Raw genomic sequence first — 71,142 nt, 5'->3', positions numbered from 1 at the left:
GAAGATCCCACGAAGCCCCGAAATTAAATCGCTCGATTTTCGGCCAAAGCGATTTGATGTAAGACAAGAATCCATGATGGTACATGTAGAAGATTTTTGCACGACGTATCTATGCACGATAAAATATATGTGGAGCTTTGACGAGAAAAAAAAAGGTGGGGCTTGGTTTTTTGCTTGAATGAAAATCCTCGAAAATCGCGACATCATTGAAGTGGTCCATTACGTTCTTTTAACAATCAGGAACTGTTTGGATGTACAAATTGTTTTAGCGAATTAAATTTCCTTTGATTGGACACAAACCACTGAAATCCTTTCGATAAATAAATCTAATCGTTGTAAACAATGGCAGTTCAATGGCTTAACGAGTCCTTAAGGTGGTATGGTACCCTAAAATATGGCGATGTTCATGAAAAATTCAATTTCTTGGAAATACAAGACTTAAGACCCTTGAGGACTTGTCAAAAACATTTTGAAACGATCTTGCCGAATTTCCTTCCAGATGAGTGTGAAATTTAAGGAAAGTACACAGTGGTATAAGTTTTTTCACGTGGCAATGGCCATAGCAACGACTGTTTACTATAAGAACGTGACCAAAAATAGAGATTATTTTTAACTTATATGAACGAAACTATTTAGAAAAAACTTTTAAGACATGCACAACTCGATTGGTATAATTATTTGTGAAAAGCTTTGCCTCAAATTGCCATCACAGGCTCATTCATTTCTCTTATGACAAGGAATATTTCCCACAACTGCGGTAACTTTTTACAAAATAGAACAACCATTGCACCCCCTCCCCCGAGATCCAATCTGCAACCCCCCCCCCCCCACTATTTGTGGCTCGTTAAATGCTTAATACTTCGTGTAAAAAACTTTGTAAAAAAAAGCTTCGTGTAAAAAAGTGCATTTTTCTCAAAAGTTTACTTTTGTACCGACTGACTTCGCGCCAACATTTCCACTTTGCAAGGTTTTTAAGTAGAATTTCTGAGACTTGGGCTCATCAAAGACCAATAGTGTCGTGATGATATAAACCAAAAAAATCGTAACATTTTAAGGTCTGTCACGTGAAATGGGATGATTTGTCCACTGGGTGTGGTAAAAAATAAGGTTATTTCCAAATAAAGCTGTAAAAAGCACCGAAAATGAGTTAGCTGTCAAAACTTAGGTTCATATCACAGAACAAAACAGAAACTTACATGATATGCTTATTTCACAGTCAATTCTTATTTTGTAAAAGAGCAGGAAGTGTTGGCGTCAATACTATAAAACACTACTTCAAAAGGCTGTGGCTGGTTTCCATAGCAACCATTTTGAGTAAAACTCTAGAAATTTAATTTCTCTTCTTGAGTGCAATAGCACACAATTGATCTTTCTTCATCATATTTAAACAAACTTTTTGGTCCATATTGAGGGTACCATACCACCTTAACCCATCTCCCCCTCCAAAGACTAAACGTCCAGACTAAAGGACGTTCGCGCTAATTGTTCTTGCGCATCCTTACTGCGCACGTAAATTCACACACCACGTCATGCATGAGTGCGCGCGCTAAGTACTACTGATGAACAATGACAGGGCAGATGGCCATTGCTATAGCTTTGCCTGGATTTAACGATCTTGGACGTTCAGTGACTCCTATTTTTCTTTCCAGAAACAGATTTTATTTACAATTATCTCCACATTGTCCAAAAATGAACAAAAAATCAATGTGGGAAGTAAAAAATTTTCAAGATTTCTGTCCTCGCGACATCGAATCCTGCCATCTGAATGCGAACTTGTTCTTTAAGGAACCCAGGGCCGGGGCAGAAGACTCCTGAAATTTTCGTATAGGCATCATCCAACAAAAAATGACGTCACATCCGGTTTAAACTGCGCTTCGCGGCTCGCTTCACAAAGCGAGAAAATGGCGTTTCGATTACTCATGATTTCCCTCTATTTGTAAACCATCAGTTTCGTTTCATTTTATATTGAGTATGGAAGGATGTTGCAGACACATTACTTCGACTTTTGAAGCAAAAATTTCGGGAAAAGAGAAAAGTTTATTATTGTTTTGAAGCAAAATAACGGAGAGCCTTCCGTCATCGTCGGGCGAATTTTACACATTTGCAAAATTGGTGTTGTTCCGACTTTTGGTTCTTGTTGTTCGTGATTTAGTGATAACAATAAGTGCAATAGCCTATAATGTTAACAACAACCTGGATGAAGTATTGCTGGCCTTAGTTTGCACTGTGTACTACGGGAACATAATTAACAGAAGCCGTTTAGCTCCGAAAGTCGCTGTCACCAGAGCTTTTGTTGCTCTTAGCTCACGTGTATTGGTAGAAGAGACAAGCTGGATCGCATGCTGAAGGTCAGTATCCCACATTCCTACATCTCTCGTTGAAGATTGTTGTTTTCAGTAAGATACAGTACATATGTATCGGTAGTTTGGGGTCATCAGTCTCTTTCTCTTTGGTGAGTGCTTTTAAAACGCCCAGTAAAAACTTGATTCACGGCATGGAAACTTATGCCTCGCTGGATCGAAATTCGAGCAAGATTTTTAAGTTCTAGTCCTCTTTAAAAGTAATTAAATCAATTCAAATCCAAGCCATCAGAGGGAATCTGCCATTGAAGCTGCCCTAAGTTAAGGTCCTGTTTATGGACCTTCCCCTTTGAAAATCGTGGGGGTGTTCTTTGAGGCAACACAGGTCCCATTTGTATGGTCCCGGGTACCCGGGATAACCCTCCCCCTGAGGCAACTTTATCAAGTGCTTGTATGAGAAAATGTAGCCCATGTAGGCCGAGTAAAAGTTGACCCTGCATGATTATTCGTTACTCTTATTGAATAATCAAATGTGCAACTATCCGTCTTTGTTTAAGTTTCCCTCGCTCATTTGATCAGAGTGGGTTTTGCTGAGTTAATTTTCTCTTCTTTGATACAAATTGCTGCTTTAAATCTTAAATCTAGGCATTACGTGACACTCGCCATGCCGAGAGTCGTTCCAGTTAGGCGAGCCAAAGTGTTTATGTATACTCAAAGAAAAGTTGTCGGTTACTTTAGCTGCCAAGGCGAGTCAACTTGCCCACCTGAATTGTCTCACCCCCCAAGTCTGGTTCGTCATCCTTGTGTAAACGGTTGGTTGAATTTTGCAAAGAAATAAGTGAAAAGTTAGCTCCACCAGGGTAACTCGGGGAAAGGGTTGTCTCTGGTACACAAGAGCCATTCTATTTTATTTCCATTTTCCCTCTTCCTCTTCCAACTGATTATGCAAAATATACTGTCCAAACTCTTTATGGGTACTGGTGTTTGAGAGTGTCATCTTTATCACTACTGTGGAATGTACCTCACCATACAGCCACCCCCGTTAACACAGCCACCTAGTTATTATGGCCACTCTATTCTGGCTCAAACAAAAGCTCAGTCGCTCATTTTCTTATTTATTAATTATACAGTCAGATTTTTGTGACCTGTTGGTGACCAGATTAACAGAATTCTGGCACATTGTAGGAGTAATTTATATACAATTTACAGCAAGCAACAGGCATCATTTTGTTAATGAAGTCCCATGCATATATGTAACTCTTGATTATTTTGAGATTTTATCTTTATTATGTTATCAAGGCAATAATAGTTTGATTCCTGCCCCAGCGGTAAGGGAGGGGGGGGGGGGGGAACTCTCCTCCATGTGCTATATACAGCTGTGCAGCCCCAAAGGGTATGGTTATTCAGCTGTTTTGGTCATAAATACTCTAGGGTAAGGCTTTTGCCCTCTAGTCTTTAATTTGTTATGTTTTTTAGAATAAGCTACCTCAATTTTCATCATTATTGATAAGACCATCAACAAAAGTCCTTCAAAACTTATGTTTAGGGCAACTGTAGCAGTTGCAACAGTCATAAATGGGGTAGGGAAAATCACAGATTTTGGTCATAAATAGGTTAAGAGTTTAACTTTTGTGAAGAGGGCTGCACTGACCCCCACCCAAGTTTTCTGGGATGTACAAAACACATTTTCTTAGCAGTTACTACAGTCTTGCTTTAGTAAATCAAAATAGTACTTGCTGCCGGGTACTTTATAAAAGTATAACCCCTCCAGAAGCCTTCACAAAGTACATGTAATATCTGGTGCTAACAATGTTTTTCTGCGGCTGATTAAAATTTGGTATTAAATTGTACTGAACTGGTGCAGATTTAATATACATTATATTTTGTCAAACTTAGTTCACTTATTTTAAGACTACTCAGCAGCAACTAGTACCTCTTGTATGACCATGCAGTAACAGTATATTCCAAACAAAAAAAAAGGTACATGTATATGTATTACTATCCTGCCTGGAAGAGTGTGTAGAGAGAGCACACAGTGCAGTGCCCTACTGTATGTCTTTTGTTAGGTATAATAATCTTAAATTTAGAAGACTCATATTGATCTTAGAATTCACAAAAAAGTTGATTTCTTGACAACTCTCCTTTAGCTGTGTCACTTCATAATAAATTAGCAGTTTGGTATGTTGTAGCATAGAACTTTAATTAATTAAGTTATCACACCGGTATCACAGAGGTCATGGGTTAGAATCCAGTTCACACCTAATTTTTTTTTCAGGCTATAATTTCACCTTTGCTTAAGTTGTGTATAGTATGTTGCAATGATCAATCATGTCTTTATAAGTTGATCAATGTATATATGTCCCACTGACTTATACTCCAACATTTTATCTTAAAGTTTGTTTATTTGTTTTATTGTGTGGTTCTAGAAAATGTCCATACCCACCCCAAGGAGATTATTGGAAATTCCAGGGATGGGGAGGGTCTCAAAAGCCAAACTTTTTAAAGAAAAGTATTAATAAAAATTGGAATTTCCATAGGGATGGGATGGGGAGATCTCTGTTTAATAAATACATAAATAATATGTACAGACCCATTATCTGATGTGAAGACTGTGCAATATATCCTGGCCAACGAGTTGCCAAGGTGTAGCTTCCTTGTTATCAATTTCAAGTACCAAATTAAAGAAGATCAGCATGTTAGATGGGAGAGGGGAATTTTTCAAAATATCATAAACTAAAAATATATATATTTTCCAAACTCAATCATGTTAGTAGTGTTAGTGGCTATTTATTTATTTATTTATTTATTTATTTATTTATTTATTTATTGATGAATACCTGTGAAGAGATAGTCATACATTCTTGCAAATATTCTGGGAGTCTCCCACATACCATTTAGATCATCCAGTCCCCCAGGAAAGTTATGAAATTTATTGTCCAAGTAAACTACTGAACCATGGGCTCCAGTGGGGACAGTGCTATTATGATGCAATTTGCAGATGTGCTACATAATATGAGCTTAACAGTTTTGTTACCATGGCAACAGACTGCATTTCAGACCTTCCCTGATATTCTAGGCTTTTCTGGCCACCTCATGGCCTTGATTAATGTTTTTCAAGCTGAAAATCACTGCATTATTGAAATTGGTTTAGAGCGGACTGGAAAAGATTGAGTTGCCAATTGGGAACATATTTTTATAGCCATATTAGTGTGTTGCCTGTAGAACTATAAGGCTACCAAGTTTCAATGATCTCTGCTGTATATATGGTCTGCATTTGATGTAATATTGGGTTTGGTGTATGACATCATCAGTCCTCTCATTTACATATATTTTACACATTTTAAACTTAAATATCTCCAGAATTAATGCAAATATTTGTTAAGGTAAACAGCATTTGTAATCTATAGTGGAATTCTATTTGATACTCCTAAAAATTCTGAATCAAGGGGTAAACATTTGATGATAGTAGCATGCCAAATCATTGAGTTGAATTTATGCTGCTGACATTTACATGTACTGTAAGGTGTTGAAGAGAATTTTGCAGGGGAATTTGGTGTGTTTATTGAATTGCCAGAGGTTGGTTGGCTGGTTTTGTTATTGCTTTGTCATTATCTTCCATGTATTTTTTTTTAAAAGCAGAGTGGTTGGTGGCAAAAGCAAAACTGGCAATATTCTCACTTACCTGTGTTTCTAAAGTCATGTTTTTAGGTTTTTGTGGTCAATCTATTAGTAGCTGCACTGTCTTAAATTACAATAGAAAAGATGTGATATTAATTATGTAAGTTATACTTTGGTATCGTTCATACCAAAATTATAGTATTTTCTGGTTCAATGTTTGCCTTTGCATTAATTTGATTAAACTACTGTAGTTTATTTTTTAATGGAATTTAATTCTGTCAAAAGGGAGGTGGGAATCTGAGAACAATAGTGAACTAGACCAACAAATATACAGAAATCTACCACCATTGCTTTCATGGCTGAGTGGAGATGAATCTAAGTCAGACCAAAATTAGAAAAAAAATTACTGATTTATTGGAGGGTTGAAATGGGATCCTGGCTATGGGAGAGTAGGAATTGGGGCAGAGGGGGGTGGGTGGTGTGCTTGTGAATTTAAGAACCTCTCTGAAAGTGAAAACAAACTGTAGGTTTGAAAAGTTTAAAGCAGAGTTAAAAATTATACTTTAATATATCTTGTTTATTAAGGTGGTAATGAGCATAATACCCACTTAGGGTGAGTCATTGAAACAATGACATAATTTATGTTTGTCTTTTCTTAGGTGGTTACCTCCTGGCATATACACCCCACACAGGCATACAATGTTATGATTAGATGATGCAACCTGCTTTCCCATGTTTAACATACACGTAAGAGTATTGATCAGTGGACCAGTGTACAAGTGTGATTTCTCTACTGATAATGAGAATTATAATAAAGATACAAAGCCACTCTGGTGTGATTTATTTAATTATTCCTTAACAGTAAAGTGAACCAGTTAAACCAAAGGTTGCACTCTGTAAGATCAGATGTACAAGAATTAAATAGAAAATTTCACTACATCAATTTTATTAATTAAGTATACTTCTTTGCAAAATATAGTTGGTATTTTGTTGTACTGGTAAGAATATAATTTGGAAATTTTTTATGGGAAATGTTTCCATTTAAAAATGTAGCACAGATGCCACAACTATAGTTCTCCTTTCTGTGGTGTTTTCTTTTGTGGTAAATTGTGAAAACAAATTATGTTGACCTACATGTAAGTTAAAAAAATATACAAGTAGTAGCTCTTCTGAAAAAAAAAGTTAATTTGTTGTTGTTTCTTCCTGTTCATTTTTTCCTTGAACATTTTTATTTTCCTAATAAGTAGTTTAGCTAGCCATAAAAATGTTTTGTTGTCTCTGAGACCATTTTCAGGATAAAAAAGTGATTTGTATATAAAATTTGAATTTTTTTTTTGGGGGGGGGGGGTGGGGGGGGAGTGGGGACCTTTTCAGAATTTCCCTACAAAGATCACAAGGTACAAGGGAAGAAGCAAAAATAGAATTTTAAGTGTTAAAACATATGTTTTCATCATCAGTTTGGGCCTCTCTGTGAAGCTGCATAGTATACTTGAGGATCATGTTATACCCATTTTAATTCAAAATACAAATGGAAACTTGCATTGACAATCACTTAATCTCTTGGCACTGTTTTGTTTTTTAATAGTTGCCTTTTTTCACAAAACAATAATTTGAACATCTTTGTTTCACAAGCTGGGAGGGGGGGAGGGGTATTCTACAGAGTTTTAAATGGAAAGGTCTTATCTCAAGGTCCATTACCCCTTACCCTTTTGTATACATTTGTACCATTTTAATAGAAATGGCACCTCTTTTGTCGACCTTACATTGCAAAAGGGTAAATGTACCCCTTTAACAAACCTATTTAAGAATACTGCATCCCTTTTCTATTCCCTTGGGAAGAAGTTAATAAATAATATTATAGAATCTCTTCATTCTGGCTGAGGAGAGTAAATGAGAGCTTTTCAACAACATTTTAGAACCAGAAGAATGGAATCCCTAAATGACAGATTTTCCTACCCTTTCATACACCTCAACTTGTGAAATCCCTATCATTAAGTTTATACCTGAAGCCTGAAAAAGGTACTCATCGTGAGCTGAGCCTCCCCATATAGGTCATTACAGAGAGCCTTCCCACATACACAAGTCAGGAACTCTTGACAAGTACTGTAAGTAGATGCTGGCTTTAAGACTGGTCTGAGCCAGCTTCTTCAGTTTTTTAGCACAAACTTGTTGCTCTCTGTCAATTTCTAGTACAAAACCTTTTCTTTGCTGATCTGGTCCAAGTTCACAGACACTAGCATCACTCTCACGACACTGACTCTATCACTGTCACTCACAGTCTGATTCTTCAGTTTCACTGCACCATGCTTCATCATCACCCATCATTGTTAGACATGAGTTCATTAGCTTGTAAAATTCACCAGCCTGACAGTGTCACTGTTACTATTGCCTGTTCCCAGACTTCCTTTTATGGCTAGGTGTAGGGGCATGAAATTTCACTACTGTTTACGAACAATTTGTTTAGATGGCATATTGAAAGTGATGAATTACTGAAAATTGTCAGTATTGCTAGTGTTCTCTTGTTTCCTTAGGGATTGAAATATCTTGACGTAAGATTACAAAGAGAAAGCACACTGAAATATAATGCACAATTTTTTACTAACCTTTCAAAATGGGTTGCCAATATGACAGGGATTAATAGATGAGGAACTTGGTCTGCAAACAGGGCAAATGAGAGGGTTTGAAGAAATTAAAGGTGCATGCTTGACCTCGGGGGGGGGGGGGGGTATTGGAACTTAGCGCTGCTGACGTCAAACACTGTTGAAACGGAAAAATAAATTTGATTATAAATGAGAGACAACCACGACATGTCCAAATTACTTAATCGCCGTTAAAACTAATCCTCTTACTTTTTTTTAAGGGGTTCACGGCCTGCCTGTAACGAAGCGTTTATCAATTAAGGGATTGCTAAGGGAAAACATATCTTGTTTAAGGTTCTTAACCAATCGTAACATATTTTATGGCATCAGTTTGAGTCATGAGCAAACACACGAGTTTGTGGTAGTGTCGATCGGCAAGAAAGTTCTGCAAAGCGCGTTATGTGTGTGGGTCTATTCTTGCAGTGATACGATTAACAGCACTCAAGTACTCTCGAGTGTTTGGCAACAGTAAATTTTAAAAAAGGCGCTACTGTTAATAAGGTTCCCCCATGTCTAGAAACCTGTCATTGTGCATTTTTCTTAGTGTAATGCCTACCTAAGAGAATAGGATATTTGAATTGAGTGCAACTTACCTAGAATTCATTATCTCCACACAAACGATGACTCCTGTGGAATTCAGCGAGGAAGAAATGGCGACATTTCGTAAAAAACACGCCTTCAAAACAGCGTGTTTTTGAATAAATAATTACCCTGTCCTTCAAACAAACTGATATGACGAGGAAGAAGACAAAATTTTGTTTATCGTGGCCAAATAAAACGTTAAAAATATCCGGCCGATTGCAAAATATTACCATTTTACTTACTGAGAGAACGATTATGCCATGTTCAAATTTGATTTTGCCGCTCAGCGCTCTTTTTTACCGGATGTGACGTCATTTTTTGTTGGATGATTCAGATACACAAAAAGTGCCAGGCGTCGCAGAGTGTTCTCTCCCGCCCCTGACTAAATTCACTTAATTAATAGGTCCCCTTAAACAATATTTTTGGGCTTACAAACTCTGTGCCTTATTCGTTAACGAAGCCCAATTTTTTCAGATTTAGGGTGTTCTTCCGGGCATGTTCTCTCTAAAACGAAGACCCCCCATTTTTCTTTTTTACACTATATTTAACTCATCATCTCACTGTGGTAAAAGTCCCAGAAAAAATTCAATGTAGGAAAATTTTCGCGCGAACGTCCATAAATCAGGGTTGTACGTTTCTGTCAACCTTTCAGGTGGAGTATGGCCGCCATCTTGCGCGACTGCATCGTCATCGTCGTCGTCACCGTTCGTCCTGCGTACGCTCTCACGAGTAATACCGCTAGCCATGATAACCATGAGAAAATCAATTCCTTTTCTTTTCTATATGGGTATGGGACTCCGCTTGGGGGCCCTTCGGAGCGCCAGAGCTCCGCTATAAATCAGTAGTGTCGTTTCAGCCTGAGTTTGTCGTCTTTGTCGGGTCACTCGGGAAATAACATAATGTTTCCTGATTCAGGTCCCGCACATGGTGATGGAGCAGCTCAGGGCAAGAGCTTAAGGGCCGGATACATGGTACTCCCTTTTATGGGTATGTGCGGCCCCAATTTTGGTCTGAAAAAAGGTCAGACTTTTGACCATTTTGGCCTGAAATAGGAAATGTTTTCACTCTGGCTCAGCACTGGGTATTGGGCAAATTTGTAGCTCTTCCCATGTTTACACACGAAATGGAGGCCAGGTCTGGCTGGCTCCATTTCATATCATGTGGAGCCGTGTACTAAATTTTCGAGGCCTGAAAAGGCCGGGATACATCAACGTTAAGTCTAAAATAGGGTATGCAGAGATTTCTGGTCTGAAACAAGGTACAAGTTTTAAGGAGTCAAGGTTGGGCCGCAAAATCCCACCAAAAACTTTAGAGTATCCCCCCACGGGAACATAGGAGGAAAGCCGAGCCCACTTTCATGGTCTGTTCAACCTCGTTCCCAGGATCCCTGGGATCGGGAGCGAGGTTGGAAACCCTGATCCGGATCGCTGGAAACGCAACCAAAGCGCCCAAAGTGCTCACAAGTTAAGAGCATTTTCAGAATAGAGAAGTATATCGAAAATTTCAAATTCTCAGCAATAGCAGTGAAAACAAAAATACTAAAGCAGCTGCATCGTGCATCGTGCGTCGTGCATCGTAAAATCGGAAATTGTTGACATCAGTGAAGTTGATTGGCTCTCTAACAAAAGCTTTTATTGGGGAGCCTTTGTTCCAACACAAACACCCAAACAAAGCCTCTCTCAAGCTTTATCGCCGCAAGCATGAAATAATATTCTTAGGGCTATCTGTGCCCGGTCCATAAAGTTAAACTCAATGCGAGAGGAAGATGAATCATTCCAGTCTACTTTTATTTCTATTACTCTTGCTTCTGGTCGTCCTGAGAGCCTCATGTTCACTCAATTTGTACATAAATCGCACTGAATCCAAGAAAATTCTCGGTGGGTTGCCTCGTTACCTTGATCCAAGATCGATCGATCGATCGATCAAGAAACGCTTCAAAACGATACAGATTTTATTAACATCGCTGTTATGTTTCTCTATCGCAGGGATCGAGGGTGACATATACTACATACGAGACGGGCAAGTTAAACTCAACGCCGTCAACTTTAACATGACGGTGCCTTCGCGAGTGGATTGTTTGCGATTTATTTGGTACTCTAAACGCATACCGTCCAAGCCCATGGTAAGTAACTTGGCTGCGTAGAATCCTAAACGAGTGGATTTATGTATGTGCAGCATTCGATAACCTTATTTCAGGGCTATAAAGTTAATAGAGCTTGTCGGCTTGCGGCACACTTCATTCTGCACGACAGCAACAGCGCGAGTTTGTTTATTTCATCGGTCTTCATTAATTTTGCCCGTCGATTCGCTTGAAACTAAACCCGTGTTCTTCGTAATCCTAGATCTTTCACGTTTCATAAGGAACTTCAGTCACTAAGTGTATAAAATGAATGAGAACGACGAAACTGTACACTTTGTAACTTGTTCGTTTTATTGCCATGTTTACAATAGCCCTGTATTACCCTTAGCGGAATTGTTTTCTTTGTTGGAAATCAGTGATGACCTTTTCTCTCCTAGGGATACTACTACACTTTAAAACTGAGATCATTTACTCCCGATCTTCTGGTTGAACCAAAGGTGAACATAGAACGACTTGGTCCTGTTCCAGAAACCAAGAAAGGTACAATGTTAGTTTTCGATTACCCGATCAAACGTTCCAAGCGTGCGAGAAAGTTAGCCCACGGCACGAAGTACATTTGGGGCTAAATTACTCGATCGAGGCTTCAGATTTCTCGTAAATATAGAAATTCATTGACAACGTGAGGTTTCAATCGAAAAGAATTCACCCAATGCCCTTAAACGTATACTGTTTCCTCATTTTCGTCGATAAGTATGAAGGCGTGCGGAAAAGGAACTGCGCACAGATTAATGTAATGTAATTTACACTCAAACGAGCAAACTCCACGAGAACGTATGATCAAAAATCTGTTAAGACATTGCATCTTCTCTTAAAATTTTAAAAGCTCCTAAGATCACTTTTGCAGAAAAACATCATTCGGGAAAACACGCGCTGTCTTGCATCACCCGCGCTGTCTTGCATCGCTCCAAAACCTCAATTTGTAAAACACATTTTGGCTTATCAAACTGATCACATAGTTGTACTGGATATCTGGCACCACAACTTTCGATGTTTCCCGTAGCCGTGTGTTTCTTTTCCGGATATTCCGGCATGGACAAGAGAAGATAAATTTAAAAGTGGAGAAAAAATGTGTGTCATTTCGAATGTTGAAACTTGAGTTTTATTTGTTGTTATCAAGTGCTGTTTACTTTGGAGATACAGAACATATTTGCAGCGTAAAAAACGATTGCTAATGACACCTTGAAGAGCAATAATAACACTGAAAAACAATTAAAATCGTTGGAACATTACGCTCTCTCTGAAACTTCCTTCCTGGGCATATTTTAGCTTGTTTTGGTTGTCTGTCACATAGTGTTCAAGCATTATTTGGAACTGACTTAAATGTATGTGCTAATATAATTTTGTCTTGATGGACCACACAGGATAATTATCCTGCCTAAAACGGTCTGGTGATTTTTTTATCTGATATCACAAGGTTTGCTTTCTAATCAACTAACTTAACTTCCCCACTTACCCCCCCCCCCCCCCCATTCTCCCTAACCCCCCTTTGTGTTATTTTCAGCCACTAACTGGACAGTGTTTGTTTAGAAAAAAGTAAATTACATAATTTAACTGAACTAAAACTTACCCAATTAGCCAACCAGAAGCCTTGTCTACTGAACTGATATCCTGAAATATTTATCACCGAATTTGGATACAGTAAATAACTCATCGTTTTTGGTATGATTTGGCAACATACATTTATCAATCAGGTTCATCTAGTCTCACCATTGGTATTTTGGCTTAACTGCATTTGCCTAAATACAACTATGGCTTGACCAAATTCAGCTGATACACGTTATGCCACCAAAGCGTGCCAGAAAAGTATGATGAAGAATAACAATCCTTAACCTTTGATTTTGCCCTTGGAATTCCCAGTCGAAAGAATCAAAATTTAAGACAATAAGGCAACTTCACAACACTTTTTTTCCTTTTGTTTAAAAACTATAAACATGCTAGCTCATGTAAATTTTCAAACTGATAATACTAATTAAAGAAGTTCATTGATATAAACAAGTCCTAAATTAGTTCAAATTTTTGGTAAACAGTGGTATAATTATCATCAAAGGTGGAATATAAATGGCCATAAATAGATTTAATTATTTTATGGCCTGAAGGCAGTGATTATTCAAGCCAGTGAACCAAGCAAGAGAGAACATAAAACCAGTCAAACATGTCACAAACTGAACAAACTGGTTATGCTGGCTATCAAATACCATCTTGCCAAACCTGCAAGCTGCAGAATTGTTTTTCTTTGGCATGAATTAATCTTTCAATATGTAATGATCCATTAGTAAGCACTTGCGATGTTCCAAGAGATCTATAGGTGGCATTATTATGCATAAAAAAGAAAGTTGTCCCAAAAAAATCAACAGAACAATATTGTAATTTTTATTGTTTAATGATGACCCATTATTCCATAAATTTGAGATACTTTTTTGAATACATTTAAAAAGGCTAGCGAGGAGACTGAATTTGCATTTTGAAACCAGCAAGTAAATGTATAGTATTTGCATGAATATAGGCAAGCTATACCAGTGATAATTTTCAAACTTAACACTTAATTTGTTTAACTGACACGTTCTGGGAAACTTAAAGCAGCCACCTAAGCAAACCTGTGTAATCTTTTCTTGTGGATGTTTGCTCCTGCATCAAAAAAATTAGATCTGTATTTTGAATAATTTCATTATGTACAACATGCTGTTGTTTAGTTAAATTGCTTGAATATCTCTTCATTGCAGAATTCTGTGTAAATATGACCTGTAGCGGAACCAAGGATGGCACAGCACACATGTTAATCCAAATAAACATAACTTCAGAAGAAAGACAGTTCATGTTAAATCTTCAAAGGATAAAATCATGTAGAAAAGGTATTTGAAATTTTGCTTAACAATTTAACTATGGACATATCTCTGTCAGCCTTTGATTTACATGGTTGTCAAGATCTTTCACTCCTCCTGATGATCTCCTGTGTCCTATTGGCTGCATTTCAATACATTCTTCTTCTTTTTTTTCTGTATTTAGTTACTCATGTTCATACAAGTATTACCAAGCCAACAGTTTCACCACAGAGAGGTAAAAATATATGTATAACCTAAACACGGAGCAGTACAATCTCCAGAATAGTCAGCTTTAAAATAAGACATAATGCAGTAATGCTATTGTAACCTTTTGCTTGAACTGATATCCAACAGTTGGAAGATATGTGCTGTCATTTACATGGGCATTTCTTTTCTTGTAATAGTTTATTAGTCAACATTTTTTGAATGGAGCTGCTCTTTGGGTAATGCACAATAATTGCCAATCTTCTTCCTTAATAACTTCATTTATTACTGCATAAAATGAATGTAAAATTAGAATTATTTTGGCCCTGCATATTCAATCCTTGGATTAAGCTTAATCTCGGATAAACATTAATCCTCTTTAGATGGTAGGATGGCTTTAAAGTATTTATTCAGATGGAAAACTTTTTATATACCTTTCTATAAATATTTTTAGTGTGAAGACAATTTACTTAAACTGTAGATTTTGCTGTAGAAAATTAGAAATTGTTTCAGTAGTGAAGTAGAATCTAGCTGTAGTTTCCTGGTTTGACAATTATATAATTACTCACTCATAATTGTTGCTGCTGGAATTTATAGAGGATTAATACATTTTTGACTCAGTGTTTTTCAATGTAGGTATCATGTTTTACATTCCTAAAATTGTTACGTAAACCAGTTCAGCTTGCACCTTCTGTCTGCCATATTAATAGTACTAAAGGAGCCAAACTAATAAACTCCCTCTCCCCTCTAACCAGAGCTGATTTCTCTTAATTTTAATTATGATTACCGAAGTCCTGTCTTTTATACAAAGTAAATAAAAAACACTATTGCAGGGCTGCCTTAATTAAATAACTGGCTATTTCCTAGCTTGCTCACAAAGAAACTTTAATGAGCAATCCTGGAGAATTAAAGCAGTCTGAATTTGAGTAAAGCAAGGTTGGGAAAACGGGCATCTTTTGGAGGCACGTCTCTTCTTGACCTCCAAGCTGCGGGCCAGAGACGTGTCTGGAATTAATGAACAGAGAAATTCTATACATGTTAGTAACAAAGCCCTCACAGAGAACCATGCCGACAAAAGTTCAAATGAGGCCTGAAACTACCGTGAAATTGATGTTAAAATCTGTCAAAATCCAAGCTTTTGCTGATCCATGGCATCATCAGGGGTATTCACTGTGGACTGGCAAAAATTGGGATTTTAAAAGATTTTAACATCAGTTTAACATCAAGTTTTGTCAGTAACTGTATGATTAATATAAAAAGAGATTGTTTTGCCTTTTTCAGCTGGCACTGAAGCAAATCCACCCATCTCCCCGATGGATAAAACAACGGTGTTCTACATTGCAGTAGGAGTGGCTTGTAGCATTATTTTTATCATTGCTCTTGCGGTAGCCGCCATTCACGTCCATTCCATGCCAAATCCAAACAGTAATAAAGATGGGGCAAGGTTGGCAGCATTTGGTCTTATTGATTGGAGTAGCATAATTATAGCTTTTGAAATCTAGCTGCTTCATGATGTAATGCATATGTGTATTTTAACAAGTATGTTAAATCCTGTGTGATAGGCAGATGAGAATGGCTTTGTTGTCAAGTGTAGCTTGCTTAAATGTATTATACTTCACTCTCTATGTTAAAAAAAATACTTCTCCCTCCCCCTCTGCCCACTTCTACCAACAAGTTATATGTGACTTTGAGTCTTTTTATGATTCAGGCTAAGAAATGTCTGTCCTTGTTATTGTTGTTCTCATAAGCTTGCCTAGTACAACTCTTACCTGCCTTTTTAATTGTTGATGTTTGACTTGTGTTAATAAATTTCTGTTGATCTCTAATTATTCATAGTGAGTCTGAGGCTGCTGGAGGGCAGCAATCTTTGTCCAAAACACCTCTTATCACTGCAGCAGAGCAACCAAAACAAGTAGCAGTCAATGCAGGTATAAGAACTACAACATACTGACATACATGTATATGCATAAAAATCTTATAAACTGTGTTTAAAGAACCATATAATTTATTATAGACCTGAGCGCATCAAATGCCTTGTACATTGTGTCAAAACAGCTCCAAGAGGGACGTACATCTCGAATAAAATTTATAACCCAATAAAAGCTTTCATAGATGAGTACATCAAGGGCCATTAATATGAGGAAAATAAACCATAGCTTGTCAGTAAGCCACTGCTTATCTTGAGGTCAGCACACATGAAGGGACTATTTCCTGCAGCTAGTCCCTGCAACTAGTCGCAGGAACTGGCCATTTTTACCACAAAATCTAGTCGCAGGGACTTAAATTTGGTCCCTACGACTAGTCCCACCAATTCACACTGGTTTGAATTTTTGGGACAAGTCCCTGTGACTTGGTCCTCAAAACGCTGTCCCTGCTAACAGTCCCTTCGTGTAAACTCTTCAGAGGACTAGTTGCAGAGACTGGTCCCCTCGTATGTGCCAACCTTTAAATTAACCTGCAACCATTTTAGCTAACGCTTGTCGTACATCTTCCTTTCGAGACTTTTACTTCAACAGAATAACTTTGATATGGAACAGTTTACCTGAAAATATCAAGGATTCAGACACTATAAGCTCTTTTAAAAGTAAACTTAAGTCATTTTATTTTACTAGACTTTTAAATGTTTTTGATGGTGACAATAATTATTTTCGTTCTTTTAAATTAATTTGTCCTAAGTGTCACCGTGTTAATATTTTCTTTGTCTGTACGTGTTAAGTTGATTAGTACATTTTAGATTGTATTTGTGTTATTTAGATTATTTGATCTGTAGTTTAGTCGGGTCAGGGAAGGGTTTTTTCGGGATATTTTTAGGGGGTTGGGTGTGGGTGTATTAACCAAGTAGGGGACTTATGTCCTATTGTTAAGCACCTGTACTTGTACGAATCCTAAAATAAAATGAAATAATAATAAAATAAGCTGCCACATTATGCTACACTATAGAAGTTTAACCAGTCAAAATCTTAGTACAATCTTGTTTTAAGGTAATTGCTTTGCTGCGAGAAAAAAAGATTCCCTTTCTTTTGGCCTTTTTAGTTGTAGAGAGAAGAGAACTTCAGAGTGTTTTCTAGCATGTTTCTTCAGTCAGAATGTTTCTTTTTGTCTTTTCACCCTTTTCTCCCCTGTAGATGGAAGCAACTGTGCTCAAAATGGTTACATTCCAAATGCAAACCACATTCCAGTGAAGGTTGAAATCCAGGCAGGTCCAACAGTAAATAGCCTAGCCAGAAACATGCCTGCTGTATTGACAATTCTAAATGGAGATGTACCACATGTAAGGCCAAGGATACCAGGAGGGTTTCCCGTCAGGGACAGCACTATTAGCATTACCCCAAGTGATGGATATTACAGTGCAGGGGGACTGCAATCAACGCAGAAGGGGAAATATGGCAACAGGGACATGAAAGCAGAGTTAAAAGACTTAGAGGTGGAAATGGATAGGATCACTTTAGGGGATCTGCTTGAAGAAGGTGAGGGAAAACCTCTTTTAGAGCTTCTTTCAAACAGTAGGAAATTATTTCTCTTCCCCGTTGAGATTCTGAATGCTTAGGAGTAAGTTCTGTTAGCTTATAACATCCACTAAACAACTCATATCTCAAGTTAACAGGAGTGTGAGTTAGCAAATATGTATAGATAATCGTATGAATGCAAGTGCAATCTACACCACAAGTGACATTTGAAAATTCTCTCAGTGCAAATTAAAAATAAACGATAAATTGGCCTGCCCTCAGCCAATCACAATTGAAAGTAATTTTCTCAGTTATAATAATAAGGCCTTTAATTAATTTTGATCTTAACTCAAACTGAAGCTTGTTTGAATGTTGTGGCTTTCAAGACTTATCTTAAGCTACAACATTAAGCTTTTCTGTTCTTGTTAATTTAAAAGAAATTGTGACTTTACAGAAGTTAGAGAGAGGATGTTGAGTTATAAGGTACTATTAAGTTTTGGAAGCTGGCGAAATTGGAGTATACCCAGGCTGTTGTTTATGTTCAGTTGAAATGAGCAAAAAGCTCATATGATGCGTGATAATAGCGATAAACGAAATATGAGGCTGAAAAGGCTCTTGAAAGTATCAAATAGTAGCTGGTTTAAATACTGCATTCTTTCTCGCGCTCGCCTCAACGCTGCCTCGAACTTGCGCCAAGTCCCCTTTTTCGACAGGCCCACAACTCTACGCGCTTCTAGCTCCAACGAAAGAGAGGAGCCTGGAGAATCGTAAGGCCACTATGGCCACACATTGAATCATTTGACAAAGACATTAAACTAACAAAAGTCGTCTCTTTCGTATAGCTTTGTATCACAGTGCTCTCTCTGTTTGTTTTCTTGGTCACAGGGACTTTCGCTCGTATTTATAATGGAGTTTTAACTGGACCCGGAGAAGGTCAACAACAACAAAGCGTTTTGGTGAAAACTGTCTCTGGAATGGCATCGGCGGACCAAGTGAACCTGTTACTGATAGAAAGTTCCATGTTAAAGGACTTAACTCACAGAAATCTTCTGCCTGTTATGGCAGTATGCTTGGAAGATGAGAAACAACCGTTAGTTATGTTTCCATTCATGAACAGAGGCAATCTAAAATTGTTTATCAAAAAATCCAGATCTCCGGAAGGTGGTTCCAAGGTAAGGCTCATTTTTGTAAGATTACATTGGCGCTTCTCAAGCTTAGGAGATATTACTTGGCTGATCACTTCAAAATTCCTTTCCTCCATGGGGATTGGAAACTACATCCTACTTCAGGTCACTCTGACCCATGCCACCGCGGTTGTCCCTGCCGTTGTTGAAAGAAACATCACGTGATGAGACGGTCTTATAGCATGCTCTCGAACTTGCGGGCACCTAAAACTCCTCATATTCCGGATCGAGAATCATTTTCCGCATGAGGGAATGGTATGGATTTTGCATCTCGAAATGGGCTAACCTGTAAGCGGGCGACGAGCGGGATCTGGGCTCTCTCCCAGATCCCGCTCATCGCCCGCCCGCTTTTTTCGATCGTTCCCACTGACTGAAAGCCTGCAACAGGCTAGAAATAGGCATATATAGTTAGTTATTTGCTTTAATTGTATCATTTAATTAATCAATAGCATCAGAATATTTCTTTGTACCCGTGTTTTGTTGTTACATAATATTGAAGCGCGATTTCGTGGTTTTCCTGTTAGAACGTTTTGGATCTCGGAAGTTGGACACCTAATCAGTTCACGCGTTAAGGTGTTCATGAACTTTCTCAGACTTCCGACCTTTGAGTTTGTCGTTGATGGGATTAATACTCCACTAAGCCTAACTGCTACACTTATCTCGTTTGTTTAGTCACTTACGACAGCAGATCTTGTTCATGTTGGTATTCAAATCGCCAAAGGACTTCAATACTTAGCAAGACGAAGAATTGTGCACAAGGATATAGCTGCAAGGAATTGTGTGTAAGTAGGGCAACAGACAAGTCATAGCTGCTTGGTTTAGCTTTCGTTACCTTATTTGTCCTCATGCGAATTGGCAATCTCGTCCCAAGACCCCGCGCGTTTTGGGTCAGCGGTGAGCGAACGCGCGACGCTCTGGACGAAATCAAACACATGAACCAGAAAATCCTGGTTCCTTTTGATTATGCGCACGCATTCAAGTTTAATAACGGTTTCTGAACATGCGCAGAGAGAGTAACCGCTGTAACTAATGCTAGCTCACTTTCCGATTTCTCCCAGAGGTCTCGATTCCTTGCAATTGGTTTTAACCGAAAGGATCGCGACCTCGGGGAAAAAAGATTAGCGAAATGGAATTTTTAGTGTGTTATTTATGCCTAAACAAGAGATATAAGGGTTGGGCTTCTTCGTGGGATTTGGCTAGGTAGCGTTATAGGATTAGCGTTTGATTTAGGCATTTTGTTACACCGTAGCAGAGAAGCTATCTTCCAGGCCAGGCAACAGAATTAGATGCTAAATCTGTTTCCTAAGTTTGAGCAAATGTTCTATTACCAGTCAAACATGATCGAAAATATTGTGAGAAATGCAGGGTATGATTTTTATGTCGTAGCATTGATGACGACTTGAATGTGAAAGTAACAGACTGCGCATTATCAAGAGACTTATTCCCTCAAGATTACTGTTGCCTTGGTGACAATGAAAACAGACCAGTCAAATGGATGGCGGTGGAAAGCTTGGAGCAAGGCAGATACACAGTGGCGAGTGACGTGGTGAGTGTGGAGAGCCTGGGTACCACGTGAATATTTTAAATCAGTCTCTTTACTCAGTACACCGAGACTAAGGTCCCGTACACACTTCGCGGGAGAAATTTGAAGACGGTGTTTTCACTCTGAAAATGCATCAATTTTTTTCCGTCCACACTACGTCGGGGGAATTTAAAACGCAGCAATCACCCGGCGCTCATTTTAGATTTGTGTCTGAGGAAAACCTGGACAAGATAATCACACGATTATCGTGACGTCATCGTTGTAGAAAAGCTCCGTTTTCAAAATGTTTTTCCGTCCATACTAAAACTCAAAGCCGGCGTTTTTAAATTCCTCCAGCTTGAAAAGCTTTTTCGAAAAGCTCCGTTTTCTTGACGGATTAGTGTAGATGGTAGGGGTAACCATAGAAATAAAGCTGCGTTTTCAAATTTCTCCGGCGTAGTGTGGAACGGGGCCTGAAAGATTGATACGTTAAAGTCACGCAATCCAGGCAGATTTGTGCATGACAGTATTTAGGTATAAATTTTACCATTGTGTTTATGTCTTTCGTCTTTCTTCTTCTTGTGATAAGTAACAGCCCCCGCATCTCAAGTTTGTCTAAGAAATGGAAAAGAGAGCTGACTTGTGGAACCAGGGTCTTTTGCAGGTGAACCTGAGACAAAAAGCGCTGAGTAGAGAAAAATAAAACTGGCTGCGTGAAAACTGAGATCGAGATGCACGTGATCACTTCAGTTTTTGTGCATGTGCAGCCATATTCTCCTTTCCTTTTTTCTGAGAATCTTGCTCGTCACTCTTAGAGAACAGAGAGGTTTTTTGTAGTCTAATTTTATTCGTTGCATTTCATTCTGGGGGGAAAAGCAGTGTCAAAGATGGCAGGAGAGAGTATGTATTGCCTTAAGCTGTTTTCTCTTTGAGGCTAGTAATTAATAGGTTTATTTTTTTTTCCTTCTTTTCCCTGTCTGTTCATGCCTTCGTCTTTCAAAGTGGGCCTATGGTGTCACTCTGTGGGAGCTGATGACTCTGGGACAACAGCCTTATGGAAACATCGACGCTTTCGAGATGCTGAACTTCCTCAAACAAGGACACAGAATTTCCCAGCCCGTCAACTGTCCCGATGAACTTTTCACTGTCATTGCCTGTTGTTGGGCTCTGTCTGAAGACGAACGGCCAGGTTTTGGGCAGATGATCGTGTGTTTGACGGACTTCCTTAATGCTCTGAGCAATTTTATCTGAAAGAAAAATATCCGGTAAATATCGGAAGAGGAGAAGGCATCATTGTTTGTATGGTGTGTCGATGTCAGTGTCCTGTCTTCTAAAGGCAAGCTACAGGCCGGGGTCGCCTCTCTTTTACAAGTTCGCAGCAACAAATAGTTGACAGTCTATAAAGGAATTTACTCCAACAGTTCATTTATCAGATGTGTGGCACTACTCTGCACTCGGTTGAAATTGTTGCTCGAGCTGACCTAAATTCAGTGTAAATGGACCTCAAAGGAAAACATGGAACCTTATTGAAAAACTTTTTGCTGAAGCATCTATCACTGGCTGAGGAAAGTCATATCTCAGTTACTTGTGTTTGTAACCAGCTCATGAGAAGCGCAATGATCGTGTCTTACTTTCTTCAGGTGACTTGTCCAGCGGTTTACACTATGGAAGCAAAAATTCCTTGACTTCATGCATCACAGCCGGAACAAATCTTTCCCAGAGAGAGAGGAAATTAAGCGTAGCCCTATAGCAGAGACTAGCTAATATTTTGCCCAAGAATATGCGTGAAGAAGTAATGAAATAGATTGCTAAGTATAGTGCATTTGAGCTATGCTCACTGAGTGGTAAAATAAGTTTGAAGCTCCTGTGGTCTAGCTTTAGTCCAACGTGCTTCTCTCACCCAACCGAACTTTCCAAGCTGATGACGTCACCCCGTTTCACCCTCTGTCATTTGAAAGTTTGTAAAACGGTTCTAGGCCAAAACAATTTCGTTTAGTCATATCGACTCGTAATATAAATACATTTTCGTGGAGTTATGTTTCTGCAATCAAATTCAACTGGATCCCAGTTACAAGTGACGGAGTGGGTACAAAAACCGCGGGTTCACAGGTCATTGACAGAGAATCAGTGGATAAATTCGATTCTCAGAGGTAATATATTTCACTTGTGTACGATAGATTTTGCGTTGTGGTAACTGAAATATTCCTCGAAAGATTATTTTTTAATAAATGACTTTGAAGTATAAACTGGCTTTGGTTGGGGTTTGGTTACTTTCTCGTCCTTTTAGGCCGCGATCCTTTTGGTCAGCGGTGAATACGCGACCTCTTGTCCGATCTGAATGTTTGTGCATGCGTAGAGTACTCGTTTTGTAATCTAAGCCCAATCTCGTACTTCGAGTCTTCGTTGCTTACTGCGCATGCTGTTCGAATTCCCGACCGCTGGTCAAAGGGAACGAAGACGCTGGGTACGAGGGTGATCTCAGCCAATCAAATTTAAAGGGAAGTCCGAGAATCAAGAACTTCGGGAGGAGAATGCTTTGGTTATTACCCTGTAACAAAATTATCGTCAAACCTGATAATACCCACCCTAACCCCATGAAAATAATCCCCAAAACCCGCCAACATAGATTCATTCTGAGTGTAAGCGTCATCCCCCTTCTCCACGAATTTAAACACACGCTTATTTCAAAACTTTTCTCACAGAGAAGAGCTAGCTATTGTACTCTCGTTCCGATTTCAAGCTTGTTTGGCACCTTAGTTCGTTGCAGTGAGCTCGGAGATCGAAGTATGATTTTATCTTTCGTCTTTGATATCATTATTATCAGCTACCTCTACAGGTTTACCATGTGGTACAACCTACAACCCAAAGTTTTTTTGTAAGAAAATCCCTTTCAACAAGTAATTTCAAACAGTTATGAAACTCGACTTTCCTCACGTACAATATAGTTCCTCACCACGACCGAAAATGAGTCGGCCAAAATAAAAACACCCTCGAGTATATACGCTAATGTGTGCGGGGTTGAACGAAAAAACCACCATGAGGGGATATGATTTGAAAAGATTTAACGCAAGCCTTTTCACTAAAAAACTAAAATCGATTATAGTAACGTCGGCCCAAATCTGAGATTTTGTTATGGCCGTATAGTTTTGGGATGATAAGAACTGGCATCAATAACTTTCATTTGAATGACGTCTGTTTCCTCGGACTTTCTTCCCATTTCCATTTCTAAATTAGGAAGAAAACTCCATCTGTCTAGTGACAAATGAGTATAAAGGTTTAATTACTTGTTCTAATAGTTGCGAGGAAGAAGACCGTGTGATGGAAGGTGAAAAAAACAAGAAGTTATTTACGAAGTGTGTAAAAGGCATATTAATCTTTTGTACAAAACAAACAAAAAGATGACGGATAGCTGTGGAAATCGGAAGATTAGGAAATATTAAATATTATTATCTTGTCCTGGGGAAAAGCTTACGAGTTTCGCTCATCTTTTTATCCGATCGTAATTCTCCTAAAAAGCATGTTCGTTGACAATCTCTTTTTCAACAATTTCAAACTCGATCCTAAAACGAGATTGACTCCATTTCCTAGATGCTCTATTTTCTTCTTTTTTTCTTGTTTTGTTTTGTTTTACTCTTCTTTTTCTGTCACTTTCGGACAGCACATTACAAATGTAAATCAGGGCTTGTTTCCGTCCCTCCCATGAAGTTATAGGTTTACAAGCTAGTCGAGCACATGTTCTGGATTTTATTTTGTAATGCTTGCACTGCTCAATTTATTTGAATGGTACACCAGCGTTTCCCTCACGGACTTTAAAAACTCTCTTAGTACTACATTATTTGAATCAATATTAACTCTGAAAGAGAAAAGATCGACCTAACATGCCATTCACATCGCTTGCGTGATTCCTTTGAGAAAAACATGTACATCAATAAACTGAAACCAGCTTAAGACTGAGGCCCCGTCCACATTCGCCAGGAATTCGTTTTACTCTGCCAGCTGACGCATCACTGAAATGTTTTCCGTCCACACCACCGGCCGGAGGAATTTAAAAACGCAAGATTCACGGTTCATTTTAGATTCGTGAGTATGAGGAAAACTCCGTCAGGGAATTCACGTTATTGCCGTGACACCATCATCTCGAAAAAGTTCCGCTTTCAATATGTTTTCTGTCCACACACGAAAACGAAGAGCCGGCGTTTTGACGAATTCCTCCGGTTTGAAGAGCGTTTTCGAATTTAAAGCTCCGTTTTCGAGACGGATTAATGTGGACAGTACGCTTAACCGTAGAAATAAAGCTGCGTTTTCAAATTCCTCCGGCCTGCTGTGCCGGGACGGGGCCTGAAACAGAGCGATCAGCGTCTTTTGATCAAAAAAATAGGTAAACCTTTGAAAAATTGCCATTTAAATTTATTATGTCTATTGACGCGTTTTTTTGTTGTTGTTGTTATTAACTTCTTTTGGGCATCTTTATTATTTGATCAATCGGCATGCGAAAAGCCAAAGTAATAATAATAATAACTGAATAATTAACAGGCTGAATATTGAAGTCCTTGGCCCGACAAATTAACAATTTATTACTTTCTAGAAGTCGTGGGCTTATTCACAGGCCATGAGGTGCATAATTGTTCAAGTCAAATGCAAAACAGGGAATCTTCAACTTAGAGGGACAGGGAACCGGGATGGCGGAGTGGTCAGAGCGCTTGCCTCTCACCAATGTGGCCCGCGTTCGACTCCGGCCCGGTGCCATATGTGGGTTCAGTTAATTTGTTGTTTTGTTGTTGGTTCTCGCCTTGCTCCGAGCGTTTTTCTCCGGGGTTTCCGGTTTCCTTCCCTCACAAAGTGAACCAACGTCTCCAAATTCCAATTCGACCAGGATAGAGGACTCGCATGAAAGCCAGCTGCTAAGGCTGCAGTGGCTTCCTCTCGAAATATAGTAATTTATTTATTTTTATTGTTTTTAGACTGGAAACAATACACTGATTACTAATCGGGCATTTGCCACAATGGAGAACTTCCTTTTGAAAACAATTCGCAAATACTTCTATGTTTCTTATTTGCTCAAAAATCTCAAGTCTGCCAAAAGGGCTCTCTCTTCTGATTTCACAAGTGAGCACGTAGGTGCTTTAGCTCGTTTCAGCTACTAAAAGAGTATTCACCCACATAATCCGTACCTGGGCCCGCGTGCGATTCCGTGCCAGGCAAGTTAACTACGAGCACGATATTTCCCACAAGTCCTTTCAGTCCAGACATTGGCGTAAATTCGCGTGATCTCATAGGAACGTGACGACTTAAAGAAACCTTTTAAATGTAACTGTCAACATTAAAAAGAATGCGCTAAAAGCTTTGGAAACGTCGACCTTAATGCATAAAGTCGGACAACTAAGAAAGTATCTCGTAAAGAAAACGCAGAGCACACGTAGCGAGTCATGCAACGTAAGCCGCCTTGAAGCAAAAACGTGCCAATATATAATTTGTATTTCTTTTTAATGGCGAGGTACTTCAAATGAAAAGCGGTTATTTCAAGATCGTCCAGACACTTCAGACAAGTTTTATTTTAATTTTTGTCAGTCTCTATCCGCTGTCTGGCTTGAGTCAAAGAAAAAAAAAGGTACACGGAAGACAGACGTGTTTAGTGGCGGATCCAGCTTCTTCACTTCAATTAACAACAGATTGTTTCATTTAGAACGCAGTACAAACAACGCAAATTGGAGATTCATTTCGCGTAATGAATAAACAAAGCGCTGGCGGCCAATAACGATGACAAAGAAACATAAAAGACAGATTAATGTCGAGATTATCGCCGCAGAGTTAGTTTTGTACCTCTCGGAAGTCAAAATAACCTGTCATTTGTTACTGTGCATTTTCCGGTTTAATCAATTTTGAAATATTTACATTGTTTGAGGAGGTTTCTCTTTTACAAAAATTACCTCTTTTTGAGCAAATAAGATGATATTAAAGGATAAAGCACGCCTATCCTTTCTCTGGTCTACAAATCTGTTTTCATAATGCTCTTTTGACATTTTCCCTAACAATTTATTATTATTTTTTCTTTTTCTTGGAATTTCCCTCAGCATTTTCTTCGGCGTTTCCTGAAAACCACGCCCCGCGATTTGCTCAAGTTTCAAGGTCAAAAAACTTTTAAATCTCTCTACTAATATACCACGCATTTCCCTTAATAGCTGTTCTGGGAATTTCGAGGGACGTGAAAACATGCAACCCACAGGATGATTTCTCATTTTCTCATCACCTATCTCCTTGACAACGTATTGCTGTTGCAGGGAGAAAATAGGTATAGACCGTCACTTTGAGGAATCGAATTGCGGGGCAGTTAATTTCTATCGGTGAGGTTTATTGATCCGATTTATCGCTCCGACTTATCGCCAACAACACAGGGTAAACTCATCGAAACAAGAGTAATATGAAAGCATTACGATTTGTCTTGAGAAATAATTGCATTACGTATGTCGCTTGAGATTGTTTGAGGACATAACACGTTGCTGGGATATCACCCAATTTAAGCTCTTTAACATGGCAAACAGAGGACGCAAGGTTTGTTATCAACCCCTGTTAAACGAAAACTTGACCGGAAATTTGCCTCATTTATTCGTTTGACTGTCACTTTGTCAGGAAAAGAGCAAACACAATTTAAACGGACTAGTTTCAGCTGCCCTTTACACTGAACACAAGTAGGAGTTGCGCTCACAAGATAACACTTCTCCTGCTTGCGAACAAGTCAATCCACGGTAATGGAAGTTTATAGGAGTCTACGGGTTTTGCTTGCAGTTGTCCTCTTTACAGGTACAATGGAGTCATTTTTATAGCTTAAAGGTTAATCACAATGATCTTTTTTAGTTGCACTTGACACCAGTAATTCAGTATACGCTTTTTTTTTTCGATTTTTCATCCACTTAAAACTAAACTAGGTGCATTGTCAACGAAACCGCCACCAATCAGTGCAAAATTGAAACGAGAAATCAAATTCGGCGTGTCGAGTAGGGGTCAACGCCTCCTTTGCTCAATTACTGAAGGAACCGCATTTCCAAAAAGGTATTTCAAGCTGAAATAGTTTTTTATCCGAAGAAACCGTCACTGAATTTAACACACTTCTTATCAGTGTCCAGTGCATTGGTAACTCGGTGTGAGTTTCTAACTTTAAATTAAAACAAATGTGTCAGGCGAAAAACAAGATGCTGTTAATTTTTGTACGCGTAATATAAATAGCATAAAAGGATTTCTGCCAAGACAAAGCTGTCCATTTTAACGCAGTTTCCGTGGATTTTGAAGCTGTTTGTGCCATCTGAACAAATTTCGCTGACATGCAATGCCAAGTAAATTTTCTTTAGATGAAAGAAAAAAATTACTAATTGAGCTAAAATCGTGATTGTGGTGACAGTTTATCTAAGAAGCATCTGATGCTGGGTTATTCCATATTATTGTTTAAAGTTGGATTAACAAAGGGTGGAAAATAACCGTGATGTCAGCAGTATGCAGCTAAATAAACGACATTGTGCTATAAACCCCATATCAGCCATTCTACACTATTTATCGTCCGTATTCTAGAAATTGGGAAGCCATTTGTGAGAAAAATCCATAAAAGGTTTTTCTTTTATTTCAGATCCACTTCCCACACCGTGTTTCGTCAATTACCAAATTTATTAATTCCCCCGGGGGGGGGGGGGAGGTACACCCAACGTTTTTTTTGGGGGGGGTGTGGCCCGAACCTTGAAACCTGTACCTATTTTAAACCAGAATCTTTGATTTTCCATACCCTATCTCAGACCTTAGCGAATGTTAATGCGAAAAAAATAGTTCCTTGTAACAACGTAGTCAAAGTCTATATCCTTTTATAGAACCGCCCAAAACCATACCCTTTGGGACCGCACACACCTATATAACCCATGTAAGGGAGTGCCCCCCTCCCATTTCCTTCGGGTTATTAATCATCTTAGGCACAAGGTTTTCTAATATTCCTAAATTTCTACTTTTAGAAACATTCCTGCCGTTTGGCCTTAGACGTTCTCTTTTGTAACCAATGAAAGTGAACTGAGATTCGGTCTCTTAAGACTCAACACTCGTCTTTTCGTTAAATCGCCCCCGCTAGTAATTAGTGAAATCAATTTAAAATATCGCTTTTCGTGTGTATTGTAATTACGAAGGCCAGGTTAGCTGTATATTTTTCATGGCTGATTTAATCAAAAAAGTAATCGCTTACTTACTTCGTTAAACTGTTACTGACAAATCGTAGTTCAGCGCAAAGTTATTTTGCAAATGGGTCAAGTTTCACGTTATATTCTAGTTGTGAACACTTTTCTCATAGATAGTCCGATAGATCAGTCACAATTCTAACGTTATTTTGACGCTTTTTCCCCCTAAAATTACAAATTTTCCAATGAAAAAATTTGTAATTTGTAATAAAACCTGAAATTTGCAACTTGAAACTTGAAACTTGAAACTTGAAACCTGAAACCTGAAACTTGAAACTTGAAACTTTCCAAGATCAATTGGGATTACAATATAACGAGGTCATCCCATTAAACTGTTACTGACAAATCGTAGTTCCCGCAAAGTAATTTTGCAAATGGATCAAGTTTCACTTTATTGCCACAGGGTTTTGCCGCAGGGTTTTGGCCCAGACGGCCAAAACCCGAGTAGGCACCCTAGAAGTCCCCGCGTGTAGTGAGGAAAATTTCGCCTTAGCAGAAAAAATCTCGATTTTTGAGAACACGGCTCGCAAAGGATTGCCGAAAAGTACGCAAAGGATCGCCGAAAGTTTGCTGGGGTCGAATAAACACACCCGATCAAGTAAATTCTCTTCGAAATGGCGCAGATTCTGATATAGAACAAATTGAAAACAATTTCAAAGATCCTGAAGATGGATTTTGGGATAAAAGCAACTCAAGAGGCATCGTAAGTAATTCTGAAGTACCGGTAAATCTCGATATTCGAAGCAATTTCTGTTAATAACCTGAGTATCAGGCCTTTCTTAACATGTACAAGAGGGTAGGGGAATGGGGGAATTGCAGAGAAAGGCCTTTTCTTTGCCGGGTGCTTCCTCCTACTACCTGTCTCAGAAAAAAATCGTGACAGCAAGTTCCAGATGATTTTCTCAACTGCTGTTCTGCTTTCGAGATACGTTTGCTCTTATAACAAGAAAAATGGTTTGTTTCATCATCTAATAATATACATGAAAAAATTACTGGATTCCGATTGGCTGACAGCAGTGCAGTTCAAGTGTAACATCAGTGCAGAAAGTGTAACACCAGTGCAAATTACACATCGTAATTCTAGATTATGATTGGATGAAAGAAAATAGGAAATTTTCTAAGCCAATGATATCACGTAAAATGATGACGACAATTTAGTGCAGAAACTTTGAAAAAAGTTTTCTCGAATGGGAAAAAATGACTTCAATCTTCCGGCATTTCCTCCACGCGAATTTCTTTCATGTTTATATTATTAATAAGTAATTAAGCGGCTCGTGCAATTTCAGCTTTTAGAAAAAACTCACTCGTACAAATTCATTCCAAATTAAACTCGAAACCGTACTATTACCTATACAAATTCAAACAGCAGAGTGGTTTGACATAATATTTTGTTTCTCTCTATAACTTTTTAACCTTTTTTTTTTTAAGTTCTACCGAGTGAAAGTTTTGTAACAGAAATATTGGTTCCCATGGAGGAAACCAGTTTTTTTTTTTTTTCAGAAAGTACTTTTTATGTCCTTTCAAACGAAAACTCACGGCTTTCTGGAATGGAATGTTTGTTTAGTTTACTTGGTTGAATGTTTGGATAATAACCATGATAAGATGCCTAAGTTATAGGAACATTATGAGTGATAAAGTTTACAAAAAATAGATATACAAGTTTTAGTTCATACAATAATGTACAATTGTTTCCAATCAGTAGAAATAAAAAAAAGCGGGGGCAGCTTTAGTGATGACTATTACTAGTATTCTAGTTGTGAATACTTTTCCCATAGATAGTCCGATAGATCAGTCAAAATTCTGACGTTATTTTGACGCTTTTCCCCCCTAAAATTACAAATTTCCCATGATTTATTTGACTGTTAAATCCCTTAAGAGACTTGGTGACAGAGAGATGATTACCACAAGTTTTAGATCAGAAACGTGCTAACAACAGGATGTCAATTTCTGGGTCAGGTCCGAAGAAGAGTTTGGAAACTTGCATAGTTTTCATCTGAAATAGAATAATGATTACGAGAATTAAGCAGACCGCACCACTCGAACAAAATTAAACTTTTAGGGAGTATCCGCGAGAGTTTGACTCAATTTTCAGTGGTGCATTTAACAATTATTCCACGAGCTCGTGTTGGATATGAGATGGTAGATAGCCAACGAGGCGCGTAGCGTCGATTTGGCTATAATCATGTCATATCCAACAAGCGCGAGTGGAATAACTGTTTTATTTAAAACGCCCTAAAATATTACGTAAATGCTCATCATATTTGTAGTCAGAGCACTGTATAATGAATCATAACCCATGCTGGCTAAGCCAATGAAAACTCTCAAATTGCCTTATCCCACACGATGATCCAGTTTTAAATAATACGTATGGGTTATTGACCAAGTGTGTGGTCAAGATGGCTGGATATTGGCCAAGTTCTTTTTTGCGTGTTTATGGACCGAGACGGAGTCGAGGTCCATAAACTCGCAAAAAAAGAACGAGGCCAATATCCAGCCATCTTGACCGAACAAGCTTGGTCAATAAACGATTTATTATATGGCTTTCGGGGAAATTTTTTTTTGCAGGACACGGTGGGTAGTCCCGAGCGGGCAAGATAGTTCCATCTTGCCCGCTCGGGTAGCCAATCACAGCGCAGGATTTGATTCATCTTACCCGCTCAGGGAGCTAGCGAGATAATAACAGATATTATCAGGCAAAAATGCTGGAGAAAATACAATATAAGCTCAAATGTGAGATAAACTAGGCTTAATCTCTGCTAGCTAGAAAAGACATCTGATGCCCTATAAGTGTACAAGTTAAAGACTGCATACAAACCATCTTGTTGCCGATACTTCAAGTCAACAACTTTTGTAGCTTTTTGACCATAATTTATTCCGCAAGTCCTGACCAAAAAAGACCCATCTGCGTAAGTCCGGGTTACAAAGTTAATGGTAATGTCAAATCCAATTAAAGATAGAAAACTACAGTTTCAAACAAACAAACAATAGTTTATTGACACTCCCCTGATGGGGCTTTTCAGTGGAAATACAACAGAGCTAAACTAAAATGGAAAGAATGCGATAAGCATTAAGCAATAATCATATGACATACAATTCATCATACGACAAACACTCAAATGTAGTGACATACCATCATGACGTGCTATTTGAAAAGTCAGTAATCAATTTATTTTTCAGGTAAAATTTAAAAGTAGAAATAGATTTTGCAGTTCTGCGGCGGTAACATATCTCTTTTTAATATCCAACTGCAACGAATACCGTCCAAAAAACAGTACAAATAAACAGCGATATTGTACAGTTATTTGTACAGTAGAAAACCTGTTTGTCGGACAGGTCGGTGCGTGCACGCAAAACTGTTACACTCTCCCTCTTTCAGTGATAAATTTATTGACTACAGCAGTTGGATAATAAATCTCTTATTAGATGTTTTGGTGCGTAGTATCGCTTTATATTTTTACTCGTTGTTTGTATTTATGGCACAACTGGTAAAAATATACAGCGATACTACACACCAAAGCATCCAATAAGATATATTTGCTAAAGAAAACATTTTTTCTTTATGTGCAGTGAGCAGCCACGGAACAGTCGAAATAGGTGAGTCAAATAGTAATACTTTAATAGGGCCTCACTTCAAGATTTTAAAAGAATATGACTGGCTGAGCCGAGAGATCGAGATATGCAAAAGTCCAATCTCGCACCAAACATATTGATTCTAGATTTCTTAAGTTCAATCACTTTAACTCACACTTCTAAATATCTTCAACGCGTGGTTATATTTCAGAAAATCGAGTTCGTCTGATAACTCCAGCAGACGACATTGGAGGCGGTCGAGTGGAAGTGTACCACAACGGTGAGTGGGGAACAATTTGTGATGAAAATTGGGGCCAAGAGGCTGCTGAAGTGGTGTGCAAGGAGCTTGGCTACAGCAGTGCCATTTTCGAGGTCAAAAAGGCACACTTTGGAGAGGGCACTGGTCCGGTAAGCGACGATAACTGTGGATTTGTGTTATGGTACAATTGAAGCCCGCTATTTCGAACTCCCAGGGGAAAAAATTGTTCGCAACTCTCGTAAGCTCGTAATTCTTTTGCTTGTTAGCAGCTGTTATTGTTTTGGGGCTAGGGGTCATCTTTCTGTTGCGTATCAAGAAATGGCCTATTGTTCCGGCTCAACATCTCACTTTGAGCAAAAATGAATAGCCTTTTGTTCTTGGTAGCCCCCAGGGACTTCGTCCGAAGCCAAGCCAAAATCGTCGCCCTTGTTCGGAAAACTTTCGGCACAACAATTAAGCTACACTTGAATGAACTCAATAGGCCCTTTGCAGGATGGTCACATGGTACGGAATTAATTACGCTGGGACGCAAGTTACACAGTGGGACTTCCAAAACAAAGGAACTCGTACCAGTCCAGCCCGACTTTCCTTTGTTTTGGAAGTCCAACTGTGTAACTTGCGTCCCAGCGTAATTAATTCAGTACCATGTGACCGGATCCTGCAAAGGGCCTATTTTAGTAAACAAATCTAGAACTGTGGAGTGGTGATTCACAAAGAATACGTTGAGAGTAAAGCGAAAATTATTAAAGAGCGGAGAAACGCTACCCAAAACATCGCGTCTTCTCTTTCAATCTTTCGTAAAACCATTTAAGACCTCTATGCTTGTTAGCATAGCGCATGAAGAAATAATTTTTTATCGGCTCAAAGAACTTGTTTTTACTCTATGTGTAACAGTACTCTGTTTGGATGGTCCACTATAGATTAGCTTTGCTATTTGGATGATCCTAACTCATTACTAAGACATTACTATATTTATTACTTATATTTATGTGTGGGTTTATGAATATTGTAATCTGTGTACTATATGGTCGGCTGAGCTGAGTTAAATCAATAAATTTCGTTTGATTTGTAATATTAGTGTGATTAGACTACGAGTAGTCCCTCTTTCTGTTAGTCTGTCGAGCGAGACCGTAAACAAAAAAATGGCCGCGTGAAGTCCTGAGGGGAGAAGCGCTCAAGATTCCGCGCGGCCATTTTTTTCTCGCGGTTTTCTTTCGCGGTACGCACGACGGACTAGGCGAAAGAAAGACTACTCGTAGTCTATGGTCTGATAATCGTAACCTCCATTTGGCGCAAAAATATGCACGACTACTTTTCCTTGCACGTTGTATCACCTTTATACGTAAAATATGAATGCGATAAAAAGTAACCATAAATATGTTTTGTTTTAGATTCATCTGTCCAATGTGACCTGCGATGGTTCAGAGCACTCCATCCTTGAATGTAAACATAACGGCTGGGGTGTAACTGGTAGCTGCGCCCACAAAGACGACGCCGGGGTCAGGTGTATCAAGGCAGGTGAGTTTCTCCAGATAGTTCCAGCAGTTCCAAAGAATACAGTCTGTGTAACTGATGGAACAGTGGCCGACTCCCAGTTTTTTTTTTTTTATTAAAGAGCACATCCAGTTCTAATGAACGAAAGTTACTGGACTACTCCCTCTACATACTCCAAATCCTAATCTGAGGCCCGTTCCAAACGCCGCTCCATTCATGCGCCGAACCTAACTGATGAGTTAAGTACGGCAAAAGAGCGGCGTTTGAATCAGTTTGGTTCGCCAGGTTAGGTTTGGTGCGGCAAACAACATTAAATTCGGCAGTGTCTGTCGCACTATGCGACGTTGGAGCGGCAGCTGATTCATACGGCGTTCTCCTCATGTGTCGAACCTAATGCATAAATTACTGTAATTTATTTTTCATATAACGGGACTCGTAATTGGGTCAAAATTGAGTGGCGTGACCAGTCATGCATGAACCTCAAAGTCGTCGCTAAAAATAGAGACAACAAAATACCAGTATGTCTTCGATTTATGAGAAACGGGACTGTATAAGTGAGTTTCTTTAGCGCAAATTCATTTTTTTTTTTTGCTTTTTCTTCGTGATAATAGCCCAACTTATTAGATTTCCCTTTAACGAGTCGAATTAACCAGGAAAAAACCTGTCTAAATACAAACACTGACTAAACCTTGAGTTTGAATTTGCTTGCCTAAATATTGCTATAACAACGAAATGTTAGTCTCAGCTTTTCTATTTGGACAGAGTTCTTGAATTCAGAACGCATATTTTCTCGTCGAAAATTGTTACCACCGGCTTCCAGAATTAAGTTCGATGCAAGTACGCCGTCTGAACCAGCCGTCGCTCCAAAGTCGCTCTAAAGTCGTACTTTATCAAGTTTGGTTCGGCACATGAGTGGAGCGGCGTTTGGACCGGGCCTTAAAACACAAACATAAACGGAGACACAGACAAATAGATGCACATAGCAATTTTTCTTGGACAATTCTGTCCAAGGGAAAAAGACGTAATGATTTTAACCCTATGTGAGGAAGGACCAACCAGTAAGACAAGGACAGACCACAACACCGCCGGGGAACTCCGTACCCTACTCTTTGCGATAAGTGTGTCGGTTCGTTAACGAACCCTGATAAGACACCGACATCGACATACACTTTACTTAGACGTGGTAAAACATCAGTTACAAGATTGACATTTTAAAAAAACTGATTTACATGTTTGCCGTGCCCCACTGTAGCAGAAACTACGTTTCAAAAAATCTGTACGGGGCTTAGGCAGAGCCAATTTCTTTTCAATATTTAACCATGTAACAACGAAGATGCAGGAGACGGGGTCAGTCTTATCCGAAAAGACTTGAACGTCTAACCATCTTCGGGAGGCTAACTAAAAGCAGCTAACAGCGATTCACATGAATACTGACCAATGGCAAAGTTGAACTGAGTGCTTTTAATTTACTGCACCAATACTTAATGTTGAAGCTTGATTTTTGAGGCGTAAGGGCCTCCCAGAGGCTTTAATCGGAGAACACGGCAACGTGATCATTTATTTCAAGGGAACAAGGATATTTCTTGGATTACCTTGAAGGGGCAAGGGATATCTATTATATTAAAAGGAATATGTATTCTCCTTTCCCCTAAGGAGGCAGTATTTCACCTTTTTCTGTGACGCTAAAAAATAAAGCCTCAATTTTTATCAATAGAAAACACTCAATACCTTATGGTCTGTTCTCAGGGCTAATGGTCATCTAGCATTACTTTAATTAAACCCTGGTTTTCGTACCATGCCTGTACCCACAACGTGATCGTGCACATTAAACCATGTGCTTGAAGTCCGCTTCCCTGGATCAGCCATTAAAGCCTTAAACTGATATGTAAAAGAAATGCACAGGACCTCATACCTTGCTGGGAACCTTGGAGCGAGCGTCTCACTCAATAGTTTTGATGTCGAACGGCCAATAGGCCAAATAGGCCATTTCCGTGTTACCTTGTGCTACTTTTTTAAATCGAGTCCTCACGCAATGGTTTTGCACGAAAATTCGTTTTGACATAGAGGCAAAAGGCAACTCGAAAATGGTCTATTCGATATATTAAATTGTAACTTGGCGCCGAGGCTTAGGGGAATAAAACAAAAGAATTCATTTGTTCGTCTCGTAACCTCGATGTGATTTCTTTGGTTTTATTTCCCTAAACCTCGGAGCCAAATCAGAACTTTAATATATCAAAATTGGCCTATTCACTCTATGAGACGCGCTTGCAAGGAATCATGGTAGCTGAAGTTCATCAAAATAAATATTCAGTCCAAATTTATGAATACAACTACCATGATTCCATGTAGGTGGATCTCATACACACAATTGGCCATTGAGCTATGTTAGAAAATAATTCAAAAGTCTTCCCACCTCTCCACCGCCATCCCCCATTTTACACGGTATACAGTTTTTCGATGACTAGCCTTTTAATGCGACTTATTTTCATACCTACCAGCTACTTTTAAGATTTAATTGGCTTTCTCTCTTCAGATATTCCTGAGCTTGAATATCTGGGCTGCTGGATTGATAATCCAATAAAAGAGAGGATCTTGCCAGATTTTTATTCAAACCGCCGGGGGAAAGATCTCGACTGGCACAATCTCGGTGAAACCGTTTTGAAGTGTGGCTATGATGCTGTTAACAGTGGCAAGGACTACAACTTATTTGCCGTGCAATTTTATGGCGAGTGTTATTCAGCCGAAGGCAATCCTGACTACAAGAAAATGAGGGCCGCTCCAAATGCTTGTGTATATGGTACGTCTGCCTATCAACTTCTGATTGACTTGCTGTCTGACTAACCGACTGGCTGACTGACGGATTGACGGACTGACGGACTGACGCAGTGACGGACTGACGGACTGACGCACTGACGCACTGACGCACTGACGCACTGACGCACTGACGCACTGACGCACTGACGCACTGACGCACTGACGCACTGACGCACTGACGCACTGACGCACTGACGCACTGACGCACTGACGCACTGACGCACTGACGCACTGACGCACTGACGCACTGACGCACTGACGCACTGACGCACTGACGACTGATGGACTAGCGGCCTGACGGACTGACTGACTGACTGACGGGTTGACAGACTGGCTTGTTGGATTGAAGGAAAAAAAAAAAACAAAACGTATTCCAACCGTGCGAATTGCCTCACCACTGATACCGTTTTTTTTTCATGATAGGCGTTGGCGAATTGTCACACAATGCCGTGTATGGATTTGGAAACTATTCTAATCTGGGATGCTGGAATGACAAACCCGGCAAAAAAAGGCGAACCATGACTCTTCTAAAGAACTTTCGCGGTACCGGTTTCATTGACTGGTTTGACATGAGCAAAATGGGTTTGTATCTTGTAGAACTGTGAATTATGACTTAGTTGCCGTTAAAATTACACTGCAAGCACTTCTACTTCTCTGCTTTGACTGGCGATTTTCTTTTACAGTAAAAGCTTGTTATAAGGAAGCTAAGGATGCCGGGAAGACCTTCTTTGCGGTGCAGTTCTATGGGGAGTGCTGGGCTTCGGATGATGAGAAATTTAGAGATTACGGGCAAGCTACAAACTGCTACAATGGAGTTGGTACTCAGTGGTCCAACTACGTGTACAAGATACGTGTGTAGGGTAAGAGTGAATTATGTGTTGTCGACTGATTTTCGCTGTTGACCATTAACATGCTATCAATTTGCAAAGAAATAATGTCTTCTAAAAGGTGTTTAAAAGGAAACATCTCAAAAAGGTAGTTATTTATATTCTCTATACTTCTATATGAGTCGTATCCCGGTAACAAAAATTTAATAACGTAAAAAAATTTAATAACTTAAAATACTTTCAATTTATAATTAATTGCTAATTACATCCTGTTAGATTTACTGAACACCAACTACGAATATGAGCCACTTACAACAAGAATTTTACAAGTCAGAGAAGCAATTGCATTGATATATAAAAAAAACTGCTTAGTAACAAGATTTTAACCCCGGAGTCAGGTCAAAAGAAATGGCTAGAAGATTGTAGCCCACTAATAAATGACAACATAAATTGGACTGCTGCCTATCTTTTGGCTGAAAAATACACCAAGAGCACTAAGCTGATAGAGGTTCAGTTTAACTTCTTACATAGACACGTAGCAACCAATAACTTCGTATTTAGAATAGGTCTACAGGGCAATGAAAATTGCAGTTTTTGTTACACCCATCCTGAGTCATTAATTCATCCCTTTTAGTCATGCCACCAAACATCTCACTTTTGGAATAAAGTTACTGAATGGCTGGAAAACTTAAATTTACTTCCTAGAGATTATATTTTGACAAGTGTTACTGCTTTGGGTCTGAGGCCAGATATCTCTCAATTTACGCTTCTTATCAATGACTGCTTTCTCTCAGGACGATATCACATATGGCTCGCTAAAACAAAAGAAGATCACCCGAGTCTCACGCATTTCATGTGCACACTAAAATCACAATATGAAATAGAAATAAAGAGTGGAGACACAAAGACTCTCTTGCAGGATGTAAGAGGATTTAATCAATATTTTAGATTACATTTCTTTACCAATCTGTATTATCTCTTAGCCATTTGTCTATTTCTAATCTCCTGTCAGGTGCATAGCTCATTTTACCTATAAAATACCACATGCCTTTGGTCAGTTTTTGTTTCTATAATACAACCTCAATGCAAGCTGTAATGACAATTATCTATTTTTCTCCTTTTTTCTTTGCCCCTGGTCATTACTGTATTTGTTAGTAGTGTATTTAAATAGTATAAATAATTAGAGCAATATAATGTAAGTAGAGTATAGTGCTGTAAGTAGTCTAAAGAGCGTACTGTTGGTAATTTCATTGTAAGTATTGTTTCCCTTGTGTTATTGCAAAATTAAAAAAAAAATGCGTTCTGTCATCACGAACTTCTTATTTCTGCATGCTTTTATTATCAGCTTTAGTTTGTGATTAGTTCTTGTTACGTTCAACATTTATTTCGAGACTTTTTTCTTGTCACGACTTGCCAGCCCCACCAGAGCCAGGCGATTTCTTGGAGTCCAGTTTTCGTCTCTCCAAAGGGTTGTGTAATTTCCTTGCAAGATAAATCTTCCCTTACTAAGTCCTTCAACACCTTTCTTAGGTTCATTTGCTGTTGCTTTTTGCTTGACTTCCGCCAGAAGTGGAGAGTGAAAATTACCAAGCTACGGAACGTTTTACACTAACAAACATTTTAAATCTTTTTTTTTTTTTCTTTTTTTTCAGGCGTTCAGGCATGCGTCATGGCGATTCCATTGAAAACAGTTCACGATGATGATCAATATCTTTGTTTGATTATTGCTTTTGTTGGCAAACACTAATAAATTATAAGTCAGGTGAAAATTAAAGTATTGTAATGATAAAGTTTCACGGAAACATGTGCAAATTATCAACCTAAAATTCATGGCTGTAAATTAATGAAAAATGAATAAAAGTTTGAATCATTCGCATGACTGTCATTTGTCAATGTTTGCTGTTCTATTCTTTTCATAAAAACTTGTTACATCTAATATCCAGCTTTCACATGAACTGTAACGTGATTCGGTTATATGAAGCAATTAGGTTATGAGCTGGAGATTTCTATCGCGATATATTTGACGAAGGCGCAGCCCGAGTCGACTGTCACGCATAGAAATCGAGAGCGAATAATCCAATTGTTTTAGTATAAATCTACTAGTCGTTCAAAACTTTATCTTAATATTAATCCACTTCGAAAACGCCAAGAAGCGGCCTTCATTTTGTTAAGAAGCGCACACTCCTACGCTACTCACTATCTATCACAGAATAAATAGTGAGTAGCGTAGCCAATCAGAGAACGGCATTCGTGATAGAGCGCAAGTAGATTTATACTAAATAAAATTGAAATCCATCACATATGTTTTACACGATGAAATATCACGCCTTGTTCCACCCAAGCTTGTTCGGAACCTCAGAAACGCCATTTTAGGCATGCATGGTAGAATTTTCTTTTTTTCTGCACTCTATCAAAGATCCCGTCAGTGAAGAGAGTAACCCCCCCTGCCCTTTACACACTATATCGTTAGGACGCCGTCCCCCTCCCCTCTCACGGCTTTTAAATCCAGGTTTTCTGGATCCCACCAACCTCCAAGCCCCCACCCTAAGTCATAAATAGCGGTCGTAGTGGTCCCTGATTTAATTTAAGTAACTGAAACGTTTTCCGTCGAGTTGTCGAGTTATCACAACAAAGTTGAAAGTTTGGGAGAACGCTGTCGGAGTCACGAGCCAAAGGCGAATGGTTCTAACGCTCTTTGGAGATTCTCACAAGTTAGGTTTCTCTATGGCTCAACAGAGACTCGGAGAACTGAGAAGTTTTGTCATTCTTTTTGAAAATACCGAGACACACAAAAAAAGACAATCACTCGCTAAACATAGTTTATTTAATTTTATCGAAATTATACATAAATTTTGTTTACGCGCACTTAGTCAACAGCTCTTGCAATTCCTGAATACTTTTCTCTTGGGAGTGTTGAATAAAGACAACGCTCCCTGCAAAACTTAAAGCTTCTGAAAAGTGATTGTTGGCTGCTCCTTACAAACTTTCATTCCAAACTTCTGTCAAATTTTGACATCTGGAAGCATAATTAACGCATGAGTGATGAGAGCAAAATTTTCAACGGGAGTCGTAAAAAAAACAGCTTTTGTTGTTTTCACATGACGTCACTCTAGCCATATTGGTGTCCCAAAACAATGACACGGCGGCCATGTTGGTGTCCCCAAACCAATCCTGTGGTGTCTGTGGGAATAGACCACTTTCGATGTATAAAAATTCAGCCTAACACAATAGACCTCAGCACGAAGCTCGGGGGAATAAACACCACAAACTCTGTAGTTATTCCCAGGAACCTCATGCTGAGGTCTTTTGCTTGAGGCTGAATTTAATATACCGAGCTTGGTCTTTTGAATTCTTTCCGTATGTAAACACTTTCTTTCGTTCCAGTAACTCTGCATCGTTGCTAGCCACAAATGAAAACGCTATATGTCTGACTGAACAAATGTTTTCACATAGAAGAAATAAGTTGTTAATAGGGAAATCAAAAATGTTCACTGGGAGTCGAAGAAAAAACCGCCTTTTTTGATACTATATTAACTGAATTTTAGCTTTATCACTGCACGTTTAATTTTAATTCCAATTTATCCAATTAGACATATACACATTTCTAGCGCAAAACTCGCAAACGCGTTAATTATCACTTTCGCCACGTGAGCACGGGCCTGCGTTATTGGGGAGTTTAGGTACCTCAAGCAAAACACGACGGCAATGGCAACGGCAACGAGACCGTTACCAAGCAAAGGTTTAATGAGCAAAACAAAACGGCTAATTATTCGTATTTCTATTTGGAATTTTTGTTGCGTTTAAGTTCAGAAAAAATGTCAGGCGGACGTGAATCCACCGTAGGAAAAAAGATGGCGGCTGTACATTTTACCACAATGTCTTGCGAACCTAACACAGCCAACAAGGCACAAAGATTTGTCCCTGTACTAAGGACATTAAGTAGCCTAGGTTTGCAGATTTTGTAACGTTTCTGTACGTTTTTATGAACGTTGTAAAGGTTTTCGTTCGGTAAGAACTATGGGTAAATGTACCAGTTGCCATCTTTTTTCCTACGGGGGATTGCCGCACATTTGCTGATTTTTGAGAAGTGTGGATCAATTAATTCGTAGATTCGTAGGCTATCTTGGGCCTAGGGAAAACGTCGAATCCAAGTCGCGTACAACAATTTAAAAATAGGTGCGACAAAGAAGCGACAAAACTCCAGCGTGGTAACAAACGCCGAACCTGCGTCGATCCTATTTCAAGTTGCACTTCATTAAAACACGGGAATAAGCACGTGTCCCCGTGCTATTCATTTGATGCGCGGCTAGTTGTTAGGACTTGTTAGTGAAATGCCGAAATACAGTTCTCGTCGGGCCTTACTTTGGGAATTAATTACGAAATTAGAAAGAGAAGACTCGCATAACTTACAGCTCTGAGAACGGTGTATCAGAGACGACAGCTATTGCTTCAAGTGGCATGCTTGACCGTGCTTTTGTTAGCGAACAACAATGGAGCAGCGGTCTTGATGTCAGCAATGACTTTCGATGGCTCGCCATTCCCGATCGCGAAATTGTCTTTGTACAGCGCATGCTCGTCAGGGGGGAAAATAGCGTTTGGCAGATGGAGGAGTATGTATTTTTGTCACGTTTGCCCAGCCCATCACATTTGTAATTTGCATGATTTATGAATTGAGTTCAGCGCGTGTTTAGAACGGCGCTTGCTTAAACGCCGAATCACTGTCGCATTATCCGACTTAGCAAGTCGAACTTATGCTAGAGTTGAACCAATTAATTTGAGTCAAACTTGATTGCGGCAGACGTCGCACCATTCATGCACCTATTTCAAAATTAATAGGTTCGACGAATTAAGTTCGACTAAGATTCGACGTTTGCCTCAGGCCTTACAAATGAGTATTTATTATCACGTGAATTATGCACATGATTAGATAAAGGAATCGAGATAGTTTTCCTATAAATGAAGGTCTCCAACAAAACGTCGATTGAATTAGTTTTTTATTTTTAAAAGAATTGTTCCTAAAATTTGGAAAGCTGTTCCTAAGAAGGACCTTGTACGTCAAATGTCTCGTGTTGTTTCCAGGTTACCCATTTATTACATTGTATCACTTGGGTATCCTGTGGAGGTACAAAATGAAATTTTAAGGTCACGTGTTAGTACTGGGATGCAATCGGTCGTTTATTCGGGAGACTCAAGATGGCGAAGGATAGTGGAGAAAAACCTCCTCTTATTAATAGCAAATTCAAAGACTCCGAGGAGGAATTGCCTGGCTGTAGAGCGACAGCTTGCTGTGACTCGAGAAGAAATTTCCATCCGCGCTATTTTGTACTGGGGCTGATATTTTTCTTGAGTTTTGGTAAGTAAATTTTGAATGTCAAGTCTCTTCATCAGTCTAAGTTCACTTCCGGCCGATATCAGGCAATTTTGCAACAGCGTACACTCGGAGTATTTCGACTCTCTCCACTTTGAGGCATTTTAAATTTAAATGCAGCCTTCAAATGTTTCTATATTTGAATGCATGTAAGATTATATGTGAGCGCTGTTAGTTCCACTGCAAGGCCGAGTAACGAGAAGACATCAATTATAATATTTAAAGGGTACCAGCACCCTGAAATAACTATATCACCTTTATGCAAAGAGTGTATATTCAGTGTATGTATCTACAGCACCAAAGCGTATGCATGGTACCTGAGGCATCAAGGCGCGCGCTGCCAGTTTCACACCGTCCACTGACAAAACAGTGCACGTGCCTGAGGATGAGGCAAAGGGTTTGAGCAATTTCGGCCTAAAATTAAGAAGCAGATATGCTTTGCGCGTTTTGTACTGGAATGTAACAGGGCATGGTTTAATAAAAAAAAAGTACTTATTCAAATCTTTCGAAGACTGAGAAATTAGTGAGGCTTGCCTGGCGTGATTAACATCGAGAACTTTAAAACACCTTTCACCAACTTGTTAATTTAATTCATCAAGTGTAAGCAAAGGAAATCACGACCGTGACGGTGTTTGGATATCTCATCTTAATCATCACAGATTTTTGCGAGTTTATTTCTACGTTTCCTCGATTGAAAAGACACACCACAGACTCAAGAGAGTGTTTGACCACATTTCCAAACACCTCGAAGTTCATCAAAAGCACTCTGCTATGCGTCGTGTTTTTTTCTTTCCCTCTCGGCGTTTGGAAATGTGGTCAAGCACGGTCTTTCGTGATTAATATATTACTTCAATAGCTCACGTCCAATGGATCAAAATTCCAACATGACTCCGAGATTATTGACCAAAAATTGCCACTGTTTTTTCAACATGTTAATTCCCATGAGAGAACAAGATGGAAATAAATCAATACCAAATATAAACGTTCTAGATTCGAAACGTACTGACAGCAGAAAGTAGCTTTCTGGTTCAGGTCCACAATTGAGTTTGGAGTATAGGATAAAGGTTTGGAGAATAAGGCCGCATAACTCTAGCAAAATTAAACTTTAAAAGAGTACCGCCGGGTTTAACTCAACTGCTCAACACTCAGGCGTACATATAATCAATAGCCTCCATTTGGCACGAAAATATCCACGGGAATTTGTCCGCGGACACTATTTGTTCCGAGAAGCGAGCAGTGTTTCGAGAGTGCAGCTTGAGGAAAACTGTGAGCTTTGAGGAACAGATAACGTCCAGGGACGACTATTGGAGCATATTTCCGTGCCAAATGGAGGCTATCGTGTTTATTGTCCTTCAGATATTTTTCGCAACACGCGTAGTTTCAGAAAAATGGGGAATATCACTCAGATATTCCCCAGCTTTAGCTGGGGCGTATTTAGTCACACGACATGTCTAGACCAATCCCGCGCGAGCGAAAATATTTGATGGATTATAATATCAGATATTATCAGGTAAAAATGCTGGCGAAAATAAAAACAGGAGAAGCTCAAAGGTTGGTTGGAACAGGCTGTATTCGGCTAGTTAGAAAATAATTTTGTCGCAGGAGCCCCATCCGCACTACGCCGGATAAATTTGAAAACGCGGCTTTTATTTCTACAGTTAGGCCTATCGTCCACACTAATCCGTCGCGAAAACGGAGCTTTTCGCCAATTCGGAAACGCTCGTCAAACCGGAGGAATTTCATAACGCCAACTTTGCGTTTTAATGTGGACGAAAAGCAGTTTGAAAACGGAACTTTTCGAAAACGATAGCGCCACGATAATCAAGTGATTTCCCTAACCTAGTTTTCTTCAAACAAAAATTCAAAATGACCGGTGCTTAAAAAGACTGCGTACACACATTTTTAATATCTTTTTTCTTTGTCTATAGGAAACAGCCACGGAACCGTCGAAAAAGGTCAGTTAAAAAGCTATCCTTTAATTCAGCCTTGTCTAGATAAAAATTTTAATTGGCTGAGCCATGAGAGATGCAAGTCCATTCTCACACCAGTAGCATCAGAGTAGTCAACAGTTTAGCAGGCAAACCAGTAAAAATTAGAGTTTCTAAACATTTGTACACCGGAAGTACTTTAAAATATACACCTAAATATTTTGCTAGGTTTTTTGAGTTCAATAATTTTAACACTTCCTCTTAAATATCTTAAACACCTGATTATTATTCAGAAAATCGAATCCGTCTGATAACTGCAGAGGACGATATTGGAGGCGGGCGAGTGGAAGTGTACCACGACGGTCAGTGGGGAACAATTTGTGATGAAAATTGGGGCGATGAGGCCGCTGAAGTGGTGTGCCAGGAGCTTGGCTACAGCGGTGCGATTTTCGCTGTCAAAAATGCCTACTTTGGAAGGGGGACTGGTCCGGTATGAAACGATAACTGTGTATTTTTGTCATAGTGCTTGGTATTAGCCGGTGGTTTCCATCACTACACGATTGACTGAAAAAAAAATCCTGCCACTTCTCACTCAATCAGAAGTAAAACCAAAACCAATCGTGACTCGTTCGCACACGTTTTCCCGCGCTTTGCGTCAGCTACTTTTAATTTTGATCGAGTTTTGATTGGTTCACTGTATTGTCTGTGTCCTTTGTGATTGGTCTAAGTTGTTTCTTTGGCTTTGATCTATCGTCACTCAGTGTTAGTGTGGATAATGTCAAAAGCAATAACCTCCGTTCCGTACAAAAATATGCACGGATACTTTTCCGTGGAGTTTGAATTACCCATATATAATCGTAATTCCAACCACAGATGTAATACTGTAAAAATTAGCCACAAATATGTTTTATTTTAGATTCATATGTCCAATGTGATCTGCGATGGCTCAGAGCACTCCATCTTTCAATGTAAACATGACGGATGGGGTGTAATAGGTAGCTGCACCCACGAAAACGACGCCGGGGTCAGATGTATCAGGGCAGGTGTGTTTCTTAAAATAGTTACACAAGTTTCAAAGAGTACAGAATGTGTAGCTGCTCAAACAGCGGTCGATTCCCATTTTTTTTTTTTTGTCAAATAGCACATTCAGTTCTATTGAACGAAAGCTACTGGGCTACTCCCTTTACGGTATACTCCGAATCCTGGTCTTAGACATAGACATACACACAGCAATTTCTCTTGAACGATTTTTTCCAAGGGGGAAAGGTGCAATGAGGTTAACCCTATGTGAAGCACCAACCCGTGAGATAAGGCCAGAACACAGTACAGGGAACTCCAAGTCCTAATCTTTGCGATAAGTTTGTGACGGAAGTTCTATGACATCTCCTGATAACTATGAGGCCATGAAGATGCAGCGGGGGATGGGGCCTTATCCGTGAAGACTTGAACGTCTAACCATCTTCAGGAGGCTAACTATGAACGATTCCCATGAACGCTGAGCACTGGCTAAGTTGAACTGAGTGCTTTCACTGCACAAATATACTACATATTGCAGATTGATTTTTGAAGAACGAGAAGCTTTAGAGAACAAGGCAACTTGATCATTTATTCAAAAGGGAAGAAGGGCATATTTTTGATTAATTTGAAGGGGGAAGGGTACTAACGGGTACCTTCAGGACGAACAAATTTTAACGGGTTAAAGGGAACATGTATTCCCCTTTCCCCTAGGGAGGCAGTATTTCATCTTTTTCTGTGACGCTGAAAAATATAGCCTCCATTTTTACCTTTAGAAAACATTTATTTAATATTCCATGGTCTGTCCTCAGGGCTAGTGGTCATATAACATTACTTCAATTAAACCCTACTTCTTGTACCATGCCTGTACCCACAACGTGATCGTTCCCACTTCTCCCCCGCCTTCCCCCATTTTACACGGTATACATTTTCTCGATGACTAGCCTTTTAATGCGACTTATTTTCATACCTACCAGCTACTCTTAAGATTAAATTGGCTTTCTCTCTTAGATGTCCCTGAGCTTGAATATCTGGGCTGCTGGATTGATAATCCAATAAAACAGAGGATCTTGCCAGATTTTTATTCCAACCGCCGGGGTAAAGATCTCGACTGGCACAATCTCGGTGAAACCGTTTTGAAGTGTGCCTATGATGCTATTAACAGTGGCAAGGACTACAACTTATTCGCCGTGCAATTTTATGGCGAGTGTTATTCAGCGGAAGGCAATCCTGACTACAAGAAAATGAGGGCCGCTCCAGATGCGTGTGTGTTTGGTACGTCTGGCTATCAATTCCTGATTAACTCGCTGACTGACTAACCCACTGACTGACTGACTAACGGACTTAATGGGCTGACTGATAGACTGACTGATGACTCACTGACTATTGACTGTGTGACGGACTGACGGCTGATGGACTGACGGACTGACGGACTGACGGACTCGCGGACTGGCGGACTGACGGACTGACGGACTGACGGACTGACGGACTAACGGATTGACAGACTGACGGACTGGTTTGTTGGCTGGCTTGTTGGTTTGAGGGAAAAAACCCAAAACGTGGGCAACCGTGCAAATTGTGCGTTTTTTCTTTTTTCTTTCTTTCTTTCTTCTTCTTTTTTTTTTTGTGACAGGCGTTGGCGAGTTGTCACACAATGCCGTATATGGATTTGGAAACTATTATAATCTGGGATGCTGGAATGACAAACCCGGCAGAGGGCGAACCATGACTCTTCTAAAGAGCTTTCGCAGTCGCGGTTTCATCGATAGGAACACATGCATGAGCAAAATGGGTTTGTATCCTGTAGGACTGTAAATTATGACTGAGATACCGTCAGAATTACACTGCAAGCACCTCTAATTCTCTGCTTTGACTGGGAATTTTCTCTTGCAGTAAACGCGTGTTACAAGGAAGCTAAGGATGCCGGGAAGACCTTCTTTGCGGTGCAGTTCTTTACGGAGTGCTGGGCTTCGGATGATGAGAAATTTAGAGATTACGGCCAAGCTACAAACTGCTACAATGGAGTTGGCACTCAATGGTCCAACTACGTCTACAAGATACATGTGTAAGGTAAGAGTGAATTATGTGTTGACGGCTGAGTTCTGCTGTTGGCCAGGAACTTAGGGTAATTTCAAATTACGTCAGGTTTTCATGCGTCTGTCCTGTCAATGATAATAAACTTCACCATAACATTGTCTAAGTAGTCTGCGGATCCACAACTACTTAATGTTGTGACGAAATGATAATAACAAGACAAATGCACAAAAACTGACGTCAATTTGTTAAATCCTCGACATCCAGTCATAGAATCGCACTTGGTGAACTGTAATCCAGCTCAATCCTTGTAATCCTATACCTCTACCTCAAAATACTTGTTCTTGTTTGCTCTTTAGAACTCGCTTTAAGTGAAGTACTTGTATATTTGGTAGCACTTGGGTTAGGGTTCTTTAATTGTGTTATTTTATCCTTATAGCTTATTTTTTTTGCTTTTGTTATTAGCTTTATTTTGTGATGAGCTTTTGTTCAGGGTTTATGACAAGACTTGTTTCGTGTCATTATTTGCCAGCATATCCACCCCCTCCCCTCCCCCTACAAAAAAAATGTACCTGAGCCATACTGGGTAGTGAGCACGAAAATTTGTTCGATCTCAGTTTGCACTTATCTAGCCTTCTACGCAGACATTCTTTGGGTTCGTCACACCATCTTCCAGGAAGACGGCTAACACTTATCCAGAGGGCGATGTAATTTCCTTGTAAGATAAATCTGTCCTCATCTAGTCCTTCAAGACCTTTGCTGTTTTTGCTGTTGTTTATATTTGACTTCCACTGAAAGTGGAGGGCCAGAACTACTTAACTACAAACATTTGGAATCTTTTTTCCGTTTTTTCTCTTCAGGCGTTTAGGCATGCGTCATGGCGATTCCAGTGAGAACGTACATTACACCATGATGATCAATATCTCTGTTTGATTATTATTTTTGTTGGTAAACACTAATATATTTCAAGTCAGGTAAAAATTAAAGCATTGCAATGGCAACGTTACGTACACGGAAACAACTCATTAATCTAAAATTCATGGATGTAAATTTTTGAAAAGGAATAAAACTTTGAATCGTTTGCGTGACCGTTAGTTGTTAAGCTGTTTTATTCTCTTCGTAAACTCTTGTTTTACTCAATATTCCAGTTTCCATACACTTGTGATACGGTAAATTCGGTTATACAAAAACAAGCATGTTTACTTTTCTTTGGTATGATAAAATATGTCTACTTCCGTACAGACTTGAAACGTTATTTTGGGCTTTCTGGTAGAATTTGTTTTTCACAATACAATAGATCTCGTCTATACAGTAATTATTTTATGTGCCCCCCTTTCCGCCGAGCCCCCTTCTACACCCTATATTTTCGGCCATACCCCCTTTGAAGCCTCATGTTTTTGGCATAGCCCCCGTGAATGCCTTCTCCCTGATATCATAAAAAATGGTCCTTTATTTAACAAATTTAAAACGTTTTTCAAATTTCTATCGCGTTACCACAAAACGAGAGAGGGCATGGAGGAAATACTGCGGGAACAACCTCGGTCCCAGGCTCTGTCTCCTTTGCCTCCCATACCGTTGAGGTTGCTGTGCACGAGCCTCGGGTGAGTTATTCGGTGGCAAACATTTGTTTAAAGATTTTCACAATTTTGATTTCTCTATGGCGCAATAAAGACACGGAGAACTGAGGCGGTTTGTCGTTTCTTTTGAAAATACCGAGCGACAAATAAACATATGTTAGGCCCGCATAGTGAAATTGACTGTGATTGAGGTCTTGAAAATACTGCCAGAGGCGGCATGTAAAATTCAGATGTGACAGTTTTTCACTATGCGTACCGACTCTTAGCCGGTAAATGATTTTTTTTTTCCTCTCTCTACTCAAATCACTTTTAAAGTCGTTACCGTGACGGTGGACAGAGATAGGAAAACCCGGGACCAAGTTAAGAACCAATTAAATTGCAAGATTCATCATCCTGCCCTCTTGCAAGGAGAGCCATGCGGAAAACAAATCGAGCAATTGCTTTCCACTACCCAGGTCCTGTGATTGACTTTAAAATAATTCTTGCACGAGCTATTGCCCGCTATTGTGCTAACCACTGTATTTTATATGGCATGGTATAAAAAAGTTATTCAACACTCTTTCGAGTCAGTGTATGCCATGCCGTGGAATATCCCACTTGTATTTTCTCGGCCGATATGGACACTCGCCTAAAGGCCCGTTTGTATACCGAAAAAATACAAGTGAGTGAAGTGACTCGTGGGGGTATTTCACAATTATTCACTAGCGCGCGTTGGATATGAGAAGGTAGGTTGCCGAGTTGGCTATAATGATCCCATATCGAGCAAGCGCGAGTGGAATAATTGTTTTATTAAAAACGCCTTCCAAATATAGAAAACTAGACTAAAATGAAAGTAAAAACGTCCCAAAAGAGCATGGTATAATGGTTCATCGCTCATGATGGCTAAGTCAATGAAAACGCCTGAACTGTATTATCCAATGATTCAGTTTTTAATAAACCCTTTGCATAAATGGCGCCTAGATTTGACTAACAATACTTTGTACATCCTTAGCCTCATACTCATGTTTCCAGACAAAGGATTATTCACACGAATGTCAAGCTTAGGATGTACAGGTGTTGTTATTCAAAAATCGGCGCCATTTTTGCAAAGGTAGAGGTCTATGGAATATACAATACCGCACTCGAAAGCGCAATTCAAAGCGTTGCAACTAGCAAATATTCAGGGGCCCGTTTCTCGAAACTTTTTAGGCCCGTAAAGCCATTTTCAGTTCATCTGTATCTAAAACCGGAGAGGTGTATACACCTGAAACGTCTTGTATGAAGGGAACTTCTGTTGATATTAAGAATATGCGAGTAAAACAGCTCTGTAATCATAAGGTTCGAGATTTTGCTCTACATGGCTTTTCGGGCGCGAAACCTTCGCGAAACTGAACGGCCCCTGGTTACCCAATTAATTATTTTCTGATGGCATCATTTGGGTGTCCTCTGGACGCAAAGGTCACGTGTTGGTCATGGGACGCGATCGTTCGTGAGGTTCAAGATGGCGGAGGATAGTGGAGAAAAGACTCCACTTATAAATAAGAAATTCGAAGACTCCGAGGAGGAATTGACTGGCTGTGGAGCGACAGCTTGCTGTGATCCGAGAAGAAACGTCCATCGCTATTTTGTACTGGGGCTGATATGTTTCTTGAGTTTTGGTAAGTAAATTTTGAATGTCACGTCTCTTCGTCAGTTTCTGTTCACTTCCGGCCGAGGAAATTTTGCAACAGTGTATACTCGAAATATTTCGATTTTCTCCACATTGGGCCACTTAAGATTTAAATGTAGCCGTCGCAGGTTTCTATATTTCTAAACATGTAAGATCATATGGACACGGGAGCGCTATCAGTTCCACTGCAAGGCTTAAACGAGATGTCATTGTGAGTGAAGACTAGTCAGCATTCATGCAGTCTTTGCTGATGCAGTTCTTTACCACTATTTTTTAAAGCAAATGTCTCTCAACGACAGTGCTCAGGCTAGTGCGTGAGACATCTAGGTTATTTATCTGCCGTTTTTTTACGTTGCCTGAAAGGCTAGGGTTAGATGAGGTCCTATTTCGGGGCTTACGGGACACGGGATATTTTAGGTAGAAACAATTAACGGGATGCGGGATATTTGGAGGGAAAATGATTGGGATATGGGACATTAAGATCAGAGAAATATATGTTATTTGCCGGCTGGGAAGGTCCATATAGTAAAAAACTGTGACTGAGGTCTTGAAAATGCTGCCCGAGGTCGCAGGGTGAGGGCAGCATTTTCAAGCCCAAGGTCACACTTTTTCACTCTACGGACCAACCTAAGCCGGCAAATAACATGTTTTTTTCTTTCCTGTAGAAAATTGGTTTTACAGATTACATATAGGCTTGTTTACGCAACTTTGTCATTGAATCTGCTTGTGAGCCGTCTACTAACGATTTGTAAAAAATCTTCGCAATGAGCAAGTAACTCAGCTAGTAGACAAAGTAATTTTTGGAACTACTTTATGTTAGTTGCATTTATTTTACCAGTTAAGTTCTCCAAAATTTGTTTTTGCAGTGTGAAATTTTGTGTGAAGTTTGAAGTTTTACTACAAAAACAATTTCTGTCAGTCATTGCTATTAAAATCATGTGAAATCAGACTTTTCTACTGTAAATTGAATAGCAGAAAGCGAGGAAATTTGTTAAGTGTATTCCACAGAAATTCTCTCAAATACAGAAACGATCAGAGAGGTAAACTGGACTGAAATTGACTCAAATTTTACAGCGGGAGAAACACAGGATTACGGGCCATTACAGCGCCAAGCTACAAACAGCCAAGCAAACTCTCACAACCTCAAAACACTCAATTTAATTTACTTACTTATTTACATGAATTGACTTACTTATTTACTTGAATTTACTTTCCTTACCATTTTAAAGTGAACAGAGATAAACTTGCGTTCACTAATCGTCAATGGAAGTGTAAAAAAGGCAAAAGGTTGACAATTACCACAAACTTTAGGAGCAAAATTTGTGAGACATAATCGCTACAGCGGGGAAAGTATCCGGTCCGTGGGCCATATCGTAAAAAGCTGGAAACGGTCAGGAGCGCATGATTAGCCAATCAAATTCCAGGATTTAGGATTCTGGCCCACTCAGATGCTTGAGAAAAAAATAAAACAGAATATCAAATGGGAAAATTGTTAATTTTTGCAACTGAAATTTTACAGGATGTGGGATATTTAGGCCAAAAATTCATCTGATCCAGGGCTCGAAATTGCGACTCACTGGTCACCAATGTGACCAAAAATTGAGCACTGGCGACTAAATTTTCAGAGCTGGTCGCCAGCTGATGACTCAGGTTTTGTCCGATAACTAAAGAAAACCACAGATTTAAAATGTCTTATGCTTCGCTTCATTTAAAATGACTATGGAGACAACCATCACCTTCGGACCAGAGACATATCGCCTGAGAACAACGGTAGCTTTATAACTAAGTGTTACTCATGTTGTTTCTAATTGTTTTCGCTCTTCAGTTGTGACTTTTCTTGCATGCAAAGTAACGTATAAAATCGTGTTCTTATATATAAAACAAGTTGGCAACCAAAATAAAATAAGTTGGCAACCAAAATTTACGATCTGGTGACCAAAATTTTTCCATTAGTCGCCAGCTGGCTCCTGAACGAAAAAGATAATTTTGAGCCCTGTGATCTGGGATAGTCAGACCTCTGCTGATGGGGGCCTCTTAGATTCACTATTTTCTGAACTTGCTCAACAAAGGAATAACAATAGTAAGCCTATTATTATAAGTAAGCCTATTTTAATGCCCATATTTAAATCACCGAGAAATTTACTAATTTAAACCAAATGTGTGCGTGGATTATGCTTGAGGTACTCAATAGAATGACTGCGTCATAGAGAAAACAAAAACATCCCAGGTAAACACATTTTGTGATGGTAGCCCAGAGGCAGTTGTTGCTGTATGGAAAAACCACTAACTAGGAGGGCTCATTATCCAAACTGTTTTGTAACCTTTTTTTTGTTGTTCTTTTTGTTTTTCTTTTCATATAGGAAGTTACTACTGTTATGACAATCCCGCAGCATTGGAGAAGACTATTGAACAAGTAGGTTCTTAACAGGGTACCTGGGACGAGCTTAGTTAATTTATGACTCAAGAGTAGTTTTTAATTTTTAATTGGACAGCCCGGGGTAAACCTGGTTCCTAATCCATTTTGGTGATTCAGCCCATGCTCCCACTTGGCGGAATACTTGGCCAGGCACGTGACTAAAAGGTACCTGTATCGTTAACTCTTCTCAGCATGCAAGGATCAACTACATGTACACTGTGTACTGTAAGCAAAGACCATAATGTTATTCCCCTAATTCTTCAGGCTGCATGTTACACCAGATTGTACTTCTTTTGAAATGTTGTTTCTGGGGAGCCGCTCAAGCAAGTTCGATATCTTGATTGTGTAACTTTTTTAATTACTGAAGATTTCTATTGTCTTGAGTGATTGTGCTCTAGGGTATTGTGTTGTTCCAGAAAATATGTGTACCCCTCTCCCAGAGGGTTTTTTGGTTGAACCTTCCCATCCCCATCTGGTTCATACTCTACTCTAAAAATTTTCTCCTCCCCACCCCCCCTTGGAAGTTTCAATAACCCTCCTTGGAACGACAAATTACTAGTTGACACAGTTTCTTGTTTTTACTCGTTATAGGACATGGGTGTGCAAGCTGATTCCTATGTGTTATTGTATTCACTATATTCATATCCCAATGTCATTCTATGTTTCTTTGGTGGATTCTTACTGGATAGAGTCTTTGGTATGAGGTGAGATCTATTTCTGAATTTCTCAAGAATTCTGATTCTCACCTTCTCTGACCTCCAGGCTTTAAGCCAGGATTTGAAAAGTGGGCATCCAAAATGCACTATATGGCCTGCTCAAATGAACAATTTATAAGGCAACATATGAAAAATAAACCAATTTTCTTAAGTGGCCATCCACAGGATGCCTGGACGCCCATCTGGCTAAAAGCCTGCTTGCCCCTCATCCATTATCCCTCACTCCTTACTCCTCACTCCTCACTCTTCACCGTTTGCCCCTCACCCCTCGCCCCTCGCCCCTCACCCCTCCCCCCTCAACCCTCAACCCTCACTCCTCACCCCTCGTCTATCATCCCTCAATCCTCACCCTCACTCCTCGTCCGTCATCCCTCATCCCTCATCCATCGTCCTTCAATCCGCACTTCTCACCCCTCACCCCTTTACCCTCACTACTCACCCCTTGTCTGTCATTCCTCACTCCTCGTCCATCGTCCCTCAATCCACACTCCTCACCCCTCACCCCTTGCCCCTCACTGCTCACCTCTCAGCCCTCACACCTCATCCCTCGCCTTTTATCCCTAACCCCTTGTCCCTCATCTCTCACCTCTCACCCACTATCCCTCACCCCTCATTCCTCATCCCTCATCCCTCATCCCTCATCTCTCATCCCTCATCCCTCACCCCTCACCTTTAACCCCTTGTCCCTTGCCCCTTGTTCCTTGCCCCTAATCCCTCACATTTTAACCCCTAACCCCTTGTCCCTCGTCCCTCGTCCCTCATTCCTCACCCCTCACCTCTAACTCTTTGACTCTCACCCTGTGCCCCTTATCCTCCACCTCTCACCACTTACCTTTACTTACCATTGTTGGTTTAATTTTTTGTTTTAGACTTGGAACTATCATCTTCAGTTTGTTTGTATTAACTGGTCAGGTAAGGTGAAATGGTACAATGTCTGCAATCTGCTATATTTAATCGGTACCATTCTATGCAGAAAAAAAAAACTTCTTTGATTGTTGAATTTCTTTCATGTCTTTGAGCAACAGTCCATTTGCATGATGGCATCAAATGTATAACTACCAGAATCCTTCACTTTTTCTTTTTCTTACAGTATGCTAATTAATAAGCAATTGTTACTGTACTTAGACTCAGTATGGGTCATCAAAATTTGAATATGAAAGGAATTCTGGAAGTTGTAGTCAAATGACAATGCCGTGCAAAACTGGTATTCAAGTAGATGGTGTTACAATTGCCTTGTTTCTAATTTTATTTGTTACAAACAAGACTTACCTGGAGTGAATGTTTTCTATTGTTCTAGCTCATTTTTGCACTTGGAGCTTATATCCATAGCTTCACAGTGATGGAAGTTGGCAGATTTGTATTTGGGTAAGTGTGCTTTACAGTTCTCTGCAACGGGAAATGTAAACCATGGGACTAAAGCTCGTTTTATGAGATGCCTCAGACTTCGGGAAAACCATAATAACTACTATCATTGCTTCTGCTATATTTCTTGTTTTCTTCCCCAGCCTAGGAGGAGAAAATTTGGCTGTGGCTCAGAACACTTACTCTGTTAGCTGGTTCAAAGGAAAAGAGTTGAACATGGTGTTTGGTCTTCAGCTTAGTTTCTCCAGAGTGGTATGTTTCATGAACTCTGTGCAATACAGTCTGTAGGCCTGTCGTTCAAGGATCAATAGCAAATCAGCTGTGAAAAGGATTTTTTCACAAGTAATACACAAGAGTAACAGACATTTAATCCAGACTTTTACCCTGTCTGAGGAAACAAATTAAAGCACAAAAACCCAGGTTGTCTTATAAAGAAGTCAGCTCATCTTTAACAGAAAATATTTCAATTAGTGTAACCTTAGGCTTTTGTTACAGTACATGCAAAAGCAAAGATTTTGATGAGAACGGCTTTAGTTAGCTTCTCAGTGTCTTTTAAACACTGACCCAACGCTTTCCCGGCAGGAAAATCTACTTGTCCCATATGACCAGATGGCTCTTTTTTTAGCAGTGTTACCATTAAATAATAGTGCACTAGTCTAAGAACAGAATGGAAATTCAACCTGCTTATGCAAAGAGCTGAATCCCACTGCTTGCAGTTGCTAATCTGCATTAGTTTTTAGCTCAAAGTCTTTTGTTACCTCTAAAGTATCGTGTTTTCTCTTACATGCTAGATAGAAGCATTTACTGATACAACTTCAACAGTCCTTTTGCGGCTCCAAATCATACTTATAGTAGCACATCCAGTGGGTAAATGAGCACCACATAGCCCTTTGTATGCATTGCATGTCGATGGGTTACCAAATTTTCTAATCGATGGGACTCTGCTCACGTGCCTTTGGCACGCAGTAGCTCCACTAAAAAAGCCCTAACTTGCTGGGTCTTTTTTTATTATTATTATTTTTGTAGGGTAGTACAATAAACATGAATGTCAACAATCCAATTTATAAGGGATTTGTAAACCATGTTAATCCCACGGAAAGCTACAAAGCCTTAGGAATGACCTTATTTATAGGTAGGTGTGATCCCAACTAGTCCATTTAAAGGTGAAGGTTTCAGTGCTGTGGCAGATCTAGGGGGATTCGGTCAACTCCCTAAATTAAAAAAATGAGGGAGACATTATAACACGCTGACTTAGCCTCAGAATGCTGGACGTCAATTTTAAAAATTTTTTGGGGGAGGATGTCTCAGGAACCCCCTGCTAGGGGACCACCTAAAAAAAGAAAAGTGAAGCCTTGGAGCCGAAAGGCTCATAGCTGCCGGAGCTTATCCCGGTTTCCGTAGCATGAAGCGGCTAGGAGTATTTCTACTCCCCCTGGACGGGATGCTAGTCCACCGCAGGTCACTCCCCCGCAATTTGTTAGGTTTCCCCAACAATTCGCCGTTACCCATTTATACTCCTGGGTGGAGAGAGGCACTGTGAGAGTTAAGTGTCTTGCCCAAGAACACAACACAGTGTCCCTGGCCAGGGCTCCGGGAACGAGAGCACTAACCATGAGGCCACCACGCCTCCCGAGGGGGACCGCCTAAGGCGGTCTGTATATCATTCCCCCTTCTCCAAAATCCTGTATCTGCACCAGCAGGGTCACAAGATCCTTTTCATGGGGCTGGCAACTTGCTTGGAAAATGACTGTTATAGTTCAAATATTAGAATTCTGAGGAAATTTTGAGGCCACAAAGCTGGTCATGTGATGTAGCAAAATTTAATCAGCAAGTTATACTTATTGTCAGCAATAAACATCTAACTTTGTATTTTGTTGCTATAGTTTGACAGCTATGGTATATAACCAGCTAACATACAAAACCACAATAAACCATCCTTTCAATTTTTCAATTTTCAATTTTTTTTGGAAATTGTTTCCTATTACCTACCTATAACTACATGTATATCTCTCCATGCCATAAGGCACAAAAGGCTTACACATTCTCTTTCCACCCACTTCAATTTGCTGCCAGAGCCCTGACAGTCGCTCATGACTGCCATCCAACTGCACACCTTTCTTCTTCAATCCTCCTCCTCCATGTTGTTTTGGGTCGACCTGGTCTTCCCCTCCCCTCTGGCCTCCACTCCAATGCTGTACCACAGTGCTCTTCTCTGTCCTCCCTCATAATACAGTATGATTGTTCAATCCAGTACTTCAGTTACACATGTATACACATAACAAATGTTTGTACTCTGAATGGGTTGAAACACTTTTGATGTCTGATTAGGTGCTGCAGTTTGCCTGTTTTCTCTTGGCTGTGGTTTAATGTTGGGCTTTCTTGACAAAAGAGCAGCTCGTATCCTCAAAAAGGAAGATGGACAAACAGGTTTGTAGTTGATCTTTTGTAATGTTATTGTTTACATGCATGTACATTGAATGATGTTTGTTCATTTCAAATTTTGATAGAAAAACAGATCTCATAACTGCTTCAGTGAAATGCGATTTTTTTCAACCCTCCAGATTTTTGAAAGCAGTCCTTTGCTCCCTTGGCCAAAGAACATTAGGAGAAACTTACCCAATAATGATTTTTCAAACTTCACAATTTTTCAAACCAGTTTCTGTTCTCCTAGGTGATTCAATATCAAGATTCCAGTGTGAAAAATGAAATTACCTTGAGAAGTATTAATAAAAGTAAATAGACCAAAATCTTTGTTGAGCAGTGCATAGCAATTGAAAATGTGTATGGCTGCACACTATTAAACAATTGTAACTATTTTTCTATTTAATGCAGTGTTGAAGTACATCTAGGGAACTAGACATACAATTCTTCAAGCATTTTGCAATAGCCTCTTCTCAGTGTCATTTTTTCAGCATCTTGATCATTACCTGCCATTCTTGTGGCATGTGATACAAAATTACAGTACTGGTCAAATGTAAGTCGACAGTCCTGCCAAACTCGAACAACTTTACTCACTCCTGGATCCTTGACACTCGACAACCTTGAGCATCACGTCTTGGGGTCAGTGCATTTAGGTCTCAAGTTGAGTAGTTAGAGTTTCAAGTTAAGGAAACAAAGAAACAAAGATCTTATGTACTTAATCTATTTTTTTTTGGTATTGTTTCCATCATTCGTTGCCATTTTTACAGTATGTATTTGAGAAATACATTATTTCCTGAAAACTCAAAACTCAAGACTCAACTCAAATCTTGGAAGCTTGAGCCTTGAAAATCGATTCTCAATTTTTGAAAGTATTGAGGGTCAAGTATTGAAGTATCAAATTTTGATTTGATTTTGCCAACTTACATTTGACTGGTATTGTAAGGCCTTTACTGTATAACCTTTCACCCTTTGGCTTAGGGTTTTATTGACTTAAATCACGCGAGTCAATTGTGATTGTTGCTTCTCGCAGGGGAGGTCATCCGTTTACAAGATGTCAAAGATTTCCCAGCCACTCTGTGGCTGATATTCATTATCTGTGTGGCCTACTACGTGGCTATTTTTCCATTTATTGCACTTGGTCTGTAAGTAGATATTCTATTTGTACTGAAACAGTCATGTAAAAAAAACTTGTATCCACTTGCACTTATAGTGGAACCCCCCTTTTAATAAGGTCACCAACAGGCCATGAAAATTTGGTGGTATCAACGGGGTAGGGTCAAACCTCATGATTGGTCTAAATTAAATGACATCTTTACAGTATTTCACAATAATTGCACTCCTTAACAAGTGTTCTTTAATAAGCTTCTGGAATGCAGATATAATTTTAGAGAACTGAAACTTAAATCAGTGGGTAAAATGTTAACAATGGAAAGATGAACACAACTAGTTTAGTGGCCGTATAAACGGGGTAAAATTATAAAGGATTATACAGGTTGGGATTTCAGAGTGCTCTGTAGCCGTTGGCCGTATTAACATTTGCATTACTTTACACTAGAATAGGGTAAAGAGGATCGAGTCAAGGTTGTCAACTTTTTCATTTGAGGGGTATATTGAGCAAGTGTTTGTACAATGTTCCGTGGAAGTGAAGAATACAGGAACATGGTTTGAAGTGGACGTTTCCTGTTTTCTCTTCTTAGTGCATTTTTTGAAGCTAAGTTTGATTTGGCTCCCAGTGAAGCTGGAGCAGTGAACAGGTAAGAAAATGGACATACTTGCTAGCTTAACCTTACGCCAACTGCTTTACATAATTTCTTTTCTCTTTTTGCTGCTGATGTGTGCCTTGTGTGCCGTGTGTACCTTAATAACTGCATAGTTTGCACAGGCCATGAGAAGGCCTTGAAAAATTGCCATATCCTTGAAAATAAAACATCTCCAATTTTCAGCAGTGGTGGCTGAATTTTGTTGAGAAGTTGACATGCAAAGAAAGTCGTGTCTGATAGCCCTGGGCTAGTGGACTGTGCATCGGGGCTATCATCAATTTTGTCCATCGCTTGCCCGACATGAAGTTTCTTGGAAACATTTTTAAGGAGATTGAAATTACAGAACTGGTGTAAGAAATGATATTTTATGGAGTAGTGTAAGTGAGAACAACTTTCGGGCTAGTAAATCATAGCCAGGGCTTACCCCCAAAATTGGTTTGCTAAGCGCTCTGGTTTCAAAGACAGACAGACGCATGAAAAAGCTGACGTCAATTTGTTAATTTTATGAGTTCACCCAACGAAATTTTACATGTGATCTATAGGGAAATGAGTCCTTTTAAAATATTGCTGAATAGTCCTTAAAAAGACCTTGAATAGTCCTTGGAAAGTCTGTGAACCATAAGTGCCATTTTCTATACCCAAGGTTTGATTAACGAGATAGAAATTCCACAGAAATACCACTTCCTCTATTTTGCTGTCGCCTCTGCCAGTAACAAAAGTCTCGGTATTTTGAGTTATTTGGCCACGTACAAAATATTATTACCTTTTAATTGAAGAAAACCTGAAAATAGAAGTTTGCTAAGATAGAAAAACGCCATAGAGATCATCATAAGATGGTTAAGGATGGAGAAGATTAACTCGGATTACATATGAACACTTTTTAAACTTTTCAAACCGTGTCGCAGCTCCTTTAGGCTTTAAAGTTCATTCTAAGGAAAACTACTTGTTCTTCGTTTGCAGTGTGGTGTTCATTATTTCAGCTTGTGCTTCTCCCTTCCTGGGTTTTATGGTTGATAGAGTTGGAAAGAATGTCTTCTGGGGTGAGTAGTTTTTGTAGCCTCTCCATGAAAAAAAAAATTTTTTCTTCACTTTGTCGCAAGCCTAGTACACTCGTCTCCGGATCGAGCTGCCCGGGCTCGAACCCTGGCCGGGAACACTGTGTTCTGTTCTTGGGCAGGACACTTTACTTTCACGGTGCCTTTCTCCACCCAGGTGTATTAATGGGTACCGGCGAATTAAATGCTAGGGGGTAACCCTGCGATGGACTAGCATCCCGTCTAGGGGGGAGTAGAGATACTCCTTGTTGCTAGCTTATGTTTACATTCCAAACGCTGTATAGCTTGGACACTGTTTTGATATTTTGAATGTAATTCACTTCGTAACGATTTTCGTTTTCTCTTTGTGGTAGTGATTTTATCAGTGGCCGTAACCCTAGGTTGTCATTGTATGATGGCATTCACATTTTGGAATCCATTTGTTGCCATGGTAGGTCATTTGCCTTCCATTTACCTTCCATTTGTCTTATTCTAACAACGCTGTAACAGCTACAACGACGATAGTTTAGAAGTCTGTCATCACAGCAGGTGTCATTTGTGATGAACATTTCTGGTGCTAGTTTGAACAACACTGCTTCAATATCTCCAGAGATATTCTTTATTCAGTATTTTACCATTTTAGTTGCGAACCTCATAACATCATCACTTTCCTAATTTGCATAATACAAAAACGTCAATATCTCGAAAACGCCATTCTTCTTTATTCTGAAAAACCTTTCAAATACGCAGCAATTATTTTTCATTTCATAGGCACTTTAATTGTAAGTTTGTTATCCTGGGAAATTTAACGACCCGATCATATTCCAAGGCGTTCTAAGATTTCCGAAGACATTTCGAAGATTTCCGAAGGCGTTCCGAACATTTCCCGGTGCGTACAGAGGCAGGATTTGTTTCGCCAAACACGACGTCGTCGCCCTTACTTTTCTCTTGAAGATCGAATGACTGAGGGACTGGCTGTCATTGACATGGAATTCTCGCTTTTTGCACTGGCTCTATTTTGAATAAGAGCAGCTTTATTTCTACGGTTAGGCCTGCCGTCCACACTAACCTGTCACGAAAACAGAGCTTTTCGGAAACGCCCTTCAAACGGGAGGAATTTGAAAACACCGGCTTTTCGTTTTTGTGTGGTTGTTAAACAGTTTGAAGACGGAACTTTTCGAAAACGATAATCATGCATTTCCCTGAACGAGTTTTCCTCACACACAAATCCAAAATGATTGGTGATTGTTGCCTTTTTAAATTTTCAGCAGCCGGAAGTGTGGACGGAAAACATTTGATGCTTTGTCAGAGTGAAACCTCCGTTTTCAAATTTCTCCGGCGTAGTGTGGAAGGGGGCCTAAGACATGCAGTTGTTAGAATCGCTAGATATACACACTGACTACATGTACGAGAACCACTCGTCGATTAGAGGATTAAGTTGCATTTTAAATCTAGATTGATTGTCTATCTGTAAATTTGTTTGGACGGCGTTTAATTCACGTGGTGTTATTTTTATTGCAGAGTATCATGGGTGTATCATACTCCATGCTGGCTTGTGCACTCTGGCCGCTTGTTTCTCTAGTTGTACCAGAGTATCAACTGGGCACCGCTTATGGATTGTAAGTAAATCTCGACAACTTTTGCATCAGAAAAACATCTGGCAGGCAACTCGTCAATTCTTAGAGCAGTTCTACTTGTAAATTCGCCATTTTTTGTTTGGCTGTATAGGGGAATCTTTGTGTACGATATTTGCATCTTAGAATATTCACTTCAGTTACTGGTCGACTTACAAAATATCAGCTCTGAATACTGAAAGAGCATGGCGCGTTTTACTTTCCCACGGAATAAGCTAGACTTATTACATTGTACATATTTTTTTATGTGACAAAGAATGCATGAGCTCATTAGTGCTTTTGCCAGCCAGAAATTCGATCATTTATTCCCGGGGGGACTATCATATAAAATGGACGAGGGTGCTCGTCGGAAATTTTGAAAAGAACCTCTATGAGGTACCAAGATCCTGCTTTGTGGGCGTAGCTTGAAATATTTTTTCACCCCTGAGAGGTAACAATAGCTGTTATTGCAGTTGAGTCTGCGGTCAAATATTCTTTTGTTTTAAAAGGCGCACAAACGAGGCGAAAGAGTCAATACAATGCGGAATTGACCCTTTCGCTTCGTTTGTGTGTCAAGCCGCTGATAACTGCAATAACAGCTATAAGAAAACAAAAGATTATCTCCTGTCATAATTTTTTTTCTGCTCAATACAATTAAAGGTACCGTAAAAGCTCTCGCTGTGGAATTTTTGAGGCTGAACACCCTAAACCGCGTTTTTAACCCCTAAAAGGTTTTTTTTTTTTTTTTTTTTTTTTTGTTGTTTTTGTTTTTGTTTTTGTTTTTGTTTTTTTATTGCAATATCTTACATTACATTACATACAAAAATTACCTACTACTTACAATGTCAACGTAACTTACAATTTAACGATAATAACAAAACTTACAATACTAACATTATTTACGATTTTAATAACTTACATTACAATAATATCTTACATTACAATTTGTTAATATATTTCATGTAACTGAGGGGTGAGCTGCAATAGGAGGCTTTCTCACATATTAATTTGTGACTTAGATTTATGTTTCTCAATTTTAATTTTGTTTGTCAACATCGCCAAGAAAGCATCGAAATAAAACTCTTCTTCTTTTCTTGAGGCAGTATATAAATAATATTTGGCTATAATAATGCAGAGGTTTAAAGCAAGACGACGAGCGAAGTTATCTGTCACGCCATATATTATTTCACCCCTAAAAGGTACAATAAACATCCCCGTACTTTTCGTATGGGAGTTCGCTTCCCCTCCCCTTGTTCTTCAATGAAATGTTCTGAGTTTTTTTTCTTTTGTAACATGATGCCTTTTCTTCTTAAACTAGTATGCAGTAATGAGGCAAAACAAACAATGAGCTTTTTCTTCACCGCAAAGTGCATACAAATAGACGTGCGTTTAATCTGTTCTTTCAGCATGCAGTCTATTCAAAACCTGGGATTGGCTGTTATTTCACAAGTGGCTGGGACGATCGTCGACCAAAAAGGATATTTAGTGCTGGAAGTGTTTTTCTGTGCTTGGCTGTGTGGTACGTGTTCAAATTACTTCCATCCACCTCATAAAAAGCAGCGATGTGATGAGATTCAGCTTTTCTCAAACTCGTTAATAATTCGTCAAGTTTAAGGTGGCTGGCAACAGTTTCTAGCACTCTCCAAGAGTTAGATTTTGATGGGTCATCATAACCAGTTTTTATCAGTTGATACTACAATCATGGTATCAAAAAAACTACCCAATCATTGGTGGAAACGTTGTTATCATTTTCGTGAGACGACAGGTTACCGTAGCAACAGTATGACCTGCTAAAAACACCCTTAATTTAAGCTTTTACTGTTACTAACTCAGAAGCTAGCTCGGTGACCCCTATTGTTTTTTTCCAATTTTGATTAGCAGGATAAGTTGCAACTTTTGTCAAAGTGATAAAAAATTCTATCGAGGGGGTTCAGAACCACCTTAAATTTTCGAAAATTTACTTTCTTGAGGGAGATTTTGTGATTTTGTTTTGTTTTTTTTCTACAACAGTCGCGTTAATTGCCAGCATATTGCTGTACTTGGTGGATTCTTCAAAGAGTAAGTCTACTTTAGTAACTACCCTACAACATTTTGCTTTTTGTTGTGGTTGTTGTTGTCATTGGCTTTTTTTGAAAAATATATTTAAAAGCGAAATAAAAGACCGTTTCGAAATGAGCTGACGGGAAAAAAAGAAGTATAAATGGCTCTAATAAGAGATTTATTGTACAAAAGCCATTTTGGTATAAACACGTGTTTTGATCTGCATTCAGTTTGAAACTCTTTGAAGTACAATTTTCTGTGAAGACGTCGTAACTTAATTTAGTCTAAATCTACTAGCGTTCTATCACAAATGCCGTTCTCTGATTGGCTACGCTACTCACTATCTATTCTGTGATAGATAGTGAGTAGCGTGGCAGTGTGCCCTTGTTAACAAAGTGACGGCCGCTTCTTGGCGTTTTCGAAGTGTCTGTGAAGAGGATTTAGATCCAGTTTTGAACGACTAGTACATTTGTACTAAACCAATTAGATTATTCGCTCTCGATTTCTATCGGGCGATAGAAATCGAGAGCGAATAATCTTATCGTGTAATAGAATGTGAGAGATTCTGAGGTAGGAGGGCAGGGTTCATGCTGGGAGATTCTGAGGGAGGGAGGGAGGGAGGGGAGGTCTTGCTGGGAGATTCTGATGGAGGGGGAGGGAGGTCTTGCCGCAACCGCGCAACAAGCTGCATATAAAGGAGCACGGTATAAGGGGGATAAGCAGAATTTTTTCTTAACGCTTGCTTGTCTTTTTTTAAATAGGAACAGGGCTTAACCTTTCCACTCTAGAGAGAAAACAGTTAGCAGCTCAGAGCAGAGTAACGCTGTAAGTTATGCATGTGGAAAGAAATTGTATCATTTTCAGGGTGATCAGTCTCTTCGCATAAAACTGCTTTGTCGATTCTGATAAAAATAATGTGGGTAAGAAAGTCTGCATACGAGCCAAGTGGCCCATCAGACAGGAGCTTATTTCCGGTTTCTGTAGTATGAGACGACTAGGATTATGTTTATTCCCCCTGGATGTGATGCTAGTGCACGCAGGGTTACCCCCCAACATTAAATTCGGCGGTACCTATTTATACACCTCGGTGGAGAGAGGCACTGTGAGAGTAAAGTGTCTTGCCCAAGAACACAAGTTCACGATGTCTCCGGCCAGGGCTTGAACCCGGACGGCTCGATCCGGAGGCAAGTGCACCTCTATGAGGTCACCGCTTCTCCCTGATAAAAATAGTACGGTCATTAAACCGTACAGATTCATCTCCGATCTTGAAATCTGAGGAGCATCAGTTAACTAGGTGTTTAGTTACCTTTATTCGCCATAACGTTGCGTATATTTGGGGATAAGTTTTTCTTTTTTGGTAGAGCGCATAACCTGTCAAAATAGAAAAAGCCACGTGTAGGCTATGTGACAAAGAGTAATTTAACTGATCATTTTTTTCCCAGTGTATCTTCAGAAGAAGAAGAAATTCGTAAGAGAGATTATGGTGTTAGTCCTATAACTCCTCGCTCCGCAGCTCAACTCCGGCTGCGCTTTCTGTCTCGTGTTGGACAACAGGTGAGTGTCAAATCCCCCGGTAGGGGGGGGGGCGGGGCTTCCCATATGAAAAGCTCGGGGATGTTCGTCGAAAATCTTAATTAAACCCCTAAAGGAGACCAATCTGGGTGTGGCTCGAGCTTTATTTGACCCCTAGAAGATACCACTGAAAATCGAGCCTAAAAACGGAAATAAGAGCGGTTTTTTGTGACCATTCGAGTGCACCCTTAAGTTCCGGCCAAACGATCGCAACATTTGAACACAATATATCCCAACATTGTTAACCCAGAATTTGCAAGCCCCGGCCAAACGATCGCAACATTTGAACGCAGCATATCCCAACATTGTTGGGTGCAACATGTTGCGCGCGTTTGGCCACCCTGTTGCGACGTGTTGCGACATGTTGGGTGTTGAAAATCGAGCTAGTGCGCATGCCCGGACCTGGCCAAACGACCACAACATCATGCAACAACCACAAATGTTGCATGAAAAATTTGACCATTTTCAAATTCGAGCCAACAACGCCCAACATGTCGCAACACGTCGCAACAGGGTGGCCAAACGTACGCAACATGTTACTCCCGACAATGTTGCGTTGAAATGTTGCGATCGTTTGGCCGGGGCTTTAAATATACTTTTGCAGCTAAAAATAGTGGCGATTCGTCATGAACACCCTAAGTGAGGCCAGAATCCTTGATTCATACCCCTAAGCGAGAAGACCAGCATCCACGAGCTTTTCATATGGGAGCCCCTCTCGGGACAAATCTACCAGATGATAACGTCAAGTTCTTGTCAGTTTACAGAGGTACCATCATTATCATAACCTCAAATGGTCAAAACCTACAGAAACCTAATGGAAACCCAAAATAATGGTCAAGATATGTTTAAAACTGCTAGTTAAATGCATTAAAGCTATAATAGGAATGCTGTAATGAGTTACACAGGCTTTTGATGCCAATTTATGGAAAAGTCTCGTAGACGTTTTCAATGATTCTGCCGTCGTGCTTTGGAGTAACCACTTAAAACTAACTGCAGTTTGCTCTTCCCCGATCCACTTAACATCATCTTGGTGATCAAAAGCAATTTGTGAACGAAGTACGCAGTCATAATAAGAGCTCTGTAGTGGCCATACTTGCAGCAAAATCTCATTTGAGACTTTCATCTTTTGCTAGTACACCAGTTACGTTCAATTTCCTGTTGGATTGAGAATGGTGGTGCTCTAGTCGTTCAAAGTTGAACAGTTTCAAAAATTTGATCGAGCCACGTTAAGTCCCCCCCCCCCCTCCCCCCTCTTCTACCTTCTACCCCATTATTCGGCCAAGATGCTTCCTCCTGGTAGCCTGTTCCAGGCTCTCGGTCACTGGGGACTTTCTCTACCAGACCACGCTGGTCGCCCGGCCGAAGTTTTGATGGTCCCCATTGACCGAGAGCCTGGAACAGGCTACCTCCTGGGAACTGGAATGAACCAAAACATGCAGTGTCCATTACAAATCTTGACGTTGCGTTCTTTTTTTACAGTACTTTCAGCTCCCGGAGACTTACAGAGCTTCGGCGCTGGCCTACCCTCATGTACTAAAGTGATGCGGAACCTGTTAAAGCTTGGATTTTCTAACAGCCATGTCAAGTTAAGGGATTGGAATGGACCATTTTGGGCGAATTGTGTCTCTCTTTTTTTTTTTTTTTTTTCTCCCTCTCTCTTTTTTATATATGTAATTATTAATTTGAGCTCATAGCTTATCATCACATACAGAAGTTTTAAAACGTCTGTAAAATCTGTATAAAAATACCGCCTAAAATAAAGTGGCATCATTCCTTCAACTTGATTACAACGGTTGTTGGAATATCAAGAGAACTACTATTTTAAGGGCCGGGTAGTGAAGTACTGTTAAACAAAGTGAGTGATAATATCTCAAGAAACCAAGGCTAATGCGACATCGTCCTGGAATTCGTTGGTCGCATGAGATTAAATATAAAGAATATTGACGTAGACGTTCTTGTCGCTGTGAAACTTTCTCTAGTGTTAATATCAGGTCTGTTGTACACCATTTTGATTTTTGTTACACGGTCTCAGACAAAGCAACTACACGGCCAATGAGAGCGCGCTCTGGTATAAAGAATTCGTTAATCAGTGAACTTTTTTTTTCACGGGTTTGCTGAATTCATTCTAACTTCATTGAACGCCGATTCAATACGTTCTTAGTTGTAGTAATGGCCCGGGGGGGACTTCCATTCAAAAAGGACGGGGGGTGTTCGTCGTGGCTTTTAGGGGGTGAAAAAAAGCGGTTTTGATACCTCGAAGAGTGGTCTGCCTCAAAAGGTCCACAGCGAGAGCTTTTGCGGTAACTTTTAGGGTATTGAGCCCAAACAAAATGTGACAGGAGATAGTGTACTGTTTTAGAATTGGTACCTCTTAAGGGTGAAAAAAAATTTCAAGCCACACCCACAAAACAGGGTCGTGGTACCTCTTAGGGGTTCTTTTCAAAATTACCGATGAGCACCCCATCCTTTTTATATCAGCGTTCTCTCCCCCCGGGAGTAACGATTGGTAAGTCGTCCTCGCGATTGTCATCGCCAGTGGCGCATTTACTTTTGGTGAAGTTCCGATATTAAATTCTCGCCTGCTAATATCCGGTTTTGTAATTATCAAATAAGTTAGATACACATCTAACTTTTGACGGTTGAAAATAAAGTGGTTTCTTACATTACTCGTGACTGTGTTTGCTCAGTGAGCTGTACAATTGCTTTGTCATAAACTTATTCAGAGCAATCAGGGTGAAATTTCTGTACCGAAACTATCGTGAATTCGTCATTTTCTTGTGCATACCACCGCGTTTGGCACTGGCCACTTGTCTTTCTTAGTCGCCCAGAATGCCATTTATAACCATAGATACAGGTCAGAATTGCGCACATGAAAAAAATCGCGCGGGAAAATGCAATCACACGGTCATTCGTATAATCCCCCGTGTAGGTCGTTACAGTAAGCACTTACTGACTGGCTCTAAGGAAAACAGTAAATTTTGTTTCCCCGAGACCCTCAATGTCGAGGGGAAACAAAACTCGCTGTTTCCCGGGGAGCCAGTTATTACGTGTTTTGTTATACCTCCCGACTCAAAAATAGAAAACAAAACTGCGAAAAATCGTTTCCTTGACGCCGGCTGGCACACACACTCAAGGAGCACGACCTGATCACGTGCGAGTCGAGAGTTGTTGTTTCCCTAGGGAGTTCGTGAGTTTTTTTCGCCCCAGGGAGTTGGCGAGATTTGACCAACGACACGTGGCACGTTCTCCTCCAATCGGAAAACGTTTTTGAGTTGGGGGGTATAACAAGTATTGTTCTTGCTCGGGCCCCGTACACCCTACGCCGGATAAATTTGAAAACGGAGGTTTCACTCTCAAAACGCATGAAATGTTTTCCGCCCACACTACGCCAGAGAAATTTAAAATCCAACGAACAGTCGCCAGTCATTTTGTATTTGTGTTTGAGGAAAACTGGGGCAGAGAATCGCACAGTTGTCGTGACGTCATCGTTCACGAAAAGCTCCGTTTTGAAAATGTTTTCCGTCCACGCGAGATACAAATTCCTCCGGTTTGAAGAACGTTTTCGGAAAGTTCCGATTTTCGATTAGTTAGGACGGTAGCCTTAACCGTGGAAATAAAGCTGCGTTTTCAAATTTCTCCTGCGTAGTGTGGACGGACCTTGGGCAATCAAAGCTGTTTTAAATTTGTGTGCGTCGTAGGTAATTCTCAAGTTCTTATCAACTTGCTTTTAATTTGTTCAAAAGATAACTTAGAGACTTCTGTTTAGTTTATGGTTTGTTCGGGCTTGATAGCAGAGCGCGAATCGATCGCTGCAATCTGAGCGAAGCGAAGGGGAGTGTGTTGACGACTTCCCAGGTGTGTCAATTTTAAATTTAGCCATGAAACCAAAACAACATTGCACAAATAGTCGTTTTTTCCCCTTATTGCTGTCAGTTTCAGATAACACATGCTGGTGAGCCTATCTACTTTTCGAAATGCAAATTTGCTGGAGTATCCGAGGAGCTGCAAATCGAGGAACCGTAGAAATTATGAAACCCGGGGAAAACGAGGAATCCGAGGAAGCCGCGGAACCCAACCTTTATTCATATTTCCCGAGAGAGAGTGATCGAGATGGATCATTCCGAATAGTGCCCGGTCCAACACTTAAAGAATATTTGGCCGGCAATGGAGTGATCTAATTGGTTGATTTTCTGTGATTGGAACTATAAACTTAGTCGTGCAATAAATATAGCTATCAGTCGAGAGTACTTGCGCTTATAAAGATGTGAAATAACAACAGCAGTGTGACGTAACAAGATGAACAAGATGGCGGTTGTCAACTTTTCTCGATCGAGTGGAATCTACTTGAGTGTAATGGTCTGCGTTTTGCCAAGCCTTCTCGGGGCGCGTTACAAATTACCTGCCTGTAAGTAACACAACAACCAAGAAAGCATCGAGGAAGCACTGTACTTGATATTGTGGAAATGACGACTAGTGGTGCGGGCATGAGGTTCACTTTCGATGTGTATGTTAGTTTCGGTCACCCTTTTCGTCGGCAAAAAAAAAATTTAGGGAGAAGTCAAATATAAAGCAAGTTTGTATCGAATCAGAAGTTTGTAGATTATGGAGTTCACGGCAAGAAACAAAAACAAATGATATGTCCATAGACCTCTCTCTCCCACCCTCATGATAACAATGCAATTTGAACCACCCAGGGTGAGAGGGTGGGTGGAAAGAAACGTAACTATTTTCACTACATATACCTAATCGCATCTTTTTCTTATTTTTGCGACACGTAGTCAAGGAAAAATACCATGGCGAGACCGAAAGAGCCTTGACATCGTAGGAAAAACGACGACTTCTGATGATTCCGAGTTTGATTGCGGTGATTAAAGTACAAATCTAAACTTTGTCGCCCGAAATCAAATTTAACGCACAATTCAATTCCACGTTGAAAAAAAAATGTTTGTCATTGCTAGACTTGTCTTCACATGATCTCACTTTCTAATGCGTGTGTTTCAGTTTTCATTCCTAGTTC

At 39.7% G+C, this 71,142-nt stretch overlaps 4 protein-coding genes across 4 annotated transcripts; all 4 read left to right on the top strand.

The window, feature by feature from the left end:
- Nucleotides 1–9,976: 9,976 nt before the first annotated feature.
- LOC145491769 (tyrosine-protein kinase RYK-like) lies at nt 9,977–22,689 on the top strand. Its single transcript, XM_081471027.1, has 12 exons — nt 9,977–11,016; nt 11,125–11,261; nt 11,657–11,759; nt 14,000–14,128; nt 14,283–14,333; nt 15,584–15,746; nt 16,139–16,230; nt 17,428–17,769; nt 18,634–18,920; nt 19,605–19,714; nt 20,319–20,478; nt 21,457–22,689. The coding sequence occupies exons 1-12, from the start codon at nt 10,905–10,907 to the stop codon at nt 21,703–21,705; spliced, it is 1,935 nt and encodes a 644-aa protein (XP_081327153.1). The 5' UTR covers nt 9,977–10,904; the 3' UTR covers nt 21,706–22,689.
- A 4,431-nt stretch (nt 22,690–27,120) lies between these two features.
- Nucleotides 27,121–39,498, top strand: LOC145492752 (uncharacterized). The gene is made up of 8 exons (XM_081472141.1): nt 27,121–27,252; nt 32,226–32,252; nt 32,440–32,636; nt 33,879–34,005; nt 36,515–36,778; nt 37,219–37,377; nt 37,479–37,655; nt 39,275–39,498. The coding sequence occupies exons 1-7, from the start codon at nt 27,201–27,203 to the stop codon at nt 37,652–37,654; spliced, it is 1,002 nt and encodes a 333-aa protein (XP_081328267.1). The 5' UTR covers nt 27,121–27,200; the 3' UTR covers nt 37,655; nt 39,275–39,498.
- Nucleotides 39,499–42,815: 3,317 nt separating this feature from the next.
- On the top strand, nt 42,816–49,049 carry LOC145493562 (uncharacterized). The gene is made up of 8 exons (XM_081473061.1): nt 42,816–42,975; nt 44,919–44,945; nt 45,212–45,408; nt 45,835–45,942; nt 46,910–47,207; nt 47,566–47,724; nt 47,826–48,002; nt 48,827–49,049. The coding sequence occupies exons 1-7, from the start codon at nt 42,816–42,818 to the stop codon at nt 47,999–48,001; spliced, it is 1,125 nt and encodes a 374-aa protein (XP_081329187.1). The 3' UTR covers nt 48,002; nt 48,827–49,049.
- A 1,727-nt stretch (nt 49,050–50,776) lies between these two features.
- LOC145492749 (lysosomal dipeptide transporter MFSD1-like) lies at nt 50,777–68,791 on the top strand. The gene is made up of 18 exons (XM_081472137.1): nt 50,777–51,180; nt 53,552–53,604; nt 54,199–54,311; nt 55,193–55,235; nt 55,621–55,688; nt 55,829–55,937; nt 56,712–56,817; nt 58,014–58,112; nt 59,137–59,248; nt 59,804–59,860; nt 60,827–60,906; nt 61,275–61,351; nt 62,422–62,519; nt 63,920–64,032; nt 64,524–64,571; nt 65,315–65,378; nt 65,996–66,107; nt 67,605–68,791. The coding sequence occupies exons 1-18, from the start codon at nt 51,024–51,026 to the stop codon at nt 67,665–67,667; spliced, it is 1,572 nt and encodes a 523-aa protein (XP_081328263.1). The 5' UTR covers nt 50,777–51,023; the 3' UTR covers nt 67,668–68,791.
- Nucleotides 68,792–71,142: the final 2,351 nt, after the last annotated feature.

The sequence above is a fragment of the Orbicella franksi genome, chromosome 7 (assembly GCF_964199315.1).
Source record: "Orbicella franksi chromosome 7, jaOrbFran1.1, whole genome shotgun sequence".
NCBI classification, from domain to species: Eukaryota; Metazoa; Cnidaria; class Anthozoa; order Scleractinia; family Merulinidae; genus Orbicella; species Orbicella franksi.
The sequence above is the reverse complement of the archived record's forward strand: the minus strand, read 5'-3'. Positions and strand labels throughout refer to the sequence as shown.

Bases quoted from the DNA above. Each gene is read 5' to 3' on its own strand.
- LOC145491769 (XM_081471027.1), top strand. From the start codon at position 10,905: ATGAATCATTCCAGTCTACTTTTATTTCTATTACTCTTGCTTCTGGTC. The intron at 11,262-11,656 runs GTAAGTAACTTG...TTTCTCTCCTAG, and splicing joins GCATACCGTCCAAGCCCATG to GGATACTACTACACTTTAAA. The intron at 11,760-13,999 runs GTACAATGTTAG...TCTTCATTGCAG, and splicing joins TGTTCCAGAAACCAAGAAAG to AATTCTGTGTAAATATGACC.
- LOC145492752 (XM_081472141.1), top strand. From the start codon at position 27,201: ATGGAAGTTTATAGGAGTCTACGGGTTTTGCTTGCAGTTGTCCTCTTT. The intron at 34,006-36,514 runs GTGAGTTTCTCC...TTCTCTCTTCAG, and splicing joins GGTCAGGTGTATCAAGGCAG to ATATTCCTGAGCTTGAATAT. The intron at 37,378-37,478 runs GTTTGTATCTTG...TTTCTTTTACAG, and splicing joins GTTTGACATGAGCAAAATGG to TAAAAGCTTGTTATAAGGAA.
- LOC145493562 (XM_081473061.1), top strand. From the start codon at position 42,816: ATGGCGAAGGATAGTGGAGAAAAACCTCCTCTTATTAATAGCAAATTC. The intron at 42,976-44,918 runs GTAAGTAAATTT...CTTTGTCTATAG, and splicing joins GATATTTTTCTTGAGTTTTG to GAAACAGCCACGGAACCGTC. The intron at 44,946-45,211 runs GTCAGTTAAAAA...ATTATTATTCAG, and splicing joins CCACGGAACCGTCGAAAAAG to AAAATCGAATCCGTCTGATA.
- LOC145492749 (XM_081472137.1), top strand. From the start codon at position 51,024: ATGGCGGAGGATAGTGGAGAAAAGACTCCACTTATAAATAAGAAATTC. The intron at 59,861-60,826 runs GTAAGAAAATGG...CTTCGTTTGCAG, and splicing joins GAAGCTGGAGCAGTGAACAG to TGTGGTGTTCATTATTTCAG. The intron at 62,520-63,919 runs GTAAGTAAATCT...CTGTTCTTTCAG, and splicing joins CTGGGCACCGCTTATGGATT to CATGCAGTCTATTCAAAACC.